This window comes from Vombatus ursinus, unplaced genomic scaffold (genome assembly GCF_900497805.2).
Source record: "Vombatus ursinus unplaced genomic scaffold, bare-nosed wombat genome assembly UNPS02014791.1, whole genome shotgun sequence".
In the NCBI taxonomy this organism is placed as follows: Eukaryota; Metazoa; Chordata; class Mammalia; order Diprotodontia; family Vombatidae; genus Vombatus; species Vombatus ursinus.
The window spans coordinates 47,851,577-47,923,665 of NW_020954569.1; the positions used below are offsets into that span (position 1 = coordinate 47,851,577).

The 72,089-nt window shown below is 37.6% G+C and overlaps 2 protein-coding genes and 1 pseudogene across 2 annotated transcripts in view; all 3 read right to left on the minus strand.

Annotated features, from left to right (window-relative positions):
* Nucleotides 1–2,732: 2,732 nt before the first annotated feature.
* On the minus strand, nt 2,733–33,100 carry EXOC3 (exocyst complex component 3). Its single transcript, XM_027869106.1, has 13 exons — nt 32,913–33,100; nt 27,748–27,946; nt 26,273–26,492; nt 23,810–24,491; nt 16,641–16,758; nt 15,224–15,349; nt 13,209–13,309; nt 10,844–10,954; nt 10,588–10,738; nt 8,276–8,398; nt 6,368–6,529; nt 5,211–5,338; nt 2,733–3,404 (listed from the first exon to the last, which is right to left on the minus strand). The coding sequence occupies exons 2-13, from the start codon at nt 27,889–27,891 to the stop codon at nt 3,233–3,235; spliced, it is 2,238 nt and encodes a 745-aa protein (XP_027724907.1). The 5' UTR covers nt 27,892–27,946; nt 32,913–33,100; the 3' UTR covers nt 2,733–3,232.
* Nucleotides 33,101–47,274: 14,174 nt separating this feature from the next.
* LOC114047870 lies at nt 47,275–47,952 on the minus strand (annotated as a pseudogene).
* A 9,117-nt stretch (nt 47,953–57,069) lies between these two features.
* Nucleotides 57,070–72,089, minus strand: part of AHRR (aryl-hydrocarbon receptor repressor) — a 255,608-nt gene continuing 240,588 nt past the window's right edge. Inside the window, exons 9-11 of the mRNA XM_027869067.1 lie at nt 61,455–61,516; nt 60,877–61,018; nt 57,070–58,180 (exon numbers count right to left, since the gene is read on the minus strand). Coding sequence (XP_027724868.1) covers nt 57,070–58,180; nt 60,877–61,018; nt 61,455–61,516 — 1,315 coding nt within the window. The remainder of the gene's footprint in view (nt 58,181–60,876; nt 61,019–61,454; nt 61,517–72,089) is intronic.

Genomic DNA, 72,089 nt, shown 5'->3' on the forward strand with positions numbered 1-72,089 from the left:
CATCAGTTACTGATAAAAAAAAATTTGCTTTTCCTCAGCTATAACAAATCATCTTTTAAAAATGGAGTAAAAGGACAACTAAAATATACTCCCGTATCTTGTAAACCGTAAATTTAATTTACCAGTGAGGAGTTGCTGCACTTTTGTGTGAGAGCGAATGGAGGAGTAGTACCTCCTACTCCATCAGTCAATAGCTCATAGCTTTTAAATTAAAAATGGGTGTTGCAAACATTGCTGTTGCCAAAGAGGGTGAGGGGTGGGGGCATAGCTAAGGAAGAATTAAGCTCCTTGTACTTGAACAATAATTACATTAGCAAATTATCTTCAGTGGAGGTAGGACAATTAAGAAATGCTGACAGGTGTTATTTATGGTAATAGAAGTGGTTTAGGAATATTAAGAAACATGTTAAACAACAGTAACAGACTGGAAGAGTTACTATCTTTTATCTTTTTAAGTTAAAATTGTTCTTTCCAGTTGACAAGCATCTACCCTCTCTCCTTCCTACCTTCCCCACTTGAAAAGACAAACTAATCAACCCTGCAACAAATATGCAGTCAAGCAAAATAAATAAATCAATCCCATACTGGCCATGTCTGAAACTACATGTCTTAGTACCTCACTTTTCTGTCAGGAAGTGGGCAGCCTTCAAGTCACCAGTTTTCTGAAGTTATGGTTGATCATTGTATATTGTATTTTATAACACTGTATATTGATCACTTTAGTCTTTCAAAATCGTTCATTTTTGTTTTAGCATAAATTGTTCTCCTAGTTCTGCTAACTTTACCTCAGTTCAAAGTGAGGTTCAAGCGATACCTGCTCCCCCCACCCATTCCTCCTTCATATAGACTACTTGCACCCCCCCCCCATTCTCATATGCTTCCCATTCCTTCTGGAGTGTACCTTCTCCTTTCTCCTAAAATAAATGAAAAATCACTCCTAGGATAAAAAGTGACTGCTAATCTAAGATTAAAAAAAAAATCACATCCTCCACGTTATTTGATTCTATGACTCCTGATGATATTGTAATTCTTAGGGGATGATTGTGTCATTCCCACTTCTTTCCATTAGATTACAATCCTTTCACCCTTCCAATTGATCACTTGTATTTACCTATGCTTCTCTTTAACATTTGTGTTTCAAAGTTTCTATTCAGCTCCAGTCTTTTCATTAGGAATGCTTGGAAGTTCTTTGCTTCATTAAAGGTCTATTATTTTCCCACTGTAGAATGATATTGTTTTGCTGGGTAAATTATTCTTGGTTGAAGCCTATATATTTTGCCCTCTGAATCACATTCCATACTCTCTATTATCTAAGTGGCACTTGCTAAATCTACGGTGATCTTGGCTATAGGGGGTAGAACTCTTTCTTTGAAGTAAATGCAGCTTTTTTTTTTTCTTTGTCTATTTTTCTGGAAGTTACCATTTTGAGGTTTATTTCAGGAAGTAAAACTGGTGGATTCTATTTTCACTTTGACCTTTGGTTCTAAGAGATCTGGACAGTTTTACAATTTCTTGAACTATGTCTAGGTTCTTTTTTTTGGTAGCAGCTCTCATGTAGTCCAATGATTTTCAAATTGTATCTCCTAGATATGTTTCCCTGGCCTGTTGATTTTTTTAATCTTACATTTTCTTTTGTTTTCAGTCTTTTATTGTTTTAATATTTCTTGTTTTATGCAGTCATTAATTTCTATTTGGCATATTTTAATTTTTAATGAGTCTGTTAATTCTTTCCAAGTTTCTCCTCCATATCTTTTTTTAGTTTTTTCCTCTAGCATTCTGATTTCATTTGTAATATCATTTTATTTAAACTCTTGCATCATTTCTTCTAGGAATTCTATTGATCTTAAGGGCAAGCTGCTTTGGGGGCTTTGATTGGGTTTCAGAGTCGATTTCTTCTGGGTTTGTGTCTTGGGCATCCTTGAATAAGTTCTTTATTTTTGTTGTTGTTTAGGCATTTTTCCAGGAATATTCTCTGGGCAGCCTGGTATTATTGTCCTAACTAGGAGTTCCAGGATCTAAGAATGAGACCTTGGCCCCTCCAGGTAACCCATGCTTGAGGCTCTGGGTGCTGAACCCAAGTTCTCAGCCCTTCCAGGAGATGCCAGCAACTACTGGCTCAGGCTGAGAAGCTGAGTCTAAGTTTTCAGTCCACCCTCATTCCACGGATGTCCTGTCACCTGGCTGATAGGTCAAATTTGTCATCTTGGACTAGAAAGATGATTAACTATAGCTTCTCCTTTAATTTCCCAACCACTACTCAGTCCAATGTTGTTCTTAGATCACTGTTGCAATAGTTGTTGGAGAAACTGGATGGTACCGGTTCCTCCTCCTCTGTCATCTTGGCTAATTTCCCCCATCACTATCCTTTGTGGAAATATCACTACCCAAAATAAAGCCAGGAAGGAAAGTAAGTCAGTCTGAAGTCAGGAAACTCAGCTCTTTAGTGAATAATCATCATGACTTGACTCACTCTGGCTTAAAATGTATTATTCCTATTATCCACTGATACATCTTGATGTGAATTGTTGACAGAGAAACAAGACTAAGAAGATATACCAGGATAAACATGGATGAAAACTGGCTACAGTAATAAACTGGAGGAGAAAACATTCCTTTAAGTCAATAAACATCGAAGATCACTATGAGGACATCCCAATAAAGTATCATCACTCACTTCTCAACTGGGAAGGTTTTTGGTGGTGGTTGTTGTTTTTAAACAAGGCCACAGCAAGTATTTTAAAATGTTTAATCGAGCATCACATGTACAAAACAGGGTATGCATCAAACTTTTTAATTAAGCAGAAGTGCTTTATAAGCAGTGAAAACTAAATGAATACAGAATCTGACTGTATATTTCATTGCTTCTGAAAACCTCTTAAAATCATTTTATTAGACACTAAAGAAACCATATGATTAACATTTCTAAATCCTGAACAACTTTACAAAGTACATTCATCACAGAAGCAAGTATGAGCAAACACAACTGTTTGTAGTTTGATACAACGCACACTGACCATCAGAATGCCTCATTCTTCAAATGGCCAGATTAGCAATAATTTTGGGGTCAGATAAGTCTAAAACAATCCTTGTCAGTCCCAGAGCAAGCAGGTACAGAAATTCAAAGAATTATGTCTGAATTAGTGTAAGTTACACTTGAAATCATTTCTAAGGATGCTGATGGTGAACCACAGGAATAATTAATTATACAGAAACTAGAGGCTGCCTAAGTTAGTTACTTAAGAAGTTTTGTCACATTCAGTGAGGGAACTGTAATATCTTTAAAAATTGGCACATAATTTGGATTTATTTGAGTTGAACCTTGCTCTAGAGTTTCAATAATAGTTTGCTTCATATCTCTGCTAGCATCTCCTCTCACTGTCAGCAAAGCTGCGATGTGATCATCTCTGTGAATGAGAGAAAAGGGTAACAGTAATAGCATTAGTCTTAAGTCTGAACACACTGCAGACAAAGGAGCAATCCTATTTCTTTACACAGCATATGGAATCTGAGCTTAGACCTGCCAGCATGTTCCATTTGCTCAGAAATAGCACTTCTAAGTCTAAATGCCTTGACGATAATTAATATGCCTATCACATGAGCAAATGTCATTTTCATTGGAAATCAAACTGTGGATGACCCACTGCTGAATAAAGGATGAGTTTTTGCTTTGACTTCAAAGGGGAAAGAAAATGGAGTTTCCATATGAGTGAATTTTTTCCCTACCTCATCAGTGCAGATTTGGTTTTATGTTTCTGATGGGCATAGCTCTTTTTTGGTAGATTTTTGTTTAAGTGAAATGAAAAGATGAGTAGGAAGAAAACAGTGGATAATATAGTTCAGCTTCTTTTTGGCTGTGGGTGCTAAGAATATAGGATCAATATTACAAACAAAATGAGAAAAGAGTAGCAAAGAGAAGTCAAAGACAATGACATAGTGCAATCTGAGCCAGGCCTCTCCTCTTTCACACTGTGGCCTCTCTCTGGGATGCACAGAACTGACCGTTCCTGGTAAACAGTATTCAAGACTTTCAGCAACATGGCCCCAGTCTACATCGTTCAGTCTCCCTATCACACCTTTACAAAGAACACTATAAACAAACCTGTCTACTTAGTGTACACTTATTATGAGGCTATGTCTTGCTACCTCTAACATCAGGACCTTTACTCATATTGCTCCCGTTGCCTGGAATACTATACCCTCTCCTCTCAGACTGGTGAAACCATATTTATTCTTCTACAATAAAGTCAAATTTCACTTTCTCTGAGAGGCCTTCTCTGATCATTCTAGCCTAAGGTGATTTCTCTTACTTCTCCATTCCTATGATACTTAACCATACCACATCCAATCCTTACCATTTACTGTCTGATACTATTCACCAAGGTGGTATGTCATGGTGGATGGAATGCTAGGCCTGTTCAAACTCTACCTCTGACACTTAATAGCTCAGTGAGCAAATAAATCATTTAACCTCTATGTGCATTACTGAAACTCTCTACTTACCAATTTCTGGATAACTGAGATCTGCACCAGTAAAAGGAATTTCCACACGTGGAGTTCTCCATACTGGTCAGAAAACAGTTCCTTACTATATTCATGAATTTTTTATTCCTTGTTTTCCTCATATAAACCCTATTTCCCTATCTAGAGTATAAATTCCTTGACAGCAGGCTTCAATCTCCATAGTGTAAGGATGCTTAAACCTTTTTTGTGTCATAGACTCCTTTGGCAGTGTAGTGGACCCGTTCTCAGAACAATGTTTTTACATTTATAAAATACATGGGATTACAAAGGAAACCAATTATGCTGAAATATAGTTATAGAATAAGATTACATGGTACAACGTGTGTGTGTGAATATATACATATGTGTGTATATATGTATATGTTTGTATGTGTATATCTATATTTGTGTTTGTGTGTGTGCTGACAGACAGAGAGATAGATATTTAAAGTTCATGGATCCCAGGTTAAGAATCTCTGGTATAGTGCCTTACACACAGCACACAAAGTGCTCAATAAATACTATACTGACAACTTATCCCATAAGTACTTAGTGACTATCTGCCTTAGGGACAGAATTCATTCTTTTTTTCCACAGAAAGATAAAAAAAAATTTTTACGCTCTTAGAAAAAACAAATTTGGGAAAAACATGGAGCTCAATCAAGGCTCCACAAACATAAGTTGAAACTAGAAAACATAAATGCCATTACCTGATATCTGGATATTTGCTGACTAGAGTGGAAACTTCAAGATAAAGCAGTGAAGGATCGGTCAGCTTAATAACTTCAGCAATGGCTACAATAGTATCACAGTGTCCATCTGTATCCTCTCCAAATCCCTACAAAATATCATATGAAGAGCATGTGAAGACTACCTCCAAGAATACATCATTTCATTTATTACAAACCAGAAAATTCCTTTCTTTATCCTATCAGTAGTCAGATGGCTAACAGCAAGCAGCTCCTTCCATCCTTCAATGTTCTGAAGTTCACAAAGAGCTTTTCTCACCACCACCCAGTCACACTCAGTGGAAAGAGCACTGGTCATGGAATCAGAAGGCCTGGCCTGGAGTCCTGACTTCAGATTGCTGGCTGTCACCTAAGCAAGGCATTTGCCTCTCTGGCACTTAGCTTCCTCAGTTAATGGAACTTATGCTACCCACTTTACAGGATTGTTCTGAGGCTAGTGTTTCGTAAACCTTAAAGTGAGACAAAAATGCAAGTGGTAATTAAGCAGGTAGTGAATTCTCATTTTGCAAAGGAGGAAACTGAATATCAGAGAGGTGAAATGACTTGCCCAGGGACACAAAACAATCTGTTTTCCCTTGATCAATAACAAGGAGTAATAATAATTTTAAAACCACATTTCTATAATGCATTATAGTTTGTCATAAAGTGACTAATACGAATTACCTGATTTTGAAACCATACAGAATTTGGCAATGTCCTTGTCTTAGCTAGCGGAAGCCTCAATTGGCCAATACAGGGACTCTTCTGCCTTTACTGTGATCTACTCAGATTTTGCTTTAAAATGAACTCTTCCATTTGTCTAAATATGCTTCAGCAAACTGAATCTACAGATAGGTTTTCTTTTTAGTAGTTGCACACTCTGAGTTGTGCTTATTTCGTTTTCTGTCACTTTTTCCTCTAACTTTCGACTTACTTAAAATCCGGAATACTATTTTGATCACAAATGAATAAAGATTAAATAATTCTTTGGTTCCTCCACCCAGCTGGCCCCCAGGTGTGTAAGTCTCACACACACACACACACACACACACACACACACACACACACCAGCTAGAGGGTATCAGAATGGTACTACAACTAAAAGTGAATCAAAAAAGCTACAGACCTATGACACTTACAGAAGCGAGTTTTCTAAACAAGAATCTGAATTGCTCCGCTTCTTTGATCATCCTTTCTGCACCCTCTTTGCGTTCCTCAGCATTCTTGAAAGAGATCCGCTTCTGCATGATGGCTTTGATGTATTCTACCACCACTCTTCGATGAGCTTCAATTGTCATTTTCTGCAGGGGACAAACACATGAGATTTCCACAGCTGAACTGCAGTACACTATTATTTTCTTCCTACTTTGATAAGGATTATACACACTTCCAAGGTTTTTACCATGTCCCCTGTGATTGATTAGAGGAAATGAAAAGGGATGAAACATTAATCAATTTTACTCCATGGTAGCACAATGGTTAATAAAAAAGTCATAATTACTGATGAACATAATGTTCTTGGATTATTTTTGAATCTCAATGATCCTTGTCTTCAAAATCTCAGAGCTGGAAGGAGCCTCAGAGGCCAAAAATGCAGGAATACACTATAACTTCTTCAACAAGTAGTCATCCAGGCTTCATTTGAAAGCCTCCAAAGAGGAAGAACCCATTACTTCTGAGGCAGCTCATTTCACTTTTTGATCACTGTTAGTGTTTCCTTTACATCAAGCTAACATCTCTGCAAACTGCACCTATTCCTCCTAGAGTTCTGTCCTCCGAGGTCAAGCAGAACAAGATGAGTACTTCTATCCTGTTCCCCATAGCTAACATACCCTTCTAAAAGCCTTTTTCTGGCTAAATGTTTTCATTTCTGTCAACTTCTCTGCAAAAGACCAGGTCTCAAAGCTGTAACTAAAGGGACGGCAGAGCGCAATCTGATGGGAGAAGGGACGGAAAAACATGGTCATAGTTCATAGAGTCATCTGACCATGGTGGGTAGTGCTGGGAGAAGGGGCAATCTGTCCACAACGAGAATCTGTGGTGGAAGACAGCGCGGAAAGGCGAGACCTGGGAGAGGAATTTCATGGCAATGGGATCCTGGGGAAGAAATCCAGGTGGGGAACAAAACATATGGAATGAAACCTCATTCATTCTGTATTAGTGAAGGCTCTGTGAGGTCTCAAAGGCCCTCAGCATTTTGGCTAGATGTCCTCCAACTTGTCTAAGTCTGAGCTGATCACAATACTAAACTTATCAACCAACAAGCATTTATTAAATGCCTACTATGTGCCAGACCCAACCCTAGGCATTGAGCATAAAAGTACAAATAACACAATAACTCCTACTCTCAAGAAGCTTGCTTACATTCTTTAGAGGAAGACAATATGCACATATAAAAGTATACAGAGAATAAGCATATACATGATTCATACAAAATAAATAGAGGGTAATTAAACCCAAGGTAGTTAGGGAGGGAGGGCACTAAGAGTTAGGGGTGGGGAATAAGGAAAGGATTCATGCACCAGGTGAAGGTGACTGAGCGCATCTTAAGGGAAAAGAAGGACTCTGAGGATAAGGAGGGAGTGCATTCCCGCCATGGGGGACGGCGAGTGCAAAAGCACAGAGACAGGAGATGCAGTGACCTAGATGAGGAACAGAGAGTCAGTGTGGCTGGATGAGGGAGAGGGGAAATATCCAATGAGGCTACAAAGATAGGTGCAGGCCAGGTTGTTTAGGGCTTTAGTAACTAAACAGAGGCATTTCTATTTTATCCTAGAGGCAATAGGAAGCCATAGGAATTGGTTGCACAGGGGAACAAGTACTTAAGGAAAAGTATTTTGAGAGCAACATGTAGGATAAAGTGGAGACTATGTAATCCACTTTTATGAACTTAATTTCTGGTGTTTCTTCCATCTTTCAATGGCAATTAAAGTAATTAATAAAATGTTTACTAAAAATCTTTGTCGTCTATTTTTACCAAAGCATGAAAAGGTAAGCCCCAACCCAAAGGACAAAACTTTTTGCATGTGACCATGTTTTATTCTTACCTCCTTATAGGGCTTTTTAATTTTAGCAAAGTCATTGAAATAATCTTCCACAGTGACACAAATTGTATCCACAGCATTTGATCCCATTAACCATTTCTTTGTCATCAACTCACTGAGATGTGGCTGAAAAAAAAAAAAAACACTAATCTATAGAAAATTTTATGTCATCTATTGCATTAATTTAACTGTCAACCAGTAACATATTGGGTAAATTCAACTTTTCTTTTGTTTCTAGAAATGAAAACTACTGTGCTAACACCTTTAAATTAACAGACTATTAGAAGAATTTATAATACAGATTATTTACACATCAGTTTGACAAACTCAAATTTCCAAAATACAAGTACTCAATGACGTAATTTATGTGCCTCAAACAATTTCCATTTTTAAATAGGAAAGAAACATTAATAACTATTAAACAGTATCTGACTTTTATAGATCTTTGAGTCAGAATGTAACATGGTTATTTACAGAAAATGTTGATATAAATTTTGTGAAACAATATTATTAGTTTATACTGTCTGGGTTTTGTTTTGTTGGGGCTTTTTGGGTCTGGACCAATAATTTCATAAGTGTAGGGAATTCCAAGTGTTGAAATCATTGATTCAGATTGATAATATACTGATAACTTAAGAGTCTTAGAGAGTAGCCCTGAACAATGTGCCCTGTCAGCCTGCCTGTGTCCTTTTATGCCCCCTGCCACAGCCACATGCTTTTCTGACTGTGAGTGCCTAACATAGTCACTATACCTAGCGAGGACAGCCATGTCTCACTTTACACCCAGCTCATCATCTTGCCATCCTATTGGCTGCTGCCACAGGCATACCCTTTCTTGCCCCTTCCAACTTCAGAAGCAAAATCAAATCAATAATGCCAGTTAAGGAAAAGGTATGTCATTTTACTATTACCCTGTAGTTCCACTCACTGTCCCTATGACTTTCCAAACCAAAACACTCTCCCTGGCTACAGCTCCCTCTATATGTTATCCTCCCTATTAAAATGTTAGCTCTCTGAAGGCAAGGAACTTCTTCTTTTTTCATTTTTATCCCCAACACTTAGCACAGTGCCCAGTATACAGTAAGTGCTTAATATATTTTTCTTTCATTCATATTCTTTCATTCATTCACGTAACTTGCCACAGCAGCAACCTGTCACAGAATCAAAAAGTCGTGGTTCTAGTTTAAAAAAAAAAGTGAAGATTTCAGGAAAAATAAATGACTACTCTGAAGTGCTATACATATTACATATTTGATTTCTTTAGCAGTAAATAACTGAACTTTGTATGCAGCAGTGATTTATTTTTCTAAATTGTCTTGCTACTGACACAACTTCCATTATGCCCTAGAACAGGTGAAAAAATTTTTTCAGAAACTGTCCTTAAAGGGCCAAAATCTCTTCCAATAGAACTTCAAATTCTATTTAAATGTTAGCAGCAAATCAAATAAGGTTTCAACTGGTTTCATCAAAATAACCATATAGCTGGCACTTAATTACACAGTGTTTTATATCACTAATTAACTTTTAATGCATATATTATTTTTCCAAATTAAGGACAGGAATCATATTATATAAATCTTTGTATCTCCCAAAAGTAATCAGCACAGTTCTATGCATTCTACCACATTAGTTGTTCAATAAATATTTCTTCAATTAAAGGGTGAATATTCAGAAGGTAATGTTAAAGGCAAAGTTAAAGGTGCACTCTTCTTCAATTAAGTAAACATTTGTTAAGCACCTATTACATGCAAACAACTGTGCTAGGTGTTGGGGATACAAAAAGAAAAAATGAAACAGTCTGTCTCAAGGAGCTCACCCTTCGAAAGGGTTGGGATGGGATACTACATAGATAAGTATATACAAAAGGCCTCCCTTAGGAGGTTACAACTCAACTAAGCTTTGAAGATAGCAAGGGATTCCAACAAGGCAGCAGAGGTGAAAAGGGAACACATTCCAGACTCGGGACAGCAGTACAAAAGCATGGAGTCAGGACATGGCATGTGGTGCAGTCCCTATTCTTTGTAAATAACATTCTTGGGTATATCCTATGCTCAAGAACACAGTCTTTCTCTTTTTCCCCTTTATTTTTCCCGTGATTCATTAAGCAGCCTATCTTTAATATTACTTAAAACTTTATATAACATAGTAATATAAACACATCAGATTTAGGAAGCATACCCAAAAAACCCAAGATACACAAAAGTTACCAAATGGATTTAACTGTAATAGAATAGTGAATAGTACTATGTGTAGCATATAAACATGTTGGCAGTCTTTTACATATTAAACTAAAGAATTATTAGAAAAACACTAACCTCTAGATCCAGGAAGACTTCATCTAGCAGGCTACTACAGCCATCCTTTGCAATGGTATCTAAGATCATATCCATGCTAGGTTGGCACATTGAGACTCCTTCATCTGTTTCGTTTTTCAAATACTTCCTTTTTAAGCTGACTATTGACTCTCTGTAACAAAAAGATTGTTGGAGTCAAGTGAAGAGATATCTATTCTTATACTCTTTCCTTGTTAATTAACCAGTTGATTTTCACAAGTAATAGAGTAAAACTTACTTAAAGGTCTGGCAATTGTTGATGACTGCTATCATATACTGAACATAGCAGTGTGGGTGTTGCCGATTTCTTAGGTGCTCTTCTTTATATAATTGTGCCTCATCTTTGTATCTGAAGAAATAAAACCCCACCCCCAGCAAAATACCAAAGTTTAGCAACAAAGACATTTAAGTTATGATCATTTTGTACCTACAGGGTGGATTTTTAGTCACCCTTAGTCAGATGCTGATCCTTTCCAAGTAAATAAATTCTTGATGATCCATATTAATCCAATCCATAAGTGCCTACAATGTGCTAAGCATTGGAAAGATTTAAGCAATGCAAAGATTACTATATTACAGTTGGTTATTTCTCACCTAAGTAGAGCCTCTACTAATTTTAGTACATGACTAAAATCAGAATTTTCTAAAAACAGGAAGGAACCATGGAAGTCAGCGAGGCAAACTTCCCATCTGTTGCAAAAATCCCTTCTAAAATATCCCATCTAAATTCTGCACAATTACTTTTAGTGTTGAAGAACTAACTACTTCCTGAAGCATGATACAAAACTTTTGCTCAAAGCAAATTATCTTTACATAGGCTTTTCACCTGAAAACATCAAGGTCTTTTGCAAACACTGACCCCTTTGAAAACACCACTGATTTGTTTCATCCATGGATTTCACAGGGTACAAGCCTACATTAAGTGCTTTATCCATTTCAGTCTGCTATCAAACATGCAGTGGCTTATCACTGCCTATTGCGTTAAAACCAGGCTCCCCGCAATATTGTTCCTTCCAGCTTTCTCTCACACAACACCCCTTCAAATATGTGACACTTCAGACAAGTGGAACAGCCTCATGAGGATGAATGCTTTCTGTTCTCCTTTCCTATCCACTGAAGTCCTTTCCTTCAAAGCCTAACTGATGAGTCACCTCCTCCATAAAGCCTTCCCTGACCCTCCTTTTTATCCTAGGTCAAAATGACCATCCCTCTTTCCTTTTTTCTCACAACAGTGTATTACAAGGTCCCTATTAGTGCAAATAATAAATCCCTTAAAGTGGTTACATTATTTGAATTCATACTATATATTTCCCTTGGGCTGGAGCCAATGACCACATTTTACATAATCATAATAACTCTGAAGAGTGCAAATTTGAATACATGCAACCACTTCACTGGATTCTTTATTAGCACTAACTGGGACCAACCTATACCTAGTTGAACTACTTTCTCGCACCAAGCTTTAATTTTCCCTTGAACCATAATTATTTGCATATGTATCTTTTTTTCGCTCTTTTAACATATAAGCTTCTTTGAGAGCAGTGTCTATATCATATCTATTTTTCAATCTCTACTTCCTAGTCCAGTGCTTTGTAGATGGCAGGCAACTAATAGATGCTGAAGTTAAATTATACAGTAAGACCATTAAAAATACAATCATGTCAATTAATTCAGATAGTTCTGTGAAAATAAATAAGGTTCCTGATATTTATCTTTTCTTATCAAAAGTAGATACACATAGAGAGCAGTAAATCACATTGGTCTGCTGCTTTCAATCAAGTGACCACCCAATAGTTTAAGTACTTGGCTGGAAGTGAAATCTTGTCTAGATAACTGTTAATGCCCATCTTGAAGTACATCATATCCCACACTGGTCAATTTAAACAACTGCAAATAATTACTTCGTAAATACAGTGAGAGTAAAGTCTCATGACTGACTTTTCTGAAACAGACTTCCTAAGAAAAGCTGTTTGTGAATTTTGTAATAATATATGAAATATTTTTTTAGTTCCTAGCATTTCCATGGATAGGACCAGACCTGTGATTTCACTGATATTGTGAATTACCAAGTACTAACTTCCTCTACCAATTCAGGTTGGTACTGTCTCTGCACACTTTAGTCTTAGAGCTGTTCTAAGATGCTGAATGATTTGTCTAGGACCATACAACCAGTTTGTGTCAGAGGCAGGCTTTGAACCCAGGTCTTCTTGGCTTCAAGAGTGGCTTTCTATCCACTACACAAACTTCCTCTCATTAGTAAGAAATACTAATTTCCTTTTTAAAAATGCATACCAATAAGGTGGGCAAACTGAAAAGACTAATAACAGAGGATAACCAGTCCATGAGATAGGAGCCATAATTCAAATTTAATAGTGTTATGACTTAAACTGGGGAGAATATACCAAGGTGTAGGATCTGCTACCCAAAAAGTCTTACAACTAGCTTCAAAAGGATGCTATAATGTCCAATCTCATCTAAATCTTCTGCAAATTTCTAAACAATAATAAAGTTAAACCAACTCTGATTTTTTTTAAAGTAACAGACCAATTAAAATAAAGTAACACATGTTTTTTTAAATAAGTACACTAAGTAAAAATACTTACCTACTCAAGAAAGAATTCATTTGCTGAAGACATAAAAGTAGTACTTGGGTTTTCAAATCTTCATTTATCTGTGCAGCAACTTGAAGATTCTGTTCAAACATCTAAAATCCCAATTTAAGATGAATTTAGACATTTACTTACCAATTCATTAAAATGTTTATAGGTTAAACTCTTTCACAATATGGAAATCTTAATTTCTTTCAAAATCTGACCTTATCCTAGTAGAGAAGTCTGCATATGCTAAATATGATGAATTAAAGGATTCATGTGATTATCTTCTATCTAATACTATCTTCTGGTTAGTAACACTATTCATTTTCCCCCAGAAGAGCGAGCAGTTATTTTGTGAATGGTTAACCTACTTCTAGAACATAGTATACAAAGTCCTCACTGTTGACCGTGTTTCAGAGGTTCACAATTAACTATATACAACCAATAGTAAGACAATAAGAAGCCTACTCCAGCAGGCCCTGCAAAGGTTTCTTGAATAAGAACCCTGGGGCCTGGTCTTAAAAGGTCTTACTCTAAGGCGGCAGGATACTTACTCTTCACACAGCTAGGGCAAGCCAACACTAGTCTGTGGCAAAGTTTTATTAGTTCAAAAAATGTGTACTATGGAGCAGCTAGGTGGCACAGTAGATAGAGCTCCCGCCTTGGAGTCAGGAGGACCTGAGTTCAAATCCAGCCTCAGACACTTGATACTTAATAGCTGTGTTACCCTGGGCACGTCACTTAATCCTGACTGCCTCACCTAAAAAAAGCAAAAAACCAAAACAAAACAAAAAATGTGTACTACCAAAAGTCCTTATAGCTTAAAAAACTGACTCCTGCTCCCTAGATCCTGCTGGTCCCATTCCTGGGCCCCTTCTTCTTCCTAGCTCCTACTCACAGGGCTCTGAGCTACCAGTGAGGCTACAGAAAGCAAATGATCCCTTACAAAGAATTTACAAATGTCATCCACAGTACAATTTGCTTTAGGAAACAATGTCCTAGATGGGGAGGTTAAGGAAAAATAGATGAATTCTTACTTAGAGTAATAAGTAATGGCAAGAAAATAAGAGCTAAGTTTTGGCCAGGGCAGATAAATAAGATAGCCTCTTGTCCCCAGGCAAGAAGATGAATTAACAAAATGGTGAATAAAGAGACAAACAACTATAGCTGACAATATTGATCTTTTAAAAAATTTTTTTTAAATCTGCAATTTAGAGATAACAAATACAGAATATGTTGTTAATGTCCAATAATAATCAATCATCCTGGATTAAATTTATGATGTCAAATGACTAACTTTTTCCTGATTGATATACTTAAAATAAAACCTATCATTTTTAAGAATGGTAAAAGCCTAATCATTTTAGACATCATAAATTTATAATTCATTGTACTTCATTAGGTAGGACAGTGGATATCTGGCATTTATTGCATTTCCTATGTAGCAAGAATAACGGTCCCCCAGGTCTGTTTGCAGTGATTCAAGCAGGATAAAATTATGTTTGTCTTAATTATTTATTATCACTTCTGTTACAGGTCTTCATGCAAAAGAAAAGTTTGATTGCTTCAATTCAATTCAACAAGCATTTACGAAATGCCTCCTATGGGAAAGGCCTTGGACCAAGAGTCCAGATGGACGGTGACAAGGACCTGAAATAGAGTGGTGGCTAGATGAGTGGAGAGAAAGCAAAGTATACAAAAGATGTTATAATGGACAACTAACTAGATATGTAGGCTGAGTGAGACAGAGAGAGATTAAGAACGATTCCATGGTTATGAAGCAGTATAAGATGAGGAATATTAATAGCAGATGGCTCCATGAAAGGTATAACCTCACTGCAACTATTTTCACATCTGTAAAATGAAGAATTACACAATCTGATCTCCAAGGTAACTTCCTATTGTAACATTCTTTGCTCCCTGAATGATAATAAAGTGATTTTTAAAGGTTTGGGTTTTATATACAGATTCAACATACTAATAAATCAGGAATTACAAACCAAAATGCCAGCAATGAGTACTACCTGGAAAACAATAGCAGGGAGTGTTGTCTGATAGAAACCATCCTGGTCGGCTTCAGGTTCTGTTTCTTTAATCCAGTCTTTCTTATCTGTCTCTAGTGCTTTTCGTAGCCAGGCAATAATATTTGACTGAAGGAAAGAATGATTTTAATGTAACAATGGGAAAAAAAGCAAAACAAGATCCACTTCTGAATAAGGCAAAATAACTTAACCAGTATTTATTCTCCAATTATAGAAAGCCGAGCTCTATAGTATGAGAGAAATTGAGATCTCATTGGTCTGGCCCAAAGAGGAAATTCAAGATTGAAATCTTGTCAACAGTTTCTTGTAACATTCTCTTTATCTTTTCAAAATATGAAGCTAAGGAAAGTAGCACAAGCAAAATATAAAGCCTAAAAGGTGCACTGGAAAAATAATCTGTAGGCTGAATATAATATTGGAATCTAGATGAGGTCTAGAGGAAAACAAAAGTCAGCAGAAAGAACGTATAATTAAGACTTACAGAAAGAATGAGAAGAAAGCTTTCCTAACATAATTTGTTTAAACAATGTTGGAAGGCAGAAGCTCAAAGTAAATTTTGAACTCATCATAATTAGTGACTTAAATATAGGTCAGCCAAAATTGTTCCTTTTTTTTAGGGCAGATTTTCACTTTGTTCACCACGAACTGTAATTGCTCAATGCTGTCCTTTACCTTCCCCTTACAAGTTTCAGTCTTCTGCAGCCCCTTATTTCTTACCACCCTTGACTTTCACAACAGCAGGAAGTTAGAGATGTCCCTCTTCTTCCTAACTTCACATAAATACTTGTAAAGCTTGTTGAGGGAAGTATTTTTGTTGCTTAAGCAGAGCCCTTTATAACAGATGAATTACCTCATAATTTTGCCTGACTGCTCACTTAACACTGAAAGGAGGAATCAACCTCTGCTCTGAAATAGCATCTTCCCCTTCTCTTATATCCCCTCTCTCTCACATTCGATATGCTAACAGAAGGTCTGAGGTAAATAAGGGCAGTCTTTAGAGCTGCAGCCCAAAGAGACTACCTGGGATTTTTAGCCAATTCTGCCTGTCACATGACACGTTCCCTTTACTAGGTTCAGCTTCTGTAAAGGGCTATGTCATTCACTACTGGCAACCATAAATTTCAAGCCCTAATAGGGAAAAGTACCTTGCTTACAGCTCAGCATCCCATTTAGATGTCAAAAAGAGACAATAAATAGAAGCGAAGATTGGACATAAGCAACCTTAAAACCTTCTAAAGTAAATTTTAAAGTAGGCTTTCTTTTTCCCCTTTGCAACTATTATGTCAAAACTATTTACTATGTATACATGAAAGCTAGGGCCAGCCATATATTTAGCAGCATAATACTACTATAGAACAGGTCTTATTTGTATGCAATGGCACATGCCAATTTTACTCACTGTAAGCGTTGACATATATGTGTCGAGCAGGTCAGAAACCACATTTTGTGAAATTAAGGGCTGCAGGGTATTTATATCCACTTCTGGGGCCAGTTCCAAATTTCCCATCATCTCTGCACTATATTGTACCAAAACAAGATTGACCAATTACAAATGAAGAAAGACAAGTAGAAAATTCTTAAGTCACTGGAAATGTGTTTTTCCCCCTATGATGCTATACTGCCATTCATTTTGGTCTGAAATTTAGTCAATTCTGAAAGAAATTTGGAAATAAGTGAATGTTGGATACATCTTGGTAAAATTTAAAATACTATCCAAATTTTAAAAAGAAAAATTTTAAATGTAGAATGTACCAAATGAATTAATGCTTTATTGCATTTCTTTGCTATTATAATGCCTCATTTTAAAACCTTCCATCTACTTTAAATGTTAAGAGTTTACAATGGTCCACATATATTATTCTATTTGAATCTTACAAAAGCCAAATGAGATATGCATTTATTAAACAGATAAGGACACTGAGGATCTGGGAGGTTAATTCACTGTTCCACGATCATATGGCTAAGAATGAGAACAAAAGAGTCAGCTACATTATCTTCACTCCCTCTCATGTCAGTTAAATGGCCTCCTGGGAGAATCTGATGTTCTATGTAACAAGTAGAGTAGTGTAGTTTAAAATAAACACATACATACAATAATACCATGATATGTCCTATTCTCTAGGTGTAGCTATGAATAGATGCAGACATAAAAGACATGTGACACAGGCTTTAAGAGGGGCTAGTCCTCAGTGTTAATCTTAAACACTTTCTTAAAAAACACATTGGACGAGGGCAGCTAGGTGGCACAGTGAAAAGAGCACCGGCCCTGACGTCAGGAGGACCTGAGTTCAAATCCGGCCTCAGACCAAACACTTGACACTTACTAGCTGTGTGACCCTGGCTAAGTCACTTAACCCCAATTGCCTAAAAAATAACCAAAAAAAAAAAAAAAAACAAGACCTCCTGGCTTTCAAAAGAAATATGGAGAAACACAAAGGCTGAATGTTATGTACAATGTTTGACTCAGCCATTACAGTGGTTGTTTTTGCCTGATTTCTTTGTTACAAAGGAGGGCATAATTCTCTAGGTGGGCGTGAGGGCTATTGCAAGAAATGAAGTAAGCGTCAAAATTCATTTTAAGACAATACAAAAATAGAATCCATTATATTAGTTCTGTACTTCTTCAGATAAATCATAATTTTTATGGATCTTCCTCAGAATCACGGTAGTCATTTGCTCCAGGCTAATTATATAGTTTAGCTATTAGAATTACGCCTGATTTTATAGACTAATTATATAGTTTAGCTATTCAAATCAAACTCTGATTTCTATATAAGACTGGTCATATGAGGATAACATTAAAATTCAAAATTTTAGATTAGGAAAAAAATACTCTAATAATTTATTTTAATACTACCTAGCAATGTTTCAATTAAACTATTTCTAACCTACCAAGTTGCCTATTTAAAATTAACTTTTTTTTTCAGTAATATAGTCCTAAAGTGCAGCCTACTTGAATTAGTCACCATGCACTTTTTACCTCACTCTTTCAGAAATTCAATAGCCTCTACCTGCAGAGCCTAGCTGAGAAGCAAAAAGAAAACAAAGAAGACCTCAAAACTCTCAAAGTTGAGATGTCACAAAATCCATACATGTTATTCAATGGCAACCTCTTAGGCCTTTTATTAAGAGATAACTTATTTTTATTTTAGAAACAACTCTGACAAGTATGATTATCTTGTTTCCCATGTTATAGCATATCAGAACCAGTGTATGTGTGTGTAAAACACTAGGAATGGACTAGGAGAGCAGTGAGAAATAACTGGTAAGGGAAGACAAGGAAAAACTGCAAAAAGCAAACAAATTAACTCAAAAAGCACAGAATCTGCTAATGTATCTAGTTAGAAGTGAATAGTTATAAACCTTTGAATGTGGCTTCAAACTCTCCCACTTGACTAAAACTGCTCTCTCCAAGGTTAGCAGAAATTTCTTGGTTTTTTGGGGTTTTGGGGTTTTTTTTGTTTTTTGCTGAGGCAATCAGGGTTAAGTGACCTGCCCAGGGTCACACAGCTAATAAGTGTCAAGTGACTGAAGCCGCATTTGAACTCGGGTCTTCCTGACTCCAGGTCCAGAGCTCTATCCACTGCGCCACCTAGCCACCCCAGTAATTTCTTAATTACTATAGCTTATGGCCTTTTCTGAGTCCTCATTTTATTTTGACCTCCCTACAGTTTTTGTTACTACTGATCACTTCCTTCCTCTTAAATACTCTCTCCTTGCCCATGAGTCCTGACACTCCTCTCTTTTGGTTCTCCACCTAGGGATTTGCTTTCCTTTGTGAGACCATCATTCATATCCCACCTCCATACTCTGGGTATCTCTAAGATACATTGCATGCTGTCTTGGGGAGGGAGGAGGGCAGAGAGCAAAAAAAATTTGGAACTCAAAATCTTATAAAAGTGAATGTTGAAAACTATCTTTACATGTAATTGGAAAAAATAAAATACTATTTAAAAAAGACCATAAATTGCAAAGATGGTACCAATCACATTGTCAGACAGTTTCCTTACCTGGGAGCTCCTTATACGAATAAACTAAAAGGTCTAGTCCCTATCTTTATCCTTATCCCAATAATAGAAAACAAAATAAAAACTTACTACTCTAGAACAGCTATTTTCATAATTTTCCATTATTGGTAGAAGGTTCCAAAACAGGAAACAACCATAAATGCCAAGCTAGTAGCAAGAAAAAAATGGAAATTACCCAGTTATTTTACAAGAAAACACTGCTACCAACCTTGATTACTGGGGAGTTGGGGGGAAGTTATCACTAAAACTGCTAATATCACAACAAAATATTTAAACATTTAAAGGTCAGATATTGACCTTGACCTCTTGGAAAAGTATAATTCCTACATACACTGGTCAACAACGTAGAATTTTCTTAGGCTCAAAAACAATTCTGATGGTTGCCAAGAACTTAAATGGTTAGTGAAGTTTTTTAAACACCATTCAAAAAAACACCCAAAACTCAGATATGGAAAGGATCTTGCAAGCCATCTAGATCCATCCCTCATATTACAGTTAAGAAAAAGGAGGCTTAGAGGGATTAAGTGATTTACACAACAAGGCACATAGATAGTACTAGATGTAGGATTTGAACCTGGATCTTCTCAATCCAGAGCCAGTATTTTTCCATAGACCCACACTGCCTAGAGGCCTTTTCAATCAGAGCAGGAGAACAGCAAGGATGCCTAATATCACCATTATTATCTAATATAGTTCTAGAAATGCTAGCAATAAGACAAGAAAAAGAGAATGAGTGAATAAACACAAAGAAAAAAGAAAATTACTGATTTCTATGTATGATATAATATTCTATGTACAGAACCCAAGAGTCAAGTAAAAAACATTTAAATAACTTCAGCAAAGTAGCAGGATATAAAATAAACTCACACAAATCACTAACCTTTCTGCATATTACAACAAAACCAAAAAAGATATAGAATGAGAAATTCCACTCAAAATAACTATATAATGTATAAAATATACATCTAGCTACTAAAACACATATAGGAATTAAATTAATACCACTAAAAAAAAAACACTCTCTGAAGAAATAATGAAAGAACTAAATAACTGGAGAGACATTGTTGAGGGTACCACTATCATCCCAGGCACCCAGGCTACCAACAACATTCTATGTCTTTTCATTGGCTGTCCTTCATGCCTGGAATGCTGTCAGCTCAAATCTCACCATCTTTAGGAAGTATTTCCTAGTCTTCCATACTGCTAGTACCTTCCCTCTGAGATTACCTTCCATGTACTCTGTATGTATTTTGTATGTTGTTTGCATTTTGTCTCAGTCATATGATTTCCTTCAGGGCAGAGATGATGTTCTTGCCTTTCTCTGCACACTCAGCACAGTGTCTGGCATATAGTAAGATTTTTATAAATGCTCTCTGATAAACTGTCTTCCATGGGGTTGGGCCATGCAAATATAATAAAAATGACAACACTACTTAAATTACTTAATCAGTGGCCCATAAAACTATCCAAAGATTATGACATAGAGCTAGAAAAAAATAATAAAATTCATCTGAAGGAACAAAAGAACAGAAATCTCAAGGAAAATAATGAAAAAGGGTAAGGAAAGGGGATCTATCAGTACTAGATATTAAACTATACTACAAAGTCATAACCACCCAAACTATGTAATACTGGTTAAAAAACAGAAAAGCTGATCATGAAAAAAATCAGAAAATCAACATACTAAAAGGAACATATAGGTTCACTATTGGACTACTAGGAAAACTAGAAAGCAATCTGGAAGAAATTGGGTTTTTGCCCAACATCTCACACTACAGATAAAAATAAGCTCCAAATGGATAATGACATAATAAAGAGAAAGGAAAGATCATTAATTGTTAAATGGGTTTAAGTATATAAAAGACAGTTCTCAAGGGAAGAAACCCAGGCTACCTGTAGCCATAGGAAAAAACATTCCAAATCACTTATAATTAGAGAAATGCAAATTAAAACAACTCTGAGATTTTACTCACATACATCACATTGTCAAAGATGACAAAGAAGGAAAATGATAAACGTTTGAGGAGTTATGGGAAAACAAATATATTGATACACTATTGGTGAAATTGTGAATGGATACAACCATTCTCAAAAGTAATTTGGTATTATACATAAAAAGTTATTAAACAGTGCATATCCTTTAATCCAACCTAGCCAAAAAAGATCAAAGAAATAGGAAAAGATCCTGTATGTACAAAAATATTCGTAGCAGTTCTTTGTTGTAGTTGTTGTTGTAGAAGGGGAAAAAACCTGTAAATTAAAATGATACCTATCAAATGAAGAACAGCTGAATAAATAGTGGCACAGGAATATAATGGAATACTATTATTGTGTAATAAATGAGGAAAAATTATTTCAGAGACAGAGACAAACTTATGTGAAGTGATGAAGAGTGAACCAAAAGCACCAAAAATAGAACTAAAGATTTTATATTATAACATCAATATTATAAAAACAAATAACTTTTAAAGACTTTTATAAAATGATGAACAAAAGGAGAACCAGGAGAACAATTTACACAATAACGAAAACAGTGTAAAGTTAAAAAACTGTGAAAACTGCAAAAGCTGTGATCAATGCAATTCCAGAGGACTGATGATGAAATAGGCTATCCACCTACGGAAAAGAAGTGATAGATGTAGAGCACAGAATGAGACATATGTTTTTGTACAGAGACAAAGAAATTCATTTTGCTTAACTATGCATACTTATTACGAGAAATTTGTTTTGCTTTTTTTTTCAATGGGATGGGAGGTAGGAGAGAAAAAATAGACTTCTGATCATTTAAAAAACTTTTTTTTTTAAAAAGAGATTAGGGAAGCTACAGATGTGAAATGTTGCATACACTTTTAGATGAGGTCACTGCATTATTAGTTTTTTTCTGGTGTTCAGTCCTTTTGTCTGTGTTCAACTCTCTGTAATCTCATGTGGAGTTTACCTTGGCAACGATACTGGAGTGGTTTGCCATTTACTACTTCAGATCATTTTGCAGATGAGGAAACTAAGGCAAACAGCGTTAAATGACTTTGCTCACAATCACATAGCTCATAAGTGTCTGAGGCCAAATTTGAACTCAGGAAGATGAGTTTTTCTCACTTCAGGCCTGGCACTCTATTCGCTGCGCTTCTTAGCTGCCCCTAAATTGTTAGTTTTACTTTGTTTCAAAAGAGCTCTCACGGCGCTGGAGTCAACTGAAGATGTTTATAATGTAAAAACAAAACACGTCAATAAAACCTCAAAAAAGTGTTCGCAGTAAATTTCCCTGACAGAGGTCTGATATTTAAGCTACATCAAGAACTGAACCAAATACATTACATAGGAAGAGCCACCAACAAATATAGAAATGGTCAAAGTATAAGAACAGGCAATTAGCAAAAGAATAATAGCAAGCTATTAAGAAACATATAAAAGTTCTCCCACTTGCTAATAAGAGAAATGCTAATTAATAAAAAACTCTTTATTTCCATCACACACTTCAAACTGGCAAAGATGACAAAAAAGGAAAATGGCATTTGTCAGAGCTGATGTGAGTCACAGTAATGTACAGCTGGTAGAGTGGTGAACTGGCCCAGCCATTCTGGAAAGAAATTTTGAACTATGCCCAGAAAGTCATAAAACCCTGCATACCTTTTGACTCAGTAATACCACTACTAGATGGTAATAATAACTTCGTATACAAATATACAAAATTATTATTAGTGGCACTTTTCTATTGTAGCAAAGAACTGGAAATTCAGGGGGGCCTATCATTTAGAGAATGGCTAAATAAGTTAGGGTAAATGAATGTAATGGAATATTTAGGACTGGAATAAATGATAAAGGGGATAGATTCAGAAAAAAAAAACTGGAACTAATTGTATGAGCTGACACAATGAAGTGAGAACCAGGAAAACAATTTATACCATGACAACATTGTAAAGAAAAAGAATTTTTAATAACTTAAGAATACTCATCAATGCAATGGCCAAATGTGACTGCTGAGGACCAACGATGAAGCAAGGTTCTCACCTCTAGACAGAGAATTGGTACCAAATGTGTACTGTTAATGTGTAGATTTGGGTTTTTTTGGCTAAGCTTATTTTTTGAAGAGAGAGTTTAAAAAAATGAGTGAGGGGACAGAATTGTAGGGGAGAAGAATCTAGAGCTGTGATGTTAAAAAATAAAAAGAAAGAAAAGAATGTATATGATGCTTCTTAAAAATTCAACACAGAAAAGAAGTTCAAAGTTCAAAGACAAGCAGGACAATTTTGTAACTAATATGCCAAATTTATGATATACTTTTAAAAATACTGTACTTAATAGATTCATGGTTTCATACATGACCTCTTCCTATCATTTTTCATATGTGAAAATGTTCACTTTTTTGGCATGTGTCAAGTTCAGAACATAACAAAATATTATTTTTTAAAAAAACATCTTAATAGATTAAATAACCTATTTTTTCTTTGTATTCCTTCAGCACCTCACACTGTTCATTGCACATAGTATGGACTTAATTGTTTAATAAATGCTAAGTGAATAAATATAAAGTACACTTTACCTTGTGTAAGTATTTAAAACCCAGGTTAAGAGGCTAACAATTTCATTTGCTTCTAGGTCTTCTGATGCAAGCTCCTGCATGCGTGTGGACAAAGCCTGATGGTACATGGTTAAAAGTTTTTTGAAGATATCATAATGAGGAGGAAAACACTGAACCATTAGGTTTTTTGCAACTAGTAGATCATCAAGAACATATTTCCGTATAATTTCCAAGTGACGAACAAGCCACATTTTGTCAGATTCTCTGGTATCTGCTTGGGTACCCTCAATTCTAGTAGTCACAGTTCTGTCCAAAATGTTAAACATTTTTTCTTTCCACTTTTTGGGTCTCCCACTAGGGATAAATCCAGTTTGTTTTTTCCGATCAAGCATACGCCTATCAATTTTTTCTTCTCTTTCAATTATTCTGACAACTGAAACGAGCAAGGTAGGATCCCGGCGAACAGTAACTAAAGATCTTTGCAACACCATCCACAGCTGCTTGCCTAACTCCTCAGAAAGTTTCTCCATGTCCCCAAAATAAAGTTTGATGAGAGTCATGTCATGAGTATTCTTGCTATCCATTCGGTATTGCTCATACATCAAGCCATCCCGAGAACATTCTAGGTCCATCAGCTTTCTATGGGCTTGCAAAAATTCTCCTTGTTCAATTAAGTCTTGAGTTTCTCTAACAATCTCTGGTACTAAGTAGGGGAAAAAAAAAAAAGAGTTAAAACAATGTATAATATAGAGAAAGGAAAAAAAACAATTTAAACAAAAAGCTAACTCTACAGAACTGATAAATTAGATAAAATGAAAGTATTTATGGAAAATTAAGCCAAAAAGAACCCTCTAAAAAACTCAATCCCAATACTGGCTAGTTAGCTTACAAAAAAGAGAAAATTTTTTCTTAATTCTCTGTCTGGATAAGTTGTTGCCAGCAATGCATTTTTATCATTTGACAGAAATTTAATTTAGGTATATAGCAAATAATTTTCTACTCTTTTGAGTATTAAACGTAAATGCTGCAAATAACAGAACAGAGTGAGCTGAAGTATTGTTTTTTAAACAGATATCATTTGACTTTAAATATCAACAACACAAAAGTATATTGCAACACAAAGTAAGGTGTGCCATCTAAGAGTTGGTAGGCACCTGAATGATCATCTATTCTAACATTTTAATTATCATTAAATAATAATATATAATAATAAATAATAATAATATCATTAAAGGAAACCGAGGACAAAAAAATTGAAGTGACTTGCCCAGAGTTATGAAGTTAAGAGGATGAAAGATCATTAGGGCATTATCCCAATTCCAGAAAGGCAGTGTGATGTAGTCCAAAGTACATTGTACAAGAAGTCAAATGGCCTAGTTTCTCCTCCTAGGTCTACCACTAACTAGCTCTATGAACTTGAGAAAACAAGACGCTTTCTGCATTTCAGTTTCTTCATCTGTAAAATTAAATTAAAAAGCTAGACTAGATAACTTCAATTCCCTTTGGGTTCTAAAATTTTGTTATATCATAATTCAATAGTTTCCTTCTCTCTGTTAGCTTGGACACTATCCTAGCAGGCACCCCCAAAGGTGGTATTGATATTTTGTAGGGCAACACTGTCTTCGGCAATGCCCCAGTGGAATCACCTATAACACAATAACAATGTTTGTAAGTATTGATTTGATGATTGCAAATTGAGAGAAAACAAGTTAAATGTGTGGTAATTCAGTATAGGCAGTATGTGGCTTTTTGTATCTCATTACTGCACTCATTCAACATAGCCTAACAAAGACAAAATATTTAACTTCCCACTAACTTGGCTCACTCACTTGATAGCATTCTTCATCAATATCCAAAACTGATACACTGTGTATATATTACCAGAATGCAATGCATGTGCAATCAGAATTTAGACTTAGAGTAACCTACTTTAAAATAAGATCTCTATAAATACAAAGTATCTAAAATCAGGGGCTACCTACATGGCGGCCAGCCAAGAAATGAGGAAATGTAATTTTGAGATGTCCAGAAAATAAAGTGCAGAGTGAGGGCTAATACAAATTGGATGATAAAGCTAGTAAGAAGTTTCTGATATAAAACGAAGGCATTCAGTGTTATTCTGCTACATTACACTTAAGATGATTTGCATCATGGGGTCTGAATGCAGATTGAAGCATACTATTTTTACTTTCTCTTTCTAGTGGTTTTTTTTTTCCTTTGGTCTATTTCATCGTTCACAACATGACTAATCTGGAAATATGTTTTACGTGATTGCACATATGTAAGGTACGTCAAATTGCTTACTGTTTTAGGGTCAGGGGAAGGGCAGGAAAATTTGGAACTTAAAAACATTTTTAAGTAAATGTTAAAAATTATCTTTACATGTAATTGGAACAAATAAAATACTATTTTTTTAAAAAGATGGTTTACATCATAAACTAATAGTAACAACAACAATAAAAATAATACTTCATATTCACTTACCAGAGAAGATATTTTTGAGATTTTCTACAGCAGCAGCCAGCTGGCTATGCTGTACTACCGCATCCTTCACATCCTTAAGATTTTCAATAGTGTTGATGCTCTGTCTCCAGTCTTTACTGACATCTGCCAGAGACCGCTGTATATCTTTTACATCATTTAATGCATTATGAAGTTGGCTCAAACCCGTCCGGACACCATCCAGTTGTGACTGGATTGCAGCCTAAACAGAGGGAGATATTGTTCACATTACTTATCAAAAGCCAGCGATCCCTCTTCACAATTTCTTGATAAAACACACTTTACATAGCAGTTGGTCATTCAGAGAGAGCTGTATCACTAGAAATGGTTGTAGAATTCTATGAAATGGTCCAATGCCTGGGTGAAAAAGAACCAATCACGAGAGGATATTAATTATTAAATACAACTTTAAACTTAAACTTTAAATTTGCTGCACTACTAGAAGTTGAGGTAGAAGCTGGGGAAGGGGAAAGCAAGGAGACATAAGACTGAGGACTCCTGGTGATGCTGGAGGGAACTCAAAGTCAACAACCTACTTGTGGCAATTGAGATTTAAGTTTTTTGTTGTTTTCTTTTTAAGAGAAAAATAAAAGCAGTTATTATGACAACTGGAGGCCACGAAAAGATCCCAGTCACTATTGGGAAAAATATTAGCCCCAGATTTCACTAAATAAGAGCTAACACTTATATAGCATTTACTATGTGCCAGGCACTGCGTTCAGTGCTTTACAATCATCATCTCATTTGATCCTCACAATACCCCAGGAGGTACTATTATTATCCCTATTTTACATACACGGAAAGTGAGGCAAACAGAGGTGAAGTGACTTGTCCAGCTAGCAAGTAAAAAGAATTGGGAGAATGCTTAACATATTGAAAAGTTATGTGAACAATAGCTAATGTAAAATCTGTAATTATCTTCCACTTGCAGAGTACAGTAAAAGCTCACCAATTCAAACTACCTGGAATAAAGCCCATTCTGAAAAAAAATCTAAAGAATCTTTAACATGTTTTATTACCTCTACAAACTTTCAGTTACTCAATCTAAATCAACAAAGAGTGATTTAGTAGAGATCTGTAAAGGGCCTGATGAGAGCTGAGTAATTCATGCAGAGCAAAGCAATTCTTGATTAAACATATACATTTAAATGATCTATTTGAAGGTACTTAAAAAGGTGATTCTCTTTAATATGTCAAGCATCCTCCCAATCCTTTTTACACTATTAATTTGCACTAGGAAAAGAGTCTGTTAAGCAAAGAAAAATGTCTGCTCTATTCTTTTCCAAATAATTATAAATTCTGAGTTGGCAAAGTTGGCATCATCACATTTTACTGCATAGTTGAAAATATTATGTATACGCCGAATTCAATCATGGAATGAACCTAAATGTGAAAATACGGCCATTTGTTCTATCCCGAAATGAATCTCATCACATTTGATTACACTGGTTTCATACCTTCAGTCTAGCCTCCACTGAGGCTTTTTTACGAGCCTCCCTTCTGCGATACTGCTCCACTTTGTCCAGCTGGTCAGGTCTTTGAAGCATTCCAGCTACTCTCTGAACAGCTGTTGCTACTGCTTCCCGATCAGTCTCCTCCATGGTCAGAAAGTGTTCTAAATTCCCAAAGCTGTCATACCACCATCATTTAATGGCACTGGTGAAATATGAAGGTGCAGTTATTATTAAACGACTAACTAAAAGTGGCTGGTTAGGCAAACAGCTTCCGTGTTGAGGAATGTTAAGGGGTCCCTTGAACTTATCATTTTTAGTTGCTACACTTTCCAGAAACACTGGACCCCGAGCATGCTAGAGGCCCTGAAGGCGTCAAGGCCAAGGCCCCCCACCCCCCCACCCCAAGCTGAAATAATGTGTTGTTTGCATCCCAAGTTGTCCTTGGGAGTCAAAACAGTCAGTCTGCACCAGGATAAGAAACTGCTTGGGCAGCTGGGACCATTGCAGATAAGCAAACCATCCTCTCTCTTCATAGTCTAGCAATTTCCAAGGAAATAGAATGTTGCTTTTGCCGTCGCCTTGCTCCTCCCTTTCAGGAGGGGTTTTGTCCTTTTCTCACCTTTACTGTATCTTTCCCCCTCCCATGCCAAACCTCTTTAGGTGGAGATTTGTGTTTTCTCCTCCTTCCTTTGTCCTAATGTTATAAATATGCAAACTTCTGTATGGATTATGAACTCTTTGGGTTCCACATGCATGTTCATTTCTCTTGTAATAAACCTAGTTTTCATGTTAAGTTCCATGAAATTGTGATTGCCTGTTGACATACTATAACTTCTAAGATCTTATGCATAAAATCATTAAAAGTAGGTTTCTGGTTTTTTAAAAGATATCCAAACCTTTGTATTTCTGGCCTTTGAAACCCAAACTATGTGATCTCAGATAGGTCATTTAACCCCTCTGGCTTTCAGGTTCCTCATCTATAAAAAAATTAGACTCAATGCCTAAGATCACTTTTGGCTCTAAAATTCCATGATTCAAATATGAGAACTTCCTTTCAGTAATATTTAACCAGAGAAAGGGAGCAGAACTTTGTAGGCATGATTTGGAAGGGAACCCAGAGGCCAATATAAGACCAAAGTCTACACAAACTGCTTAGAAGCATCCTCAGGGTAGAGTAGCACATGCCTGGCAAGTCAAACCACCCCACCACTCTCACCATTATCTCCCCCGAAGACTGATTGAGACAGTTCAGGACACTGAACCCAAGCTTTTAGAATAGCAATGTTTCCAGGCCATTACCCTGACTTTGAGCCCCAAAGCCTTGGGAATATCAATGCCATCCAAACCAAATGAACTGTTTCTAGTCCCCCTAGACATCACTGAGGGGAGAAATTATTGTAGAGAAGGGATCTACCTTCCTCACTGCCACGAGCAACAAATGCTAATCAAGTGCCACCAACAGGTAGCTTAGCACAGGGAGCTTTGGGAGTGGCCATACCTCCCAGACCACTGCTCCTGATAAGAGCCTAGCCCTTACTGCCATCATCTAGAGAAGCAATTCCTCTGGAGAAGCCAGCCATCCCCACCAAGAGCCACACACAGGGCAGACAAGCCGGCACATCTGAAGCAGCAAGGTAGCCTAAGAGAGCTACAGTATGTAGCATATACCAGGCAAGTCCAACTACTACCATCAGCTTCATCACCAGCTTGCCTCTAACCTTAATGCAAACAGTTCAGGACCTTAAACCCAAGTGTCTTTGGAATAGCAATGCTTCCAACCCTGTGCCCAGAGCCTTCACCCAGGGAAGCAACGCCTACAGAGATGAACCTGGCAAGTGTTTCTACAGATGCAACATTATCATGTATTGAACACCGCCCCCCCACACACAAAAGTACTTGGAACTGTTAAAAAGTTCAACAACAAAAAGTGACATTATTTTGTTGGTGGCAATGACATTAAAAAAGAGGCATAAAAAAAAAGAGACATTACTATCTGCTATGGACCATGGGACTTTCCTATCTGACTTGCAGCTGAACCTTTCCATGTGGTTGTCTCCCTCATTAAAATGAACGTGAGCTCTTTGAGAGCAAAGACTGTCTTACTTTTCTATCTGTGGTAACTGCTTTGCACATAGTAAGCATAAGCACTTAACGCTTCTTTATTCATTCATGATAACGTAAACATAATTCATAGGTAGGTTTTCTTCCTAAATGGATACAAACTACTGCACCAAAATAGCCATCTCCAGGTAGTTCCCTTCCCCTGAAGAACCAGTTTTTCAGTTCTGACTTCTCATTAAGACTCTTGGAAAGATCTTCCACTATTTTTCAAGCCTCCCTCTCCCCCAAAACAACTAAGGGGATGTAAGAAAGGAATGTACTCTTTAAGACTAGTTCTCTGTCTCTTCTAGACCTATGACCTATTTCAGGGATCAGACTTCCATGTTCACCCACCATCTCTGCCCAACTCATTTCACAGCCACATTTTGCCTAGATTTTCCAGAACTTCTGGTTATTGATCTATCTTCCCAGGTTTCTTTTAAACTCTACCTCCTCATTTAGACCTGTGGTGTGTAATAAAGAGTTCAGAAAGTAGAAAAAGAGGAAAAACTCACCTTGAATTCTTCCCCCTTTTTATGAAAAATGATATTGAAAGAAAATGAGGTATTACAGCAGATCTGGTACATCCTTCTGGGCACCAAGTGATTCTATGATCTCTACCTCAAATTATCTTTTAAAGTAGTTCAGAAGTTCTTGGTTAATCAGTAGTAAATTACCAGGATTTTTCAGGACTATAGCTATTGCTATAGCTATTTAGCTATTGCTAAATTATAGGAACAGGAAAACTCAGGAGTTTTGAAAGAATTAAAGAGTAGAACTGTGGAGATGATCAATCAATTACATTACATTTATTGATAGTCAAAATATATAATCTGCTATACAACTGGTTATTACTGGAAGGTGGCAAAATTGCCACTGTCTCCCTTTCAGAAGAGATCTTAGATGTAAGAGAAAATTCATTTATATGCTCTGACTTAATGGGCACTGGGAATATTTATTCTCCTCCCCCTTCTCAGTCACCCACCTAAAGTACAATTGATATTCCAAAACTGGAGATTAATTTCCTTACCTTAGAACTTTGTATCAAGTCAAAATGCAAAAAAAAAAAAAAAATTGGGAGAAGTAATATGTTTTAATCAGTCATTTGTAGCAAATCATGAAGTGCTTCTCCTCATTTCCTTTTCTAAGAGTAGTTTTTGAGGAGGAAATGTGAGGGTTGCTAGTATAAAAACATAAACAGGCAAGAGGTATATAAAAAGGAGATTGAGATGGCAAAAACAAGCTTCCCTTACTTTTTATTTTTGCCTAGGGCTGGCCCTAGTTCCACCCATTAGGATTTGAGAAGCACTTTGTAATTTCAGATTTGTGGGATCCTCTTCTAAGGAAAACTAGTGGAATCTCTGATAACAAGCCCGGTCATTTAAACACTAACACACATAACCTCACTAGTGGGAAAGCAATATTTTCTAGAAGGGGCAGCTTCATGGAGAGGAAAAAGCTCTCAGAAAAGAAAATGAGGAGAAACGCTTTGATGCTTTGCTGCAAATAATTGATTAAAACATAATATAGTACCTCACCCAGCCTTTTTTGCATTCTGATTTGGCACAAAGTTCTAAGGTAAGGAAATTAATCTCTAATTACGAAATTTCAACCATAATCTAGGTAGATAACTGAGAAGAGAAAGGAGAATAAATGGAGAATACTCCCGGTGACTATTAATGTCTCTTTCCATATATCTGAGACTTGTTCTGAAAAGAAGTCAGTGGTAATTTGCTACCTTTCAATAATAACCAGTCGGATTGGGAGCAAGACAATTTGGCTTAAAATCCTGGCTTTGCCATTTACCGGCTGTGTGTGACATTACAGAAATTTAACTTTTCAGGGCCTATGTTTATCTGTAAAAACAAGAAGATTGGTAGATGATTTCCAAAGCCTTTTCCAGCTCTATGATTCCAAGTCATGGCTATAGAATCATAAAATAATAGAACTGGAACATATCTTAGAGAATATCTAGTCTATCCACCTCATTCTAAATATGAAGAAACCAAGGCCAGATCCCTCAAACAACTTCCAAAGTTAGTTGGTAGAAAAGCTGAGCCCCCAGGTCTCCAGCATTTCCAATCTAGTGCCCCTTTTGACCAGGTCTTATGATTATCTGGTCATTGACCGAATGTCACTTATGACAGTCAGTACTGTCAGGTAACAAGAACTTATTAAACACTAATAATGAGCCAGGAACTGGGCTAAGTGGGGATACAAAGAAAGGCAAACACAGGCCCCCAAGAAGCTCACATTCTGATGGGGGAGACAACATGCAAATAACCATGTACATATGAGGAGGTAAAGGCAAGGCACTAGTAGTGCTGGCCAGAAATAGCCTCCCGGAGGTGGAATTTCAGAGAAGTTCAGTCTAATTTTTTTTTTTAAGTCCTTTGGGGAAGTGACTGAAACCTGAGGATATAATCTACCTAAACTAACTGAAAGCCTAAAGAAGAGAGAATAGCCTAAAGACAGTAAAATAAGTGTCAGGAGCTGAAAAGGGCCCCCTCCCACTCGGCCTGAGAGCGCACAGTAAATCTCTTCTCAGCAGTTAAATGATTTGCCCCAAATTTGCCACCTGTCAAAATTTCCCCAATCTGTGTCATCCTGGAGATGATGACAGAGAAAACCCAACCCTGCCAAGGGTCAGATGATACAAAAGCCGAAACCACGGGGGGGGGGGGGGGTCCCCGGCAACTACACGGCCTCGGAGCCCCCGCTGAGACCCACCCCAGGAGGCCCCAGGACCCCGCAGGAGCTTCCTCAGGGCCGGACACCCCGAGCCGGAGGCAAGCAAGAGGGCAAGGCCGGGGGCAGGCGGGACACGGCCGGGCCTCCCCCTTCCGATCCAGCCCGGGGCCGCTCTGCCCGCCCGGTCCCTCGATGACTTGGGCCGGCTAACTCGGGGACGAAGGACCGGAGGCCCGCAGGCCCGGAGCCGCCGCTGCACCTGCCGGGGCGAGGGCTCCGGACCCCACAGAGAAGCCTCAGGCTCCGAGCCCAGTTAGCTCCCTCAGCCGTCCCTCGACTCCCCGGCCGATCGCTCGGGGCCTCACTCCGGGCTGTACCTGCTTCGGGGCGGGGCTGCGCGGCCGACACTCGCCTGTCGGAGGCACTGGACACCGAAGTTCGGCCCCCGAGAGGCTCCGAGCAGGGCGCTCCGCCACACCCCCCACGGCGCGGCCAAACCGCCGCGGTCACGATCTGGGGGTCTCTACCCCCTTCCCCGACCGCCAAAGACGTCCGCTTCCGGGATCACCGCCCAGACCGGAAGTGGGCTCGCGGCCCTGGGTGACGTGCTCCTGGCCGTTCTTCCGGTCCGCCGGAGCAAGCTGGGTGCCAGACAGCTGACGGTTGCCGGGGTGATGGCGGGTGGTTGCCAGGGTGATGGCAAACTGTTCGCCTGTCGGCTTGTAAAGGGAGAGGGTGGGGTCAGTTGACAGCGAGCGGCAGTCTCCGCCCCACTTCACCTCGGCCTAGCGCACTGAGCCTGGCCTCAGGACTTTCTCCTCTCCACTCGCGCAGCCCCCGTCCTAAATGATACCTGCATGGTCTCTCATCTGAAGCAGTATTCAGGTGGTGACAAAAACTAGCAGCAAAAGGCAGGGCCGAGCTAAGCGAGGCCGTGCCACTTTGGACATCGTTCCCCGCCCAGGCAGTTTGGGTTAATTCTCTGCAGAATCAGTAAAATTCTCCCTACTTCCTGCCGGGTGATCAGTGCTCGCACCCCCCCCCCCCCTTTGCAGAAGGTTTTCAGAAGTGATCTACCCATTCCAGATGCCTAAAGATTGAAAGGACAGTGACATAAGGCCCAAGAATGGTGGTCCCAAGAGTTCCCTTCTGCCCCAGATGTCTGGTCTAGAAAAATCTAAATGAAAGGCTCTGAGTAGTACCACCCCCCAAAAAAAATCTCTGCTGATGTGGCTCTAAGACAGAACACACCTCGTCCCTAAGCATCCTCCTCCCCACTTGTCAGGCTGCGTCTTCCCCTTTCACCCACCCCTCTGGTACATGTAGCTACCAGCCTTGGCTTCATTCTCTGAGCTAAGGGTTCTTACCAGCTTCTTAAACCTTTACCACCCTGGTTGAAAAGGAAATCCAGACTACACGCTAGAGACAGTTCTGTTCTGTGTTCTGAGGCCAGAATGGATTGGGAGCTAGCCCCACATATCCAGGGGCTCTTTTTAAGGTTGACATCGAGACAAGTGCATGATTACTTTAAGGCTGTAGATGGGAGTCAATATAATGTGGATAAAAGTGTGGTCTACAAACTAGGATATAAACACTATAAATATATATGTATATATAGTATGTATGTATATGCACATATATGATAGTAATATAATATATAGCAACACTTTCTAAAATATGTGTATATACATATATGTATATATATATATAGACATACAGTATATGCTTTTAATATGTAACTTTAACAGTTTCTTCATCTCTTTCTTAAGTCTAGACAATCAACTCTCACAAGCGTTTAAGGGCTGACTCCAGCTCACCATCTATAGGCATTTAATAAATGTTTATTGACTATTGATTAATATGAGTAACTGTTCTTTTTAAGTGAGGGTACTGGAAAGTCCATCAAACTGGGTATCTTTGAGACTGACACACAAGCCCTTCTAATTATTCATTCACCCAGATGCTGTTGCTGTGCAGTCAAAATGTAGCTCACAGCAATGTAGCTCTGGTTGACTCTAGAAACCAGCTCACCAGAATACCAAAGCAGCTGCCAGTAACCTTCTGCTTTTCCTTCTGAAGCCAGAGGAGAAAGCAGAGAGTAGCAAAGCCTGACGTGAAGCTTCACCTTTCTCCACCACTAAGTGGTGCTGAAGGGCAATTGGCCCTCACTGGCGCTCTTGACCAATGAACACAAGTCTTTCCAGCCAATCAGGAACCAGTCAACTGAAGTCTATCGGTTGACGCTTCTTAACTGCCTCAGTTCAGCTGAGCAGATGTTCAGTCTTCTGCTCTTTGAAATTCCTTTGCCAGATTCTTCTGCAACCCACTTTCTCTCCAGTTTCTTCACAGTGGGTCCAGTAATGGTCCCCTGATTCAAAACTACTCCCTTTTCCTTTAAAAAAAAAATGTTGTTTCTTTGTAGTGTCTGACTCTTCGTGACCCCATTTGGAGTTTTCTTGGCAAAGATACTGGGGTTGTTTGCCATTTCCTTCTCCAGCTCATTTTACAGATGAGGAAACTGAGGCAAATTTCCCCTGTCAAATTGATAGTCCTTTTAAAAATCAAATCTATGTCTCCAAATGTTTATATGATTACCCATTGTTTGTTCTTTAGTTTTAAAACGGCCAAATTAGTCGATTACCATAATGCTTTGGTGATCTGAAGCCTTTAACATGTTCCTCAATCTCTTTAGTGTCCTTAAAACTGTTTTATTACAGCCAGATTTATCTAATTAAAAAAACCTTTCTGTCTCTATAATATTAAACTATTCTCAAATGAGTCTGACATTCTGTATCATTCACAAAATGTCTATCTTTGTTTAACAGAACTTTTTATCTCCAAAACTTTCCAGATACCATCTAACATTGTTTCTTCACACACATTAGCAGTGTATATTTTCTAAAAGTTCTATTGTTACATCTATTATTCATCAAAATATTCATGACAGTGGCAATATTATATATCCTTAGACTATGTAAATCTCTTCTCTTCACACTTTTTCTGTCCCATTCATCACTAATCTGCTCCATTTATCTTAAAAACAGAAACCAAGGGAAACATTCAAATATGAAAAACAAACAGGTATATGAGGCCTGTACCATATACAAGGTTGACATCAAATTAAGTGCATGGTCATTTTAAGATTGTATATGGAAGTGTGTGTGGAGAGGTTGGAGGGGGGATATTGGGGTGCTGAGCTTTACTTTCAATGCTCTGGATACCATGCCTCTCCTAATATAGCATGAGATGAAGTTAGGGTTTTTGTTTTGGGTTTGATTTTTGGTTTTTTGGGGGGTTTTTGTTTCTATATTGTACTATTAAGTGTAGTCTTAATGCAGCGGATAGAGCACTGGGCTTGGAATCAGGAAGACTCATCTTCATGAATTCAAATCTGGCCTCGGACACTTCCTAGTTGTGTGACCCTAGGCAAGTCACTTAACCTTGTTTGCTTTAGTTCCTCATTAGTAAAATAAGCTGGAGAAGAAAATGGCAAACTACTCCAAGTATCTTCACCAAGAAAACCCCAAATGGGGTCACGAAGAATTGGACACAACTGAAACGACAGAACAGCAACAAATGCAGTCTTATATCCCACAGGGATAGTGCTGCTATGAAGATGAGACACCCAAGTAGTTGTTATCCCAGAGTTCACAAGTTGGTGATATCTTTTGACATTGGGACATAGACAAACAAGGTCCAACAGAGCATCTGATCTCTAGACTCTTGCTCTTCTGTCTCCTTCTTCTGAAACTTTGATGGGTTGCTATTGCTGAACTGAGCAGTTAAAGATGTGGATATTACAAAGATTGTTGAGAGCCGAAAGTAATTTTTGGTGTAGCAAAGCAAGCACCCTATCAGGACATTTCCTTATCCTCCTGTCTCTATTCCAGGTGAGGCATTATGGGTGAAATATTAAAATAAAGACTGCAAACTTCCATAATAAGTGATTTTAGGTTATTCTTAGTTTTCTCACATTTTGTTCTCCTTTCACACACTCCCAAAAAACAAGTTTCAATTATCACTGATAAGGTATGAAGCCTTTTCACATTTACTCTATCTACCCTGAAAGCCAACAATGACAAGTGGTTCTCATAGAATTTAATATAAATTAAAAATAAGAAGTAGCCTTTCCCAAGAAATAGGGGACTACAAAAAAAGAAGCAGACTATGGAAATGTAATTTTCTTTCTAACTACAATGAACACTTATCTATTCTAAAGGTGGGCATCAAATTTCAATACAATTCTTAGCTAAGCCAGAGCTTCACAGGCATAGAAAGCAACATTGAGTGGTGCCAGCAGACAGGTACTCTACCAGAGTACCCTACTTAGTTGATCAAGAATCTTGCTGTGGAGAGCAGCAACATATAAAAAAATGGTTCCCTAAACCAATGTGTGAAATGGGCATTTTATAAAAGTCCTGCATTAGATTTCCTGTGAACCCTTCTAGCTAGCTTCTAGCTTTCTACCTCTATGATTTTAACTTGTAAAAATTGTTGAAATGAAGGAAAAAACAAAGTCTCGAGGCTAAGTAAGACTTCTGAGTCTACTGACATTTCCTTGCACATTGAAAAATAATGAAGTAGTTGATCCACCTATATCCAACTATGCAAGGATGAGACTATTTAACAGAATAGATGTGTGCCTGTTTATGTCATAAAGCAATAAATTAAAGCATTCCCCCAGTAATTACATTATAAAGTTGTAGATGTGGTATCACAAATGAAATTTGGCTACAAAGATTAAATAAGAGTTATACTTGAGAAAGTCATGACACTAAAGAATTTTATAGCTAAAAGGGGCCTTAGAAATCATCTATCTCAACCACCTCATTTTACTGAGGCCTAGAGAAATTAAGTTACTACTACCTATGTGCCTTTGGGCAAGTCAGTTAACCTCCATAAGCCTCAGTCTCCTTATCTGTAAAGTGAGTAGGTTGGCCTTTGAGATTTCTTCCAATTATAAACCAAATCCATAATCCTATGTTCAAACAGCCTAATGAGAAATAAGTCCCTGACAGTGGAAATTCAAGCAAAGGCTAATCTTTATTGTCAGGGATGCTCTCAAAGGTATCTATGTTACATTTTTGTGGTGCCTTATCATTAAAATGGAGTTTGTGTCCTTACCTTCATTATATCCTCTCAACAATCTTGTAAGGTTGATAGTTAATTGTTATCATTCCCAGTATTCTGGAGGAGCAATAAGTAAGATTTTTTTCAATAAATATTTATTATGTGCTTGCTATATACTATATGCTAGATGTTGGACATACAAACATAAAAAGGTCAATGAATCCACGTTATATTTTCAGGGAAGGTGGTAAACAAGTACACTAGTTAAGCATAATACAAGGTAAGCAATGATGGAGCAAAGGAGAAATGAAAACAAAACACAATAAAAATATTTGAGGAGGAAAAAAACACTTCAGCTGGAAATACCAGGGAGGGCTAAAACCCTGAAGTTGGATCCTAGGCTGAAGAAAGATAAAGGTGTAGAAAGGTTGAGGTTACTAAGGAGAACATTTCAGGCATGGGGAAAGATCTTTGGAAGCAAGATATGAAGTGTTAAGTTCAAGAAATAGCTCACAGTCCAGAACAGCTAGTATTTTCCATACTCAAACAAAGAGGATGTGAAATATGGTTAGAAAGCTGGTTGGAGCCAGATTATAGAAGTTTTTAACTGTCCAACCCAGGAATTTTTATTTTATCCTCAAGATAACAGGAAGCCACTAAAGGATTTTTAGCAGAAGATTAAATGATCAGAACCTGCTGTGTGTGAAGGATATATTGGAAAGAAAGCAGACTGGACGTAGGGAGACCATTAGGTGATGTGATAAGATCAAGATCTATCAGGATTTCCCCCTCCTTCCACAATATGGGTTAGACTACTTTTTCCCTAAATGGCAACAGATCTGACCTCTGAACTTGACGGGCCCAGGAGGAAGTAAGGAAGGCAGGACACAACCATTTCTTAAGTGCCTACTATGTGCCAGGCACTGTGCTAAGAGATTGACAAATACTATCCTCACAACAATCCTGGGAGGTAGGTGCTATTATTAATCTCATTTTACAGTTGAGGAAACTGAGGCAAACAGAAGTTGAAGCGACTCGCCCAGGGTCACACAACAAGTGTCTGAAGCTAGATTTGAGATCAAGTCTTCCTGACTCCAGGCCTAGTGCTCTATCCACTGAACAACGTAGCTGTCTCTTGAGTCAAGGTTCAGGGGCAATACTTCCTTTGTCAAAGTTTCCTGGCAGCCTCTAACCATATTGATATGGCCTCCTGATCGTGTCAGGGCATAAAAAAGAACCATCCATATGGAGCTGAATCCTTCAGGCTTGGCAAATGTTCTAACATCATGCAATTCACCACACCCTCCCTTGCACACCAAACATGTTTCCACATGGAGAGAGATAAGACTAAATCAACCAGAACTAAGTGCTAGAATCACCTTTTTGAATGCCCTTTGTATGCTATGGTTAAGTAAACCTCCTTTTCTTGTAATGATCTATGAGTGCCTTATTTTGTCCCAACATCAGCTGAACTAAGAGTCTGGCCTAAGTGAAGCTGGTCCCTAGAAGGAGGCTATTACAGTAGACCAGGAAAGAGGTGATAATTGCCTCGACTAGAATGGTAGCAGTATGAGTAGAAAGAGGTGGGTAATGAATGGAGCAGATGTTGTGGATATAGAATTGTAAGAACTTGTCAACCGGCTGGATTGGGGGAAAGCAATTAGTGGTAAAGGAGAAGGAAATAAAGGATGACTCAGATTTTTAAACTAGATTATTGGGAAGATGGAGGTGCCATAAACAAGAGGAAAGCTTGGAGAAGGGATAAGTTTTGTTTTTTGTTGTTGTTGTTTTTTTAGGTGTGTGGGGGGTTGAATTCATTCAGTGCCTACTATGATTAGGCACAGGGAAGATGATGAGTTTTGGATAGCTAGCAGGCAGTTAGAGATATAGGAATGAAATTCAAGAGAGAGAGTGGGGCTGGACACCTGAGAGTCATATGCATAGAAGTGGTAATTGAACTAATGAAAGCAGATTAGATCAGTAAATAAGAGAGGGTAGAGAAAGAACAGTGACTGGGGCTGAGCATTGGAGGGACATTTCCTTTTAGCGGGTAGCCAATAGATACAAGGGGCAGCTAAGTGGCACAGTGGATAGAATGCCAGGCCTGGGGTTAGTAAGACCTGAGTTTAAATCTGGCCTCAGACACCTTCTAGCTGTGTGACCTTGGCAAAGTCACTTAACCCCGTTTGCCTCAGTTTCCTCACCTGTAAAATGAGCTGGAGAAGGAAATGGCAAACCACTCCAGTATCTTTACCAAGAAAACCCCAAAAGGAGTCATGAAGAGTCAGACATGACTGATATAACAGTATAAGAGACTAAATAGTCACACCAGTAGGAGGAGAGCTGCTGGTTAAATGCCTTGTGCAGGATCTCAAGCAGAAAAGCAAAGATTTGAGCCCAGTTCTTCCGACACCTCGTGCTTTTTCAATTATATTATCATGCCTAGACGTGATAAGCATGCCTGGACATACTGGAACCAGTTCAAACTGGCTGCTGGTGGTTAAATTTTCTGGGTGAGATTTTACACCTCAGAAAACTGCAGATGTATTGTTTTGTTGATTGTTTAGACTAAAGAAAGTGATGAGAAAATGTTAATAATGTAGATTAAATATAAAAATATGTTGTGTTTGGCAGATAGGTGGTGCCATGGTGCATAGAACACTGAGCCTCGAGTCAGTCAGGAAGATCCGAATTCAAATGTGACCTTAGATACCTACTAGCTAGGTGACCTTGCACAAGTCACTTAACCTCTGTTTACCTCAGTTTTCTCATCTGTAAAATAGGGATAGTAATAGCAATAGCCTCCCTGGGTTTTTGTGAGGATCAAATGAGACAATATTTGCAAAATGCTTAGCACAGTACCTGATATATAGTAAGCGCTATATACATGCAAACTATTAGTTTGTTTTTTTCAGAGCAGCTTGTTAAATATCTACCGGCATACCCTTGCCTGATTTCATTCCCATAGCGCTAGATAAATATTTCTTTTTGCCCTGAATGGTCAATCATGCTAAGAACTCTCATTCTAGATAAATAAATATAATTAGTCAGCATTCAGTGAATGTGAAGTACTAATTTATCTTAAAATTACCACACCTATCATGAAACCACATCTATTGGTATAGTTTTCCCCGTTTGTTATTCCTACTTCAAAATGGAGTGTTTGAAAAGTGCAATATATTTGTGGATCTCATTTCCTTTTAAGATTCAAATTTGTAACTTAAATATACTCAAATTTCCAGATAAAGGACAAGTTGGCTGTCATAGACCTAGCTCAGTGCTGGTGTCTACCCATAAGACTGGTGGTATAGTAGGCATAGACAGCTCAGAACAATTCAGAGAATAAATGGGGAGAGACAGCAGTGCTGAATGGGCAGCTAGATGGTGAAGTGGATAGAACACTGGGATTGGAATCAGGAAGACTTCTCTTCCTGATTTCAAATCTGGACTCAGACACTAGCTGTGTGACCCTGGAGAAGTCACTTAGCCCTGTTTGCCTCAGTTTCCTCATCTGTAAAATGAGCTAGAGAAGCAAAGGCAAACCACTCCTGTATCTTTGCCAAGAAAACTCTGGACACACCTGAAATGACTCAACAACAAAAACAGTGCTGAAGAGAGAGTTGGAAAAAAAAAAAAACACAAAACTGAGTAGGTAGATAAATTAATGCCTGTAAGACTTATCAGATGAACTTAAAATTATGGATGTAAAAAGAAAGCATTAAGAATCTTCTGTTCTTTCTTATGTATACATAAGTGGTTAGATATTCATTAACATCTTACTTGTTTTTACAAAGGGTGAGTTTTCACTCAAAGGTGATAGCTTATTTTCCTTTTTTTGAAAATAATTTCTGCAATGCCTTTTTAAATTAAAAATATTCAACCTACTGAGTTTTTACAAAAGATGCTATCTTCAAGTCAAGTAATTTTTCTTCTCATCGTTACATAGTAAAAAAGATGCACTTAAAATTGTCAAGAAAAAAGTGGAACGTAAAACTTTGAGTAATTAAGTTTCAGATGCAAACAAGTTCATTAAGAAACATAAATTATGATTTTCATAGAAATAAATATAAGCTATTTAATAGGTCAAGATAAACATTAATCAATAATACAATATTATAAGATATTTTATAATAACCATATTACAAATATAAATATATTATGAATATATCAATTTCTATGCAAAGTCACAAATGTTTTATACCAAAATTTCTAAAAATAGGATCAGAGGATCAAAGAGAAGGGCAGAACAAAGATAGCTTTTATGCTATGTGTTTAATGCTTTAAAAATGGGTCATATTAAACCTTTGGGGAAGAATTTTCCTATTTGTAGTCACTCCTTTAAGAATACCCAACTTTAAGAAAATGTGAAACACACAGGAATGCATAAATTGAAAATAAATCTAATTGTGGAAGAAACTAAGCCTTTTCAAGGCCTTTTAGATCAAAATGTACTAAATTAAAACCAGAAATCAGAGGTCAATACAAATTATTTGACAAAGTTTCTTAATAAATCAGAACTTTAAATAGTTGGAGCAGCTATCTTCAGACCCAAGTGAAGTGTCTTATTATCTCCAAGAGCAACCTCCCTGAAAAAAAAATCACAAAAATATAATAGGAAATTCCAGATGTATGCAAAAATGAATAAGAAGATACAATTTTAATGAAAAGAAAAAAATCTAATATGTTATTGATATGAGCTTTTACTCAAGCTTCCAGACATATTACTAAATTTCAAACTTCTGTTTTGAAATTTATACTGTGATTTTTTTTTAATCTAGATCATACATTCAGGATATTTACATTGAAAAATACCTTAGAAATCATCTGGTCCTCATTTTTAAAAGGAGGAAACTAAGGCCCATATCCTTCATCTTGTTCATGATTTCTAAAGTGAATTATTGGAGTTTTCTATAGTAGGATTATAGCTGGGGCTTGCCCAAAGTTTCATAGCTAGTAATCCTGACTATCTTCTTATTTCTTTTCTGTTATTTAGTAGTTTAGTGAGCTTCCCGTCATACCGTGCCACTCTCGTAAATGTCTGTGCTGAAAATCTCACATACCAAATCCTCTTACAGATTTACACTGTTCTACTTAAGGGTGAAATCAGTCACTTTTTGTAATTTCTCTTTTGTACGTGTTGTTAAATTTAACTAATATCTTTTTTTATGTCACCAGAATTTCTTCTAGTATTTTCTCTCCCAACTATTCTATATAACAAAATTTTTTAACAAAAAATTTTAAGAAAAAATAAAGAGAAAAATAATCAAAATTGCTCAACATATTGAAAAAGTCTGAAAATATATGCAACATAGCACATTCATGGACTTCTCACTTCTGCAAAGGGGATGGGGGAGTAACTTTATATTTCTCTTCTTTGGGGCCATGCTTATTCTTTGTAATTTTGCAGCATTCACTTTTGATTATTTTGTTTTTGTTCTTTCCATTTATAGCATTATAGTCAATGTGTATATTGTTTTCCTGGTTTTGCTTACTTCACACTACATCATATCATGTAAATCTTTTTATGCTTCTCTGTATTCATCATATTTGTTGTTTCTTACAACAGCAATAATCCAATACATTTATTTACCACAGTTTGTTTAGCCATTCCTCAATTGATAGGCATCTACTTTGTTTTGAATTCTTTGCTACCACAAAAAGTGCTGCTATAAATATTTTGGTATATATTGGGACTTTCTTCTTGTCAATGATTTTCTTGGGGTACAAACTGAGTAGCAGAATCTCTGGGACAAAGGATATGGACATTTTAGTCACTTTATTTGCATAATTCCAAATTGCTTTCCAATGTAAGGTTGTTTTGACTCTCAGCTCCATCAACAATGCACATATGTGCCTATCTTCCCATAGCTTCAAAACTGACTATCCCTTTCTTTTGTCATCTTTGCCAATTTGCTGAGTGTGAAGTGACACCTGTGTCGTTTTAATTTATGCTTTTCTTATGATTAGTGAATGGAAGCATTCTTTCACATGGTTATCTGCAATTCTTATTTTGAGAACTGTTTGTTTCCATCCTTTGATCGCTTAGATGTTGGGGAATGGCTTTTGGGGTGTGTGTGTAGATGTAGATGTACATAAAGAGGTATAGATAGATAGATAGATGGATATGTAGACAGATAGATAAACAAACAAAATTAATGTATCTATGACACCTAATAGGTATCTATCTATATCTAGGCATTTAGATGTCCTAGAGGTATTAATTTTATTTGTGCAGCTTTTCAATTTCATGTAATCAAAGGTATCTACTTTATCTTCTGTAACTTTCTCTGTCCTTTTTATGTAAGAATGTATCTCCTACTTATAGTTGTAAAAGCTTTATGATCTGCTTCTCCTCGAATTTTTTATGGTATGATCTTTAATATTAAGGTCACATTATCCATTTTAAACTTTTTGTGAAATATGGTATAAAATGTTGGCCTAAGCCTAATTTTTCCCAGACTGCTATCCAATTTTCCCAGTTTTTATTAAGTAGGGATTTTTTTTTTTTACTAAGCAATTTATGTTTTCTGGTTTATCAAACACTGGGATATTGAGTTCCACTGTTCCCCGTTCTCCTTATCTAGTCAGTTCCATTGATTTACTCTATATTTTAACCAATACCAAATTGTTTTGATGACTACTGCTTTATAATATAGTTGGAGTTCTGGAAATACTATTCCTCCTTCATTCTACCTCTATTCATTATTTCTCATGATTTACTAGATCTTTTGCTTCTCCAAATGAATTTTGTTATTATTTTCATGGGTGCTATAAAGTATCCCTTAGATAAGTATATGGATTAGTATAGCATTAAAACTATAAATTAAATTTTATAACATTGTTATTTTTAATATTTGGCAGAGTTCAGCCTTAAGCACTTAACATTCTTCCAACTATTAAAGTTGTTTTTTATTTCTTTAAGGAACACTTTGTAATTGAATCTGTACAAGTATTTTATTTGCTTTGGTAAATTGATCCCCAATTTTTATGCTTTTTGTAGTTATTTGTAATGATTTCCCTTTCTATTATCACCTCCTGGATTTTGTTATTATTAAATAGAAATGCTGTTAATTTTTGTGATTTTTTTTTGGTAGCCTGTAACTTTACTGAAGCTATTTAAATTGTTTCAATAGAACCTTTGTTGACAAATAGTATTAATTAAGCAGTTACTATGTGCTGGGGGTACAAACAAAAAAACAAGATAGTCTTTGCTGTCAATGACCTCACATTCTAATGGAGGAGACAACGTATATAAGAGGTTCCAGCTGCAAGTCAGATGGAAAGGTCCCATGGTCCTTAGGATGCAGCCTCAAAGCAGATGGTAATGACTCTTCTTTAACGTTATTTCCACTGATGAAATCATATTAGTTTCTGATGTTGAATCATTTGATAATATGAAGGATTTTGGTGACAACATCTGTATTTTGGGGTCCTTTAATAGAGGTAACTATATCACTTGCAGGAGCAGTATCCAGGCTGTACCTCCACAGAGGTTGCTCCCCAGATGATGGCTTCTAGAACTGAGCTGGAAGTATTGTTATTCCAAAAGTTCTTGGGTTCAGGATCTTGTACTATGTCAACCAGGGAAGTGGTAGAAGTTTGATTTGCTTGGCACAGGGTGCCCTGCTGCTTTAGCTAAACTGACTTGCCTGCCCTGGGAGTGGGTCTTGGTTCACAGTTGATGGGCACAGCTTGCCCTTTCTCTACAGGAACCACCTCCCCAGATGGTGGCTGATTCCCTGGAATTTTTAAGTAAACTATCATGTCAATAGCAAGTAGGGATGGTTTTTCTCCTCTTTGCCTATCTTTATGTCTTTAATTTTTCTTTTGTTTTAGTGTTATTGTTAGCCTTCTAGAACTATATTACATAATAGTGGGGAGAGAAGGTAAATTGTTAATTAACTAATGAAATTATTAAATGGGGCTTGTCCAGCTTAGGGGACTTGCCAGGAAAGACCATAATGGCAGTTCACATTCACAGAGGATATCAGAGCAAACAGCACAGAAAATACAGAGAAAAATGGCATGTGGAAGGCTGCAAAGATAGATGGCGTGAAGATGAGGGGGATAGGGATAAGGTAGTAGAGGAATGCAGGCAATATGGGGAAGAAAATGGGGAGGGGAAAGAGGCACAGGGAGTCACCTATGTAACAATGGATTGGAGTTGGGAGCACTCTGCAGCACAGACCCAGACAGAGATGGAAGGCAGGTGGCAGGATGACAGGAATTTAGGGTCTCATTTTTATAGGGTTTCAGGGAGGCAGACTAACATATCTGTGCCACCTTGGGGTTATTTCATTTACATACCCATATCATCTCAAAGTTATTTGGTGTTCTGCCAGCCTTACTTCGGATGTCTGGAGCTTATCTGAAGTTTACAGATTATAAGACCAAATGCCCTGATAGCAAGGCCTAGCTGGCTTCCCCTGAATTAGCATATAATCTCAGGATATGATCCTTAGTTATTATATGATACAGGTTGCACATTATGCTCCTTTGGTCTATGGGAAATCAGTCAGTAAAACTTCTAGGTTCCCCTTTGCAATCTTAATTCCTCCTATTGTTATTTTATCCTGGCTATTTATAAACTTATTTACTATATTAACTAGAAGAGAGGAGGTGGTCATTAGGGAAATTTGAAGAAGATATAATTTTAACACATTGGTCATTCTTGCTTTACTTCTGTAATTATTGGGAAAGCTTCTAGGGTATGCCTTTTGCATATGATGCTTGCTTTTGGTTTTAGAAATGATATTTTTAAAAGATCCCTTTAAGCCTAAACTTATTGGGGGGGGTTGGTTTTTTTTTTCAGAGTAAATGATTGTGGTACTCTATCAAAGACTTTTTCAGCACCTTTTGAGATAATTATGTGGGTTTGGATGTTTTTGTTTTTCATATAATTATGTTTATTGTTTTCTTAATGTCCAACTTATATAAATACATCCTGCTATAAGCATATATTGATATACAGTTTATATTGGTATATATGTATAAATATATATAGTACAAATACAACCTGGTATAAATATATAAACATTATATATATATATATATATATATATACACACACGCACATATATATCCTAGTATAAATACAACTTGGTCATAATGATTTCTTAGAAGAATTGATAGTCTGTTAGACAAGATTTTACTTAAAATTTTTGAATCAATATTCATTAATGATATTGGTCTATAATTCTTCTGTGCTTTATCCTTCTCTGGTTTAGATATTATGACTACATTTTCAACCCACGCAAAATCCTATCCCCTCATTTTCTCCAAACTTTGCTCCCAATATTCCTTCATGGCTACTATAGAAATCTGTACTCTTGGGCAGTGACTATTGAATAAGCATCCCAAACCCTTTTCATTTTTGGTGACAAAACTTTAGATGCACAAGATTGGCAGGCATGCATGGGATATAATTGGTATCACAGAGCTCATTACAATATCTCTCCCCACAAACTGGTAACTTTTCATATTTCTGTGCAAGGTACCACTGTCCTATTTTTCCAGGCTGTCAATCCCAATCACCCTTGAGTCCTCATTCAAATAAAACTGCTCTCTTCAAAGTTACCAATAGTATATTTTTGTTTTGTTTTGTTTTTAAAAGGATTAAAAAAAAGAAACCACCTTTGGGCATACCATTCCAGCTATTACAGAGTCCTGTTATGTAGTGGGAAGTGACTAAGGCATAGCTGTTTGTTCTGGCTTTCCTATGCCTCTGCTCTGAGATGGGAGTGGTTGGGAGAATCTCGGCCTTGGGCTTTATCGTGCTCACACAGGCAGGCAAGGGCTTCTTAGGACAAATCTTGCCACTTGGTTACTAGTGCAACATGATTTTTACTTCAAAGTTCAAAACACTCTGAGGAGGATGTGGAGCACAGCAGTATCAACATGGTACTTTACAAGGCCATGCACAAACTTCAGGGACTTGGACCGTGGGCTTACCACAAACCACCACCTTGCATCCTTTCACCACACTCTCCATATGGAAGCAGAGGATGCCATAGCAGGATCTGTGCAGAAGCTCCCAGAGGCTTCTACAGAAGGACTTTATCTACACAGCAGTCCAGAGACCTCTAATGGCCATTTTCTCAGCAGACAGCTCTACAATGCCTTCAAGGAGGCCAAACTTCTGAACTACAGCTGTCAATTCAGGAATCTAGTGACCTTTCTCAAAGAGCACATTCTGAGTCCTTGTAGCCAAGATGATTTCTGTCCTGAGTGGGGTAACTCACAGTTCCACCCCAGAATGGCAAGTTCTCTGATGAGAAACTCATTCACTTTAACTTTGAAGATGCCATCTGTAACAAACTTCCTCTTCTCAGAGATGCATACCACCAAGGGTAAGGGAGATTTGAGCAGAGGCAGTGATTATAAAGTCCAGGGGGAGGACAGTATCAATGACGTATTAATTGCAAATTCTGATGAATTTTTCTCAAACCTCACCCTTGATTTTTGACCCCCTTCTCCTCTTGGATATTTAATCCATCTAGGATCATGGCAAAGTAATTGTGTCACTTATTAAAAACATAAATGCCCACCTTAAAAAAAAAACACCAACACCACAACCTCGGCCACATCATCTTCCAACTTATTTTAAAAACTTTCCAAATGAAGAGTTCCTGCGAGTTTTGAACCCATTTATTTAAAAATACAAAAATGCCAACACCTTCCAATTAGTTGACAAGCACAATTGATTGACACCAGGGAAGATGGGGATTTAAAAACCCAATTTTTCAACAAAATCCTTTCCATAACTGATAGTATATGAGTATGGAAACAAGGTTCTAGCTTATGCTTCCTGGTCAAGTTACTTAATTTAAACTCCCTTTCCTCACAGGTAAAATGGGTAAAAACGGCCTCCGCATTATCAACCTCCTGGGACTGCACCGAGGAAAGCAATTCGGAGGCCTTATTAAAATATTGTGTGAATTATCATGCACGCTCATTAGGTGCATGCAGCACTTAAAACAATTAAAAGGTCAAGTGAAGCGGCCGCTGACTCCACGGTTATTCGCAGCATCCTTCTCCCGGCTCCGCCGCAAAGCGGAGCACGGATGTTAGGGAGGAGGCTTTGAGGGCGGGATTGGCCCGCTACTGATTCAGGCCCACGCGTGGAGAGGGGCACGCACGGCTCCTCTGCCCCTCAGCCCCAGAAGGCGCCCCGGACATAGAAGGAGAAGAGGCCACAGTGCTGCTCCGGTGGCCTGGGGCCGGCAGACCCACCCATAGTGCAGTTGCACAGGCCGGATCGCACGCGCATTTTGCCGTCAGACGCCCAACTCTCCCGCCACCCGGCCTCGCAGCTCGGAACGGGCACGCGCTTTGTGCAGCAGGCCAGGGCCGCCGAGGCCGTGGTCTGTTCTGCGCCTGCGCAGCTGGGACCAGGCGCAGGAGGGTGAGAAGGCGCGCAGCTGCGCAGGCGCCACGCTAGGGACCATTCAAAGGAGCCCTCCTACGAGAGTCCTTCATCTGTGGTCCATGAGCTTGGTTTTTAAAACATATATTTTGACAACTCCATTTCAATATCAATCAATAAACATTAAGTGCCCGGTACTGTGCTAATCGCTGGGAAGAGGCAAAAGACAATCCCTGCCCTCAAGGAGCTCGCAGTCCAACGGGGAAGACAACTTGCGAACAAATATATATCAAGCAAGCCTGCAGATATGCAGGATAAATAGGAAATTATTAAAGGAGGGAAGGTAGTTTCCTTTGCAATCCTATGTGTTTTATGTATGTAAAAACAATATGTTGAGAAAGGGTTCATAGACTGCCAAAGGGCAGGAATACTTGCTTTGGAATGTCATCATCCCTTGTCCCACCCTCCCAATCCTCCTCCCCCTCCCCCTCCCCACATCTCTCGTTCTCTTTTCCCTACTGGTGGAGGAACGTATTAGGGAGTTGGGTTTTCCCGTCAATTATGTTTTGTTGGCATTATTCAACTAGATACTCCATTATTTTATTTCTGGTGACTTTTCTGTGTGAGTAAAGTCTGCACTAGATGACTAAAAATTACTTCATGTTTTTATACTTCTATATTGAACCCAAGCATAGTGTGAGGCAGGGGAAGGGACTAAGCACTTATATAGCACCTCCTACATGCACTTAACAAATATTTCTTCTTTTAATCCTCACAACAACCCTGTAAGGCAGATACTCTTCATTATCCCCATTTTATAGTTAGGGAAACTGAGGCAAACAGATTGTACAGCGTCATACAGCTAGTAAGTGTCTGAGGTTGGATCTGCACTCAGGTCTTGCTGACTCCAGGGCACTCTATCCATTCACTACCTAGTTACCTTAGGGTAAAGTGGAAGGTTCCCATTATATATTATTTTATATTTTAGTAACTTGGATGTCATAGTGCCCATCCCATATTAATGTGAGTTCCATATGGACAAGTGCTGCGTATTACTTAGACTTTATACCTAGCATAGTGCTCAGAATAGGTGTTAACTGCTTGTTAAATTGAATTTAATTCCTTCCTACCTTCCTACTGTAATCTTTCCATGCTTTCCTAGGACACCTGTTACAAGAAGTTGGGTTACGTAAGATAAACAACAGGGCCAGATCAGAGGGTTTGGGGAAGAATGGCAGTTGGAACAATAGTAATTTTGAAAATTCAGAAATCTTATTGTAGTTTTTATTGCCTGATCAAAGGCTATATAAAAAGGACAGAAGAAGAGTTGAGAAGCTGGTTGGTGTTGTTTGTCCTTTGTTCTCGAAGAGTACTATGACATCAGGAAGATGATGCCATGACTTACAAATGAATTGGATTTAAGTGAGGCAGGGCTGTGCAAAGTCACCAGCCTCACTCTCTCCTCTAAAGTCATCTGAGTCCAGCGGCAAGACATGGGCCCCTAAGAAGCTGGTAGGAATCCAGTAAGTATTTCTTCACAGCTCCCATATATGACGTTTCCTTTTCATTCTCCCACTACTTCTACCCTAGTCAAGACTTCTTCACCTCATGACTAGATGACCACAAAAATTTAGTTGAACTCTGCCTCCACTTTTGCCCCACAAAACTACACCATGCATACAGCCAGATTTAATATCGCTATATAGCAACTTTGTAATGTTACTCCTCTGCTAAGAAAACTGACTTCTTTTGTTGACAAAATTGATCTTAATTTCTCAGCTTGCCATTCAAAGAATTCTATACCTGTCTCCACCACCTCACTGCCTATGTAGATTTTTCTACCACTACTCAGACCTTCTACTTTATTCAAACCAGTCTCATTTCTGTCAAAAGCCCCTATTTTGGGGGGGGGGAGGGGTGAGACAGTTGGGGTTAAGTGACTTGCCCAGAATCACACAGAATCACACAGCTACGTGTCTGAGGCCATATTTGAACTCAGGTCGTCCTGACTCCAGGGCTGGTGCTCTATCCACAGCACCATCCAGCTGCCCCAAAAGCCCCTACTTTTGCTCATGATGTGTTCTCAACGTGAAATGCTTTTCCCTCTCTCTCTGCCCATTCAAATCCTCTAGCCTCCATCTCAAATCCCATGTCCCCTGCCTTGACCACTACAGGCTGCAAATCTACCCTTCTCTGAATACTCATAAACTATAGCATTTATTTTGATACTTAATCATATATGTCACCTATTCTAACTTAAGAGGTGAATAGCACAAAATCATACAGGTAGAAAACCGAAGAACAAGAATTTAAATCTAGGCTAATTACAAATGCACAGCTCTTTCCAGTGTAGCACTCCATGTGAATTGTCTAGAATCACCTTCTTCAGTTCAATACCAAGTACTCTACCTATGAGAACCTAAGGATTTGGGATTTTTATAATATTTTATCTGTAGGAAATGTACTCACTTAAACACTGTGGACAGCTTAGATTCAGGTTCCTCTGGCTTGGTTTTAATACAAAGTGAAAAGAAGAACTGAGGCAAATATCTAGATGATTCTGTTAAATAATAGTGGAAAGGGCATGGCATTTGGAATCATACCACCAAAGTTTAAATCCCAGATCTGGCAGTCACTATTCGTGGAACGCTGGCCAGTATCTTCAGCCTTTTAGACCAATCCTTCACTTTGTAAGTGATGAAACTAAGTTGTCTAGATATGAGTAACTTGCCTACAATCACACAGGTCAGGGTAATAAGGATCTAGGAACACAAACTTCTGCCATTAATCCTTCCATGATGCTGATGCCACATTAATGCAACTCTACAGAGAGTAGGAACCATAATGACACTTTTGAGTTTTCAGTGAATTTTCACACTCTATATATCTTCATATAATATATCTTTGTATAATACAAACTCACAACTACCCTGTGAGGTTGGTAGGGTAAGTATTATTATCTCTTTTACAACTGAGAAAATGGGCTCCAAGAGATTAGGTGATTTGTCCAAAGTCATTTAACTAAGTGACAGAGTTAGCTAAAGAACTAAGCTCCCTTGACTTCTCACCCCATGCTATTTCTATTCCATTAAGATTACCACTGATCCTATAAACAGGATTCTCCTTTCCCCAATTACCTGTGAAGTCAAGGTTCTATTGGCAATGACAGCTAAGTTGCATAGAATGACCAGTTTCTTTTTGTTAATTTCAGAATCACAGAACTAGAGAGACCATTTGTGTCCATGAATTCATTTTTTAATATCTTGATGACTGTATTTCAATAGAATCAATTTCCTTTCCAATCTTATGTGATTTTATGCATTTAAAAACATTATTCTGTGGCACCCATAGCTTTCACTCGACTGACAAAGAGGTCCATCACACACACACACATACACACACACAGTAAGAAACCCTGCCCTACTCCAACCTAAATCTGAACAGGAATCGTGAGAAGTGGTCATCCACCCTCACTAGAACTCCTGTGATAAAGAAAACACTAACCCCACTGGCAGCCCCATTCCATTTTTGAACAACTCCAATTTTCAAGTTTTACCCTACGTTGAACTATATTTTGCCTCTTTGCAACTTTAATCCACTATTCCTAGTTCTGCCTTCTAGGGCATAGAATTTTTTTCATATACAGCCCTTCAAATATCTGAAGACAGCTATCATGTCATCAAGTCTTCTCTCCTCCAGACTAATGTCCCCAGATGCTTCAACATATGGCACAGTCTCTAGGGCCTTTACTGTGCTGGTCCCACCCCTATGAGTTCCCAGCTCATCAGTGTCTTCAGTGACAGCATTTCTGAAGTTACTACATATGCTATTTAGTACTTTGGGGGTATTTTGGTCTTTCAATCATTCAACAAACACTTGAAAAGAAACTAAAATGATCTTTTAAAAAATTATTTATATATTTCCATTTTAGGTAAACATATTAACAAAAGCTTTATTTTACATTGGCATTAAGAATTAAATGCAAATTAGTCTCAGAAATACATTTGAAAGCTTTCTAAAAGCAGTGGAAAATACTACAAAAAAGTTACATAATAGTGCACCAGTTTTTTTAAAAACATTGAGCAATAAAGTAACAGCCTTTATCATGAAACTTTTCCTTCTAGAAGAAACTGCTAAAATATAAAATACACATGTTATTGATCTCCCTTCTTCATCCCATTTCCTCATTACTATTACAATGGATTATAATTCTTTTTTCAGCCATGTATTGTAAAAGTGATATAAAACAGGAAAAGAAAAACCTGAAACTGGAACCACAGAAAACACATTTTTGAAAGAGGAAATGACCAATTTTTTAACTTCTAGATTCCATTTTCAAAGCTGGGTTGTAGTACAAAGAACAAAGTGCTTACACTGAAAATATCAGCTCCCTTGAGAGTGGCTTTTCTCAATGAGCATCTTGTTTGGTTGCTCTGGCTAAGAGAGCTGATTACCTAGGCTGCAGAAACATGTGTTTCACTCAACAGCAGAACTTGTTCTGGGGATAAGATTTCAGATGTTTTGAAGTATCTTGTTTCAGCCTGAAAATACGAAATGAATTTTCTGAAAATAGTTCCATTTTTCCCAAAGTACAGCATATTGTTGTTCATGTCACTCATAAGTATTCCAAAACACTAATAATAATTTGTACTTATGTAGTACTTTCAAACTTTTCAAAGAGCTGTCTCATCTGTTAGCTCAGAATACAAAACTATCAAGGAAGAGGAGACTGAGTAGATGAATAAAACAGTGGCAATCAGGAGCAAGGAGAAGAAAATCTAGGCAATAGGCAAAGGTAGGAAATTCAAGTTCAAATGCCATTTTTAAAAGAAAGTGCAGTTATGATTAGGACCTATCCAACTAGATTTTCCAAGGATCAGGAACTAGGTTTTGTATGCAAAAGAAGGTGAAACTCACCTTCTTTTCATGATTTTCAGGATCATAGAATCTTAGAGCTGGAAGGAACCCTGGGGACCACTCAGGCTAAATCATATCAGGAAGGGTACCTCTCTCACAAATGATCATCCAGCCTTCACTTGAAGCCTCTCTAGTGAAAAGAAAACTACTACCTCGAGGGACCTCCTATTCTACTTTTGGACAGCTCAAATGGTAAGAAAGTTTTTCAAGCCCAAAATGGAGTCTCTATTCTTATTTTTGTCCCTGGGTGCCGCCGTGACTATAGTCTAGTCTTGAAATGTGGGGTCTAACGCTCTCTAAGAGAGACTAATATATGTTTTGTAATTAAATAAAGACAGTGATGGATTCAGGTCTGGTAAAATTTTCTAAGTAGGTAAAATTTTAGAGTAGGAAAAGTCTCTTTTCATCCTCTTCTGTATCCTTTTCCTTTACTCTCTAAGTCCTTACTTTAGCATCTTCCTTCTGCTTCCCAGGTACCCAACACTCCATGGCTGCCTGTGAAATGGTCTGTGAGATACAAAGGAAAGCAATATGACACATACATTAAATCAAGATGGCAGGGATTTTCTGTGCTACTCCTCCTAGGCACATTTTCATTTGAAAACACCAAAGGGAGAGGACAAGACTCAATAGAAAGGAGTGAGTTACAAGTGATATTAACTCAAGCAGCTGTAGGAGAAATTCATGGTGGAGAGCCTTTCCTCAACGCACACTCAAATTATTCTCCCTGCTCTACTTTATCATAAGGTTGGCCTTGGGGACCTGAATCATCAAAACTGAGGGGTGGTGGTAGGAAGATCTGCTAAAAGGCCTTTGGCAAACAAGAAGGTGAATAGCCAAGAGGACTGACAGCTTCTGCTGTCCTACAATCTGGTGTTACTGAAGATGTGGGAAAAGCCCACTATGAACACTAGTAAGAGGGGAAAGAAATTCTGTCATTTCTTGCATCACTGAGTGAAATTTAATGTTCCCTGTGAAGGGAAAACTGCAGTGTAAAAAGGAGATCGTGGTAGTGGAAAATGTATTGAATTTGGACTACCTGGGTTAAAATCTAGGTTGGACTACATGATCATTAAGGTCTTTTCAAATTCAAAATCTCTGATCCTATGATCTGGGAATAGGAGAGGGCCAGGGTGGACCTAAGTTTGGCCCAACAGAGGCTACCACACCATAAAAGCTCATGAAGTCAACCTGTGGGACCAATTTAGCAAAATCAAGGAGAGGCAGAGGACATTTTTTTTTAATCATGCTAGAAAATATATTCAGATAAATGAACACCAAAATGGTAGCCAAGCACCAAAATAATCTGAGGAAACAAAAAAATGGAGAGAAGCCGATTTGGATTTAATTGGCATTCTACAGCAATAATTCCCCTGCCCTGGTTTTGAAACTTGCCCCAGTTCCAGCTACCTCAAGGGGTATTATGCAATTATCAAAATAAAATTAATTATAAAAGTGCTATATGCTCTACATTTTTATGAAGGGGAGATGTTGCAGGCTTAAGAACATGGTGTCACAACTACATAAAGGTAGGAATTCAGATCCTAATAGAAAAGTGAACAAAAGAAATAAAAGATTCTAGAACATCTAGTTCCAGAATTAAGATCCCATGATCAATAATATTAAAAAATGAAGACAGGAACACATCACATTTTTTGGGAAGGGCTTTCCTTTCATGTTGAATATTCTCCATCTCTGTTTTTCACATATTAGACCTACCTACCCGGAACTATTGGGTGGCTGGGATCCTTAACATGCACTCTGAACCCTGGGGAGAATTCTTTTAGTACTAAAATATCAGCATACTACCCTACAGATTTCATTAATCTATTCCATTTCTAATGGCCCTTCTTTGGATTAGGATTGGAATCCTAAGGGATTAGGCAACAGATATATGCAACAACACTTTGGATACTGTCCAGAACTGCAGTAATTTCGTCCATGTAAGAAACTCTTTCCACCGATGCAAATCCACAACCTGTAACTTAGAGTCTTACAGAGTTTCCTCGGGGAATACCAAGATTTAAATAGCTTGCTCAGGGTTGTGTTGGCAGTATGTGTCAGGGGTAAGACTTGAAGCCAAGTCTTCCTGACCCAAAGGCTAGCTAGCCAGCCCTCTATGCACTATGCTGTGCTTCCTGTCCACATTTTCAGTATTCTGTAATAGATTCTACTGGTAAACGATAAAATTCCATATGTCTACATATTTCTCCTCAAACTCTATTATGAATAAGAGTAAGAGCACCTCCTTTTTTCATACCTCTTTATGCTATCCACTAAAAGCCCTTGATAGCTTTCTTGAAGCAACATTTAGTCATGGATGTCTTACTTTAGTAACATTCCCCATCTAGGCTTTCAACAACCAGCCAGGTTGTGGTGACTGTGTATTAAATAGTAAGGGAGTGTTATGCTTCATTAACACTTTTTCACCTAATGCTGATCCTTTTGCATATTGCAAGACACTTCCAGAAATAGAGCTCAAAGTTATTTTTAAATATAGTAAACTGTACTTCAGGGTCTCATCACCCATTTACTCCTATCTTTCCAAGTCTTTTGCTTCTCTTTGTGCCCACCTTTTCTTGGTGCTAACTTGGTATTTATTGCTGCCAGGGGATGGCCAGAGAGAACAAGAGGAAGCAGAATCCGTGAACTCAAAGAAATGTTACTAGGAAAAGGTTGGTGTGGGAAGAGTTCAAATCTATTGCCTAAAATTATTTCAGTTTTCCATGTTGCCACTGTCCAATTACCATAGGTAACCTAGAGTTAGCATTTTTGTGTGTACATAGAACATGTGAACATGGCCATGCAGAAGAGATCCAGGTCTCAACCTTTTTAGCACTAGTTCTATACTTTGAAGAAAACACAGATATATCTGAATATATTTTGTACTTAAGACCACGCAGATTTAAGCATTCTTAACACCTGGCATTCTGATACTAAACAGAGCTTAAGTCGTGCAACACTGCAAAAAAGACCACATTTTAAAAATGGCTTCAAACATAATCTGACAACCTAAATGTGTCATATAAAGAAAATTCACTCTTTGGCAGGCCTCTAAACTCAGAACAAACATTTCAAGCCAACCCATGAGTTGGAGGGAATATATTTGAAAACGCTGGACACCACTTTGAAAAAATAGGCACAGCTTTAAAAAAAAAAACACATTAGAAATGGCTATGAGACTATTGTAAGAATGTGCATTCTGTAGCTTTATGAGGCATCAGAGTTGATAAGGCATTTTTAGGAAAAATCACTTGAACACCACTTTGGCCATGACCAGCCCATGGAGGAGAATCCAAAGGTTCACGCTTGATCATCTGGACCATTCCAGGAGCTTTAAAATCACACTGTAGCTTATAAGGCTGATACTCAGTGTGTCCCTTCATATTTGTTGAACTGGGACTGTACAAGTGGTTATAGTATTCTGTGTCTTGTAGGCTATGCATGCGTTCTAGATAGGCACAGTTTGGTGAGTAAAATGGTGGGATCTCTTTACCGGATCTACTGATGGCTCTGTTGTTGGGATGAGTGCTCACAACACACTGTCCATGGTGAGGGGGATAAGCATAATGCTTGGGATTTTCACAAGGAGACAAGTGCTCAGTGAAATCTGGTTCTGTTTTAAAATGCACCCTGTTAGGGAAACTAATAAGATGTCTCTTGACCACACTGCTTTCCCCTAGCCACATCTGGTTTTGTGAAATGGGGTAGCCATCGATTCCATTATCTGAATCGGAATCATTTTCCATTTTGATGGGTATATCTAATGGTAACATTTGATTGTACAGAGTTTCTGGGGGTATCAATGCACTTTGCAATCTGACATTTTCTGAAGCATAGCTTCCCACAGCAAGATGCTGAAAGCCCGGACAAGACTGACAATTCTCCATCCCACCGTGATGAGGATGGCAATCGGACGGAGGGTTTAAACGACTTTGCTCTCCATTACAGAAAGGTCTGATTATTCGGCTGGGGTAGGCACTTAGGGGTGAATTCATAGCTTGAGGATTGGATGAACTTCTGAAGGTAGAAACACTGTTTGTGTTACACGTGTTCTGGGCTCCTGGATAGGGGGGCACGCAAGCACTTAGGGCCTCCTCTTGTAAAAAACATCTGTCAGTTTTACTTGGTTCAAACTTTAGTTTCATGCCATCCTGATCATGTTTTTCTGCTGTCCAATTCAGATGCTTCATGGGTCCCAGTGTTTCAACGGAACAATTATACATTAGTGGTTCTCTTCGTCCTTTCCCACTGGTTGTACTTCCTGACATCTTCAGGTGTTCTTCCTCTTCTCTATTGTTAATAACAGAAAGACATGAACCATGAGACGACAGAAAGGAATTCTGTTGATGATGTTTATTATAAAACTGTCTTTAGATGCAGGTCTCAAAAACCAAGCAACAAAGTTTCCTATAACTGTCTCCAATACCAATAAAACAATCAATGGAAGTTTGTCTAGTACCCATTTTGTTCTATGCACTATGGGATTGAAAAGAAATGTAAGAGATGGTACTTGCCCACAAAGAACTTATAAGTCAAGTTAGGGGTAAGACACCATTTTCTATGACAACTTTTTTTTCATTCTGAATCTGTGATTTCACTAATGTAGGTAACACCCAGGAATGGAAAATCCCTCTGCAGTGTATCCTGACAATTATTCCATGATTTATAGTCTTAGAGAGTTTCCTAGTATACTACCTGGGAAGAGTAATCCAATGGAGTTGTCTCTCACATAGCTATTAAATGTCAGAGGCAGGAACTGAGTGTGGTCTTCCTGACTCCAAGGCCACTGCTCTATCCATTAGGCAGTGCTGCCTCTTACTGACATCACAGCATTATATACTAAAGTAATTAGATGTTAAATGACACACTTTCTTTTTTTCATTCTTTTTTTTTCTTTTTAGGCAATTGGGGTTAAGTGATTTGCCCAGGGTCACACAGCTAGTAAGTGTCAAGTATTTGGTCTGAGGTCAGATTTGAACTCAGGTCCTCCTGACTTCAGGGCTGGTGCTCTATTCACTGTGCCACCTAACTACCCCGACATATTTTCTTCATACCATACTTCATTAGCTTCCCATTTGAAAAGTCACTATGACCCTTTCTTCTAATGTTAACTTCCTTCTACTCTGTATTTATCATGTATATGCCTATTTATTTATTTGTCAGGTTTTTGCCTTTCTTTGTATCTTCAGTACTTAGCATATCTCCTGCTACACAATTAGAACTTAATAAATACTTATTGACTGATTCTAGAACAGTAACAAAGTTGGTGCCAGTATTTATAATGCCCTGTGTGTAGCTGACAAAATTCTTGTTGAATCACTGATTTTGAAATTAGTTAACAGCAAATGTTCATCCTGAGAAATGCTGAAACTAGGTGTGATAACAATCCCATCATCATAAACAAACTGCACATTTTCATAACATCAAACTCACTGAAAAATAGCACATTCCAACTGTTGTAAAAACATTCTATGTGCTGCTTAAAATGGGGAGTGCTCCCTTTGGGGTCATGTTTGAATGATTCACCAAAAATAAGAACTGATTGACAACAATGAAAAAATGAGATTAGGTAAGGAAAAGGTATGAGGAGATACTTAAACTTTATAGGCAAACAACATAGAAAGGCAATATGAAAATTCTAAGTAGATGATGTATTAAAATGTTGAGATCCACAATAATTACAAAAATATCTATTTCAATAATGTAAATAAATGACTTTCTTTTGTATATTTGCAAGCAAGTATTTGCATGCTTGTGCATATTGGTTGATAATACAGCAATCTAAGACAGAATTAAAATTTCATGATATTGATAAATTAGAAACCAATTCAATATACATACCTAAAAATGCACAAAATTTCCAAAATTTGGAAAAGACAATAGCAGGCTTAATATTTTAAAAATTAAATTAATTTAATAATTAATTTTAAAAGTGACAGTTTTTACACAATGATCAGGAACACAGAAGAAGAGAGTCATGATACTAAGTCAAGATCAGAAAACAGAAATCAGAGTTGGGAGATGGAGGGAAAGCATGACATGTTAGGCTCATAGATTGGAAGAAGGCTACGTGCCGAGAGGAAGATCAGAATTTTGGAGGGCCTGTGTACTTCTGCCTCTTAGCTTCCTTCATGACTCAACTCAAGTCTCACAGGTCTTTCCCTGAAATTGTGATTTTACTGGTAGGAGGAACTACTGGATAAGGAAACTCTAAGGGGCAGTTAGTTGGCACAGTGGATAGAGCACCAGCCCTGGAATCAGGAGGACCTGAGTTCAAATCCAGCCTCAGACACATAATGCTCACTAGCTGTGTGACCCTGAGCAAGTCATTTAATCCCGATTGCCTCACCAAAAAAAAAAAAAAAAAAAAGGAAACTATCAGTGTAGGTCAATGCTCTCTCTTCAACTGTACACTGTACAGACTTAGAGTTGGATCTTTGAGACATAAAGTTACTTGGCCAGGGTTAAACAGCCAGCATGCATCAGAGTCAGGACTTGAACCCAGATGTTCCTGGCTTTGAGGCCAGCTCTCTAAGTTATATTATAACTGCCTTTCTCACACTGAGAAAACACTTAAATATGTGTTGAATTGAATGGCCCTGGTTTTTAGCAGCTTGCTTCTTCACAGATTCCTGATGATTACAAATGAATTATGTACAAATGAGTAAATGAAAATGTGCTTGTCTTTTGATAAATGCATTTTAATTTCATTCTAGGGAGTTAGTAATAGATTCATTTACTAAAGGCAGTAATGAAGGCAAAACTTTTTTGTTAAACAAAAACTCCCTTTGGGAAGACAAGTGAATTTGTTAATCCTTCTGCCCTCTCTCTGACTTAGTCAAATTTGGAGATTACTCAATCATTCATTCATTCATCATTGGGTGTTTGGCTTTGAAATATAAATATATGTATAGCTATCCAGTGCAGAGAAACCCCACTGAGATAAGTGTGGATCAGTATACTTAAAGACACCCAAATATACTTACTTTGCCACTGTCTGTGGGTTTAGGAGATAGTCAGAACAACCACTCCTGCAGAGGAGTTGAGTGTTGGCTTGTACCCAGACCCAATGATCATCATTTGCTTGTACTTTGAACACAGAAACACCATTTTCTCCATTATTCTTTACTATAAAAGTTCAGAGGGAAGAAAATGTCATTGCGTGCACACTTTTCTTAACATCGACCTCCCCCTAGTTTAAGCAATCACAAACAAACTGTAATTTCTAGTACTATTTAACTTCTCAAGCTATTCAGAAATATGAAGGTCAAAATATGTAGCTGTAATAATTACTTGCCCACTTCAAAGACTGGAAAGGAAGTCTCTCTGCCCCACAGAAACTTAAATAGAACCATTGTCTTTTCATTCTCCCCACCGCCACCACACAAAAAAATATTCAGTTCTGTGCAATTATTATCCAATAATAAAAAAAGATTATGGAAAACCACAGAGCAGATATGTGCATGATAAAGGAGTCTGTATGTCTACAAGAAGGGTCAAGGTAAATAATTAAAAACATATTTGGTATTTCCTAGAATAACATAAGGATTTGTAAAAATTATACCTCCTTGGAAATGTGCTCTTCCTTGTAGTTCAGATTCACATAGACCTGCAGTAGTTTTTGCTCTGTGAAAAACAGAAAATATCAAAGCATCTTGTTAATAAAGTAAATATCAAATGCAGAAATTCACAACTATGACAATTAAGAAAAAAAGAGTAATATAGTCTTTTTTGACTACATCTTTGGAAGTGATCAAAAAAGCTGCACAATTGGCCATGGAAAAAAACAAGTGACCATGATGATCTCATAAGTGGAATATTCTAACCAAGTCAGCCAAGCTGGATCATAGCATCCTCTCACATAAAGAAGGGTGTAGAATAAGAGTGGTAGAATACATACTGCCTCGCACATAGTAGGTCCTTGTTTGTTTAACACGTTGGGAAACAGGGGCTGGAATAGTCATTGTCTTGGTCCCAGGGAACCCCCGGGTGAGGAAACCTCCTTTTTCCAATATAAGTTGGTACCTTCTCTGTAACTTATACTCTTATAAAGCACTGAGAAAATAAATGTCTTGTCACTTAAGCAGTATGTGTCACAGCTGGTGCTGAACCTTGATTTTCCTGGCTTTGTCCACTACTAGACCAAGTCTCCCTAAAGTGGCACTGCTATCCTGTACTATCCACTGGAGGGCAGTGAAGCTCAACTTTTAGTTTCTTAAGTGGAAGTTTTTTGGAGAATTTCCTTTATTTTGTTTATGAAGTATGGAAAAAAAAATGGGGAGGATAATTTCAATTTCTAATTGCAAAAAGCTACAGAGCAAGGAGGATAGAAGGTAAGATAAAATCAATAATAAAAATGTTAAAGACCTTTTATATAAAAATTAGGAATGGGAAGGAAAGTAAAGATGAAAGATACAAAAAAAAGTATTAACAATTTGCTGAGCACCTTTTTATTAGGGATTTCTTGTTGCTCCTCCTAGCCATATTTCTGCAAAGCAAGTAGAGAGAATTAACTCTGCTGTATGGAGAAAGTAGGGAAGGATAAAAGAAGGGGAAAAGTAAGAGTTTGGGTTACAAAAGCTTACACTAAAAGCAAAAGACAGGAACAAAAAACAAAAAAATAAAAGGAAAAGGATTAAATATTAAAGAGTACAAAAGAAACATAAAGAGTAAACAGTTGAAAATTAATGACATATTTGTATAAAGTGTGTGTGTGTGTGTGTGTGTGTATACACACATATACATACACCTTTCCCCCTATTCTTTGGGATTCCATCAATTTAAGGAACTCAGTGTGGAAATGCTCTCTACCAATGCACATTGACCCATATAAGGCAGACATATATGTACACTTTTTTGTGCACAAGTTTATGTGTACTTTTTAGCATGCTTTCAAATTCATAATTTTATTTGATCATCACGACAACTTTCACAGGTTTGCACAGAAAAATGAAATGTTACTAAACAGGTCAAAGAATGGCTAGCCAAACTGGAAAAATGGCTAGGAAAAATAAGATAAATTGTTTTAATAGGTAAAAAATAAAAGGAAAATGAAGTATGTCTTAAAAAAGGGAGAGAATGGAGGCAAAAGAAAAGCAGAAGTAAGGGACTCTTCTAGAATCACAAAAAAACCTTAATATTCTCAGAGAATGACGTATGATTAAGGGTTAGTCTCTGTGTTGGTATAATACAACCACTCCATTTTCCTGTGTTATGCTGCCATATCTTTTTTTCTCACTTAATAGTATTTTATTTTTCCAATTACATGTAAAAGTGGTTTTCAACATTCATTTTATAAGATTTTGGGTTCCAAACTTCTTTCCCTCCCTAGCTCCTTTGCCCTGTAACTAAGACAACAAGCAGTCTGATATAGGTTATACATGTACAATTGTGTTAAACATATTTCCACATTAGTCATGCTGTGAAAGAAGAATCAGAACAAAAAGGAAAAACCACAAGAAAGAAAAAAAAACTAAAAAAAGTAAAAATAGCGAGCTCTGATCTGCATTCAGACTCCACAGTTCTTTCTCTGGAAGTGGATAGCATTTTCCATCATGATTCTTTTGGAATTATCTTAGATCATTGCATTGCTAAGAAGAGCTAAGTCTATCTTAGATAATCATCGCACAATGTTGCTGCTATTGTGTACAATGTTCTCCTGGTTCTGCTCACTTCACTCAGCATCAGTTCATATAAGTCTTTCCAGGTTTATCTGAAGTCTTCCGGCTCATCATTTTTTGGTAATATATAGAAATGTTGATGATTTATGTGGGTTTATTTCATATTCTGCAACTTTGCTAAAGTTATTAATTATTTCAAGAAGTTTTTTAGTTGATTTTCTAGGATTCTCTAAGTATACCATTATATCATCTGCAAAGAATGATAGTTTTGTTCCTTTGTTGCCTATTCTAATTCCTTCAATTTCTTTTTCTTCTTTTATTGCCAAAGCTAATATTTCTAGTACAATATTGAATAATAGTGGTAGTATAATGGGGATAAGCTAGAAACATTTCCAATAACATCAGGGGTGAGACAGGGATGCCCATTACTACCACTATTATTCAATTTTGTATTAGAAATGTTAGCAGATCCATGGAGAAGGGAAGAATTTATGACCAAACAAGAGACAGAGAACATTATGAAATACAAAATGGATAATTTTGATTATATTAAATTGAAAAGACAGATGCTACTTATAATTTTAAGGAAAACTCCATTTATTCCTATACTGTCTAGTGTTTTTTTTTTAAATAGAAATGGGTGCTGTATTTCGTCAAAAGCTTTTTCTCTATCTATTGAGATAATCATATGATTTCTGTTAGTTTTGTAATTGATATGGTCAATTATGCTGATAATTTTCCTAACACTGAAGCAGTCCTGCATTCCTGGTATAAATCCCGCCTAGTCATAGCGCATCATCCTCATGACAAATTGATATCATCTCTTTGCTAACAGTTTATTTAAAATTTTTGCATCAATATTCATTAGGGACATGAGTCTATAATTTTCTTTCTCTGCTTTGGCTCTTCTTCATTTAGGTATCAGCACCACATCTGTGTCACAAAAGGAATTTGGTAGGACTCCTTTGCCTATTTTTCCAAAAAGTTTATATAGTGTTGGAATTTGTTCATTTTAGGGGCAGCTAGGTGGCCCAGTGGATAGAACACCAGCCCTGGAGTCAGGAGCACCCGAGTTTAAATCTGGCCTCAGACACATTAACACTTACTAGCTGTGTGACCCTGGACAAGTCACTTAACCCCACTGCCTAGTCAAAAAAAAAAAAAGAATTTGTTCATTTGGCAGATGTTTGGTAGAATTCACTTGGTAAATCCATCTGGCCCTGTAGATTTTTTTCTTAAGGAGTTCATTGATGGCTTGTTCAATTTCTTTTTCTAAAATGAGGTTAAGTATTTTATTTCCTCTTCTATTAATCTGGGCAATTTATATTTGTGCAAATATTCACCCATTTCCCTAGACTGTCAGATTTATTGACATGAAGTTAGCTAAAATAACTCCTAATTATTGCTTTAATTTCCTTATTGGTGGTGAATTCATCACCATCAATAATTTCATTTTTGACATTTAATTTGGTTTTCTTCTCTTTTTTTTAATCAAATTAACCAAAAGTTTATCTATTTTATTGGGTTTTTCATAAAACCAGCTTAGTTTTATTTATTAGTTCAATAGTTTTCTTGCTTTCAATTTTATTAATCTCTCCTTTGATTTTCAGAATTTCTAATTTGATATTTAATTGAGGATTTTTAATTTGTTCTTTTTCTAGCTTTTTTATTTGAATGCCCAATTCACTGATCTCCTCTTTCTCTATTTCACTCATTCAAGCATTTAGAGATATAAAATTTCCTCCAAGAACGGCTTTGGCTGCATCCCATAAGTTTTAGTATGTTGTCTCATTATTGTCATTCTCTTTGATGAAATTATTGATTGTTTCTACGATTTGTTGTTTGATCCACTCATTTTCTAGGATTAGATTATTTCATTTCCAATTAAGTTTAATCTATCCTTCTCTATGGCCCTTTATTATATATGATTTTTAAATGCATCATGATCTGAAAAGGATGCATTTAGTATTTCCTGCCTTTCTGCACTTGATTGTGAGGTTTTTTTATGCCGTACTACATGGTCAATTTTTGTGTAGGTGCCATGTACCACTGAGAAAAAGGTATATTCCCTTCTATCTCTATTCAATTTTCTCCAGAGGTCTATTGTATCTAACTTTTCCAAAATTCTATTCACCTTCTTAATTCTTTCTTGTTTCTTTTATGGTTAGATTTATCTAGTTCTGAGAGGGGGAGATTGAGGTCCCCCACTAGTATAGTTTTGCTATTTCTTCCTAACTCACTTAACTTCTCTAAGAATTTGGATGCTATTATTCCATTTGGCACATATATGTTTAGTACTGACATTACTTCATTACTGATACATCTATAGTACCTTTTAGCAAGATGTAGTTTCCTTCCTTGTCTTTTTTAATTGGACCTATTTTTGCTCTTGTTTTGTCTGAGATCAGGATTGCTAACCCTGCTTTTTTTTTTCTTTACTTCAGCTGAAGCATAATATATTCTGCTCCAACCTTTTACCTGTACTCTGTGTTTATCTCTCTGCTTCAAATGTGTTCCTTGTAAACAACATATTTTAGGACTCTGGTTTCTAATTCATTCTGCTATCAGCTTTTGTTTTATGGGAGAATTAATTTCATTCATATTCGCAGTTATAATTACTGTGTATTTCCCTCTATTCTATTTTCCCCCATTTAAACTTTTCTCTCTCCTTTCACCCTGTCCCTCTCTGGACCATGATCTCTCTCAATCTGCCCTCCTTTATATCAGCTTCCCCTCCTTTTTCTTTCCCCTTTCCCCTAATTCCCTATAGGATAAGATAAATTTCTATAACCAACTGAATGCGTATGTTATTCCCTCTTTGAGTCAAATCCAATGAGAGTAAGGTTCAAACAATGCTCACCCTCTCCCTTCTTTCCCTCTACTGTAATAGGTCTTTTGTGCCTCTTCGTGTAATGTAATTTACCCTATTTTGCCTCCCCATTTCCTCTTCTCCCAGTACAAGCCTTTCTTAATCTCCTAATTTTTTTATACCATCACATGAAAGTCAACCCACACTTTCTGTCTATGCATACTCCTTCTAACTGCCCTAACAGAGATATAATTTTCAAGAGTTACAAGTATCATCTTCCTATTCAGGGATATAAAAAGTTTAACTTTATTGAATAACATGTTTTTCTTTCCTATTTACTTTTTTACGCTCCTCTTGAGTCTTGTTTTTGAAGACTGAGATTTTTTGTTCAGCTCTGGTCTTTTCATAAGAAAAGTATGAAAATCATCTATTTCATTGAATATCCCCTGAAAGATTATGCTCAATTTTGCTGGGTAGTTGATTCATGGTTGTAATCCAAGCTGCTTTGCCCTCTGGAATATCATATTCCAACTCCTCTGATACTTTAATGTAGAAGCTGCTAAGTCCTGTATAATACTGACTGTGGCTCCTTGATATTTGAATTGCTGGCTACTTGCAGCATTTTCTCCTTGACCTGATAATTCTGGAATTTGACTACAAATTTCCTTGAAGTTTTCATTTTGGGATCTCTTTCAGGAAGTGACTGGTAGATCCTTTCAATGACTACCCTCTGCTTCAAGGATATCAGGACAGTTTCCCTTGATAATTTCTTGAAAGATGCTGTTTAGGCTCTTTTTTTTTTTTTTTTTTTTTGGATCATGGCTTTTAGGTAGTCCAGTAATTCTTAAATTATCTCTCCCGGATCTATTTTCCATGTCAGCTGTTTCTCCAATGACATATTTCACATTTTCTTCTATTTTTCCATTCTTTTGATTTTGTTGGTCTGATTCTTGATGTCTCATAGAGTCATTAGCTTACACTTGCCCAATTCTAATTTTTAAGGAACTGTTTTCTTCAGTCCATTTTTGTCTTCCTTTTCCAAGCTGTTGACTCTCTCTTGCATAACTCTCATTTCTTTTCTCAATTTTTCTTCTGCCTCTCTTATTTGATTTTTAAAATCCCTTTTGAGCTCTTTCAAAAGAAGGCTTTTTGGTCTAGAGACCAATTCGTTTTCATGTAGGCATTCTGACATTGTTGTCCTCTTCTGAGTTTGTCTTTTTATCTTCCCTGTCACCATAGCAGCTTTCTACGGTCTGGGCTCTTTTCTGTTTTGTACTCATTTTTAGCCTATTTTGTGACTAAATTTTGAAGTGGAGCTCTGCTCCTGGGGCACAGGAAGCATTGTCCCAAGCTTCTTGTGCTGGGGGCCAGGGACCTGGTCACTGGCTTTCTGTGCCAGGGCCTCAGGTGCTGGCAACTTGCCCACTGCACTGAGGCAGCCTGGCCTACTCATACTTGTTTTGCTGGCGGGTTCTGGGGCTGGCAGTTTGCCTTCTGTGCTGGGGCTGGAGGCCTCACAGCTGGCCTACTGTGCCACCAGCCTGCTGAGCAAGGACTGAGCCTCAGTTGCTGCTCTGTGCTGTGGTGAGCCTTCCATTGGCTTGCCCGGACATCACCTGTGCTGGGCTGTGCTCCACTTTTACCCAAGTGAGACAGATCTTTCTTGAAGTCCTTCTAAGTTATCTTAAGCTGGAAAATTGTTTCACTTCTTTTTGTAGGTTCTGTCACTCCAGAATCTATTTAGAAGCTTAATTTAATGTTGTTTCCAAGGGAAACTTGGAAGACCTCAGGCAACTTTCTGGCTTTTCTTCACCATCTTGGCTTTGCCTTCTATATTGCTGTATCTTGTAGTAAAACTGACCAATGACAGTATGGGCTCTATTCTAAGACATCTGTGAATTCTTGAGTTCATTCCCTGAGAGTCCCAGAACTGGAAGGTCACTTGTAAAATAGAGGCAGAGAGGAAATATTAACACCCTCTGAGAACTGTCCTTCCAGGCTCAATATAGCAGGACATGGCCTTGACAGTGCCCCCATTTTGCAATATCAAGTACAGTAACAGCAATATCAAGAAAGAATTGGAAATTGAGGGGATGCCTATCAATTGGTGAATGGCTGAACCAGTTGTGGTATATGATTGTGATGGAATACTACTGTGCCATAAGAAATGATGAGCAATATGGTTTCAGAAAAACCTGCAAAGACTTATATGAACTGACGCAAAGTGAAGTAAGCAGAAGCAGGAGAACACTGTACCCAGTAACAGCAATGTTATAATAATGATCAACTGTAAGAGACTTAGTGGCTCTAATCGATACAATGATCCAAGACAATTCCAAACAACCCATGACAAAAAATGCTTTCCATCCCCAGAGAGAGAACCGAGGAACTCTGAGGGCAGACAGAAGCATGCTTTTTTCATTTTCGTGATTTTTCTTGCTTTTATTTTTGCAACATCACTAATATGGAAATGTGTTTTGCATGACTTTCCATGTATAATTGATATCATATTGCTTGTCTTCACAATGGCTGGGAGGGGGGTTAGAGAGCAAAGAATTTGGAATGTGAATTTTAAAAAGTATACTTAAAAATAAATAAAATCTTAAAAAGGAGGAGGGGCAGAGAAAGATGTCTGGATTCACCTGGGCACATAAGTCTAAAAGACAATGTCAGGAGGTTTCCAAGCTACATGTCTCAAGAGTCAAGGTACAATAAATGCAGATGCACTTGAATTGGGTGAGCTGCCTTGAAGGCAAAAAACCAAATAATCACCAAGGATTTTTCTCTGGTTACTGGTTTCAGATCCTCCCAAGTTTCCAAATTAGTGGTTTTGGAAAATATTTTATGGAGGAAGGAGAGCTAATAATGCAAACAGAAACTTACTGGGATGAGAATTGAGAAACTGGAAGCTACTAAGGAAAAAACTCAGAAGAACATGCCGAAGAAACTAGAAATCCAACACAGGGACTCTGAGTCATCTGTTGAATCACATGAGCAAAGGGGCTAATGGGGTTAGGATTTATGGTGGGAATATTTGTATTAGCTCATATTTACATAGCACACTATGATTTAGAAGTTGTTGGGTTTTTTTGTTTTTCCTCACAACAACCCTCTGTGAGACACGTATTGGCTGTATGAGACTGGACAAGTCTCAGCACCCTGGGTATCTCAGATTACAAATTGCAGAGAAGAGGTAGACGCAGAGGCAGAGGCAGAGGTAGAAGGAGTTTCCTCACCTGGATGGTCCCCATGCCCATGAAATCACAGGTATAGGCCCTTTCCAGAGAACGTTAAAGCTGGAAAGAACCTCAGAGTTCATAGTCAAATCCTCTTGCTTTACAGATGGGAAAACTAAGGCATAGACAGGCAAAACAACTTGTCCAAGGTCACATAGCTAATTAGTGGCAGGGCCAGGGCTAGAACTCCAACTTCCTTGCTCTTAGCCTAATCTTTCTACTTTACTATTCCTGTTACTCTAAGCAGAACAAGTATCACTAAAGAGAATACCTATCCAGTGACATTGTGTTATAAACATGAACTACCTGTGCCTATAAACTTTCCAAAGTGAATATTTAAAAGCTTAAAAATGGCTTAGGATGCTTGACAGGCAGAAATGGCCTACAGTTAATTCCTGCAGAATACAGAGAGGGGAAACGTACTCAGAACAGAGGCAGAGCAGCTCAGAAGATGTTCCTGATTTTTAAGGTAGGTGTCAGGAGCATGACGCCTTCCACAGTCTGTATTCGAGTGAGCCAGGCCTCTGCCAAATTTCCTAGAGATCCTTCAGAGCCAGCGCTTTGGTTGCCTTGGATTACACTGCCATACAACACATATAAGGAATGACTTCAGGTTGTGGCCATTCTCCTTGACCATGGGTGGGGAACCTGTGGCCCCTATGAAGTTTGGATTCAGTCAAAGGGCTGCACTTGAGGTCCTAGAGGGCCACTTGTGGCCTAAAGGCCATAGGTTCTCCACTCCCATCCTTGACCATTCCTTACCATCAGAATAAAACTGATTGTTTTACAACAGGGGAACTGACTTATATTTGTGCTTTAAGAAGCACTTTCCTCAACCAAATCACTTTTTTTTGCAGATGATATGATGAATTACCCAGACAACTTAAAAATTAATTGAAATGAGAACTTCAGTAAAATTGCTTTATATAAAATGAAGCCACATAAATCATTAGCATTCTGTATATTAGGAACCAAATACAGCAGGAAGATAGAGAAAAAGAAATTCCACTTAAAATACCAATAAAATGTGTAAAACACTTGGGAGTAGAGCTACCAAGATACAACCTCGAACTCTATGAATAAAAGAGACACAGCTCAATAGTTGGAGAAGCACTTTCCTCACAAGGGCTCAGTGAGGCTGTTACTACAAATTTTATTCCCATTTTTGTAGAAAAAGAAATTAAGACTCAAGAGGGTTTAACTGACTTGCCCACAGTCACAATGGCTAGTAAGCTGCAGAGGTGGAACTTGACTCTGGGTTTTCAGATTCTAAATTATGTGCTTTGTCAGTTCTACTGTATATTTTAAGGGGAAAGTATGTATGTATATTACATGCGTACATGTACATATATATACAGAGCTAGTTTATATATACACATGTATATTTTTATATGAACATACACGTGTATATGTTTGTGTATTATATATATGTTTATATATACATGTGTTTATATATACACATATGCATGTACACATTCATATATATTTATATACATAAAGTAGAATAATCAATCTGTCCTTGTATGGTAGGGCTAGAAGATCTCATGATAAAATTAGGTAAAATAAATTTACCAACCCCTTTGAGTTCCTCAGGTCCATGTTCTAAACTCAACCTAGATTTTTCCTAACCTTTAATTTATAAATCTGGGGACTGCAGAAGATATTAAAGTAGATTTTCCTAATCAAAGAACCAATGTTCATAGTTGAACACTTTTTTTGTTATTGTTGTTCTGGACTTGTGATTTCATTTACTATAGGGAACTCCCAGTGTGGAAACTCCCTCTACCCAAGAAGATCAGCCTGTCCCAGGCTGTAAGAGATTAAGTGTCTTATCCACAGGTTCATGTAATTAGTGTAGGTCAAAAACATGATTTGAACTCAATTCTTCTTGACTTGTTAGGCCTGCCTAGCTACTACCCTGTGCTGTCTCTGTTTGAAACTGCTATAAGGAAATCCACGTGAAGGAAAAGAAACAAGGGGCTGAGAGATGAAGAAAATCTTCTTGTAAACTGTAGCTGCAAAGGTAAGAAGAAAGTGCTTGGCCCAATATGCTTTAGAGTTTTGGGTTCATAACTAGAATAAAAAGCATGAGCCAAACCTCAAATATGTCTGGGCTCATCTATTTACCTCTCTACATAGTTGGAAAATACTACTTAGATGAATAAGTACTCTATTTCAAATATCAGCCAGGAAATACTTGTCTATATAATGCAGAATTAACCCACAACCATTTAATTTATGGATGTGAATGTTTTTTTTTTAAAGAAAAAATTGAGGCCATTCTGTGTGAGCTTCCTCCCTTCCCTTCTTCCTCACCTCCCATCACTCCGAGAACCTTCTGCCACTGTCTTCTCCTCCACCCCTATCTCACATGATGAAACGGCTGCACTCCTTACCAAGGCTAACCCCTCCATTTGTTCAAGAGATCCCATTCCATCCCATCTTCTCCAACAGATCTCTTCCTCTGTCATTCCCACTGTTTCACTTATCTTCAATCTTTCCCCATCTACTGGTTCATTTTCTACTGCCTACAA

Excerpts from the sequence above, each read along its gene's own strand:
- EXOC3 (XM_027869106.1), bottom strand. The coding sequence starts at position 27,891 with ATGGAGGAGACTGATCGGGAAGCAGTAGCAACAGCTGTTCAGAGAGTA. Across the intron at positions 26,493-27,747 it reads CAGTGGAGGCTAGACTGAAG|GCTGCAATCCAGTCACAACT; the intron begins GTATGAAACCAG and ends CCCTCTGTTTAG. Across the intron at positions 10,955-13,208 it reads ATGAATTCTTTCTTGAGTAG|ATACAAAGATGAGGCACAAT; the intron begins GTAAGTATTTTT and ends TTATTTCTTCAG.